We start from the raw sequence: 63,680 nt of genomic DNA on the forward strand, positions 1-63,680 counted from the left end.
CAAGACGACTGTGATTGGTTTAAAGAAATGGCAATAAACCAGAGCACGTTTCCCTTCCATCCCCGAATGCTATGTGGAGTAGCCAGACCTTCCTCCAGCGTGCTTTGGAGGAGGGTCTGGCAAAACGAAACTGGCCTATACGTGACTCCCCCGTCCGCAAAAATTACAAATGGTCAATTGGTTAGGGTTAGGCATTGACCTCGAGTGGTTAAGGTTAGGATAGCCGATTGGTCAGGGGATCGGACCTGAACAAATCAGGTAACGGTGACCTTGGGTAATCATGGACGCCTAGCCAATAGTAGCTATTGAAGGGGCGGGTCTTGGCGTGGCTATAGTGGGGGAAAAATACCGCCCCCTGTCCCCCCGTGGCAGTGTAAATACCAAATGTGTAAAAAATCAGCAACAAATGCACTATTTCCAATGGGCTTGAGGGTCGTAAAAGTCCGAAAGTATTGAGAGACGGGCGAGCACATTGTTGGTTTTGGTCTTTTCATGGGATTTGTTGACAAGCAAAAAATAAGCAATATTTACAGTAAGTATACGTTTTAAGGGTACTAAAAACCATCTCTACAGCCGCTTCAGTGCAAAACATTTCAGTATGAGCACACACTCGGATCAGTCGATCTATAGTCCACATACAGTACAGCGTGTTGTTTTTGAAGATCCATTGTTTCTTAAGGCGTTGACCAATAAGCAAAATCTAATTTTACAAAGAAACTTGAAACCAAATGTTGCCAGATGCATCTTTGCCCTTCCCTGTGTCTGGCAACTTGGTAAAAGAAAACAAAAAGTGAAGGGCAAACACTGATGGATGCTGCCTTTTGTTACTCTCATCTTTACTTAAAGAAAGACAAATGCTGTCTTTGTCATTCATCTCTCCCTTATCATTTGCACATAGATGTGTCTTTTTCCCCTCCTCTATCTGCTTCACTCTGCTTTTTTTTTTCATCCATAAGGCATCGCTGTGTGCAGTTTTCTCTCTTTCTCCTTCCCTTTTTTTTATCTCCCCCTTTCTTTGTCCGTGTCCCTCTTTCTTACCTGTCCCTCTCTCCCTTTCATTTACTCTTTCTTGGTAAGGGTTTGATAACTAACTAAATAAGAATAAGATTTTTTGTTAACATGTCTGGCTTCTATATATCAATATATTAACATCTAAATAGATTAAAACAAACTATATTGAATCCCATAGAGCTTTCATATTTCATTTCTTTTTTTAACACTGGTGGCAAAACGAACAAGTGTAGCGATAAGAGCGGTCTAGTCTGACGAGACCACAGTGTGTCGTGTTATCCTGAAGTCTGTCTTCATCTAAAATAAGAAAAAGAATAATCTAGGGACAGTGTTGGTGAACTTGGAATCATAAAGTTGCAACTGACATTTCCGATCAAAAATGACTCATTTATCACTAGAATAGAATTTTTTGAAAAGAAGCTACAAAATCTGTTGGGAAAGGTTCACATTAGCTCACCCAGCAAGCATTCGACAGACGTGTTCATGCACATAGTCCCATTTTTGTGATGTGTCAGTTCAACATCGGCCCACCCAGCGCCAGATTTCACAATAGAATTCCTAAGTTGGCGTTGGAAACAGTTTTGCAGCGATATCAGAACGACATTTAGGTGTGGATGTTTCAAAAATGATGCAGGTCGCGGCTTCCGACAGATATCTCAACAGTCCTCTTGACACCGTGTTTTCATGACTGTTCAGCACTGATGCAGGCTAAAGATTCCTCCTCTGACTTTAAATGTTTGCTGGGCAGCTCTTGTGGGATGTAGAAAATCTTTGTCTGTGATTTTGGATTCATGTGATATAGTAGATAGTCAAAGAGGACATAATTTAACTCTACAGGAAGATCTAATTTTAGATGTTTGCTAACAGGGTAGAAAATCCAGTTTATAAAGGTCACGTTAATGTAGCTCTGCAGGATATGAAAACATCAGCATTCAAAATCGGAAAAAAACTACCTCGAGATACAGATGGAGCTTTATAATTCCAAACTCTAAAGAACATTTTCCTCCTCTCCAACTCAAACAAAAGCCCTCGCAAAGATGACCCAATATGAACCTGTCTATCTTCATTTGAATTTTTTTCGTCTCGCTCACACTTTCCCTCCCACGCACAGTCTCCGCTAGAGAAAAAAAAACACATTGCGACGGCGCACCCGGCGTGCACCTCTCACACACACGCTCGCTTGGCGTGCAGCATCTCGATGAGCAGGTTGTTGCAGGGCACCTCTCCGCTCAGATGCATGTAGCACAGGTAGTCCTCCGCCTGCGTGCTGAGGGAGCGCAGCTCCGGCAGCCGCACAACCAGCTGGCTGAACTTCTCCTGGAACTGAGGGTAGGTGGACAGGGTGTACTCCAGCAGAGCCCCGTTCACCTGCTCCTGGACGCCCTCCACGAATGCCTGGTCCTCCAGCAGCTTCACATCTGCACACACACACACACACACACACACACACACACACACACACACACACACACACACACACACACACAGAAGAGGGACAAACACAGATCATGACTCAGTGAGGGAATATATGAAACTGCTGTCCCATAGAAATACAATGGATAAAAGGGCCTTGGAACATGGTTTGCCGTGGCCATTTGATTAGTAAAAAAAAATAAAAATAGACAATTTTTGTTAGTTGTCATGGTGATGACACGCTTCTGTGGTGCTGTAGTCTATATCCACGATGATTAATTTAGGGCAGAGGTGTCAAACTCAATTTCACTGAGGGCCACACTGGAAATGACAATCACAATAAGGGCCAGACATGTTGAGTTTATTGACATGCTTTTATTTAACAAAAAAAAGTCTATTAACTCTGTATTATTACACGTCTCATATAGCTTTCTCCCATACAGTGTGGTCGACATAAAACCCTAAAATAAGTCAGCAAAAAGGTTTCTGAGCCATCGTGGAATTTAGAGAGTCATGAACAGCAAACTTTACATTTTTAAAAGCAGCTGCCGCCCAGCCGACTTTGCAAGGGGCCGGATTTGGCCCCCGGGCCTTGAGTGTGACACATGTGATTTAGGGGATAGCTCCGATGCCGCCGGAGGTTCCGTCGGATGTCCCTCAATTTCGGCCAGATGTCCGTCACCTTCCGCTTCCTTTGTGTTGGCGTTCTAAACTCGATTTCTGAGGACTATGGTTAACTGCTCCTCAGATCTCTGCAGGGTAAAGCCAGATAGCTAGCTCTGTCGAAAGTTTTCTCTTACACGACTACAACAACCTTTGAACGTACAAGTTCCACCAAAACAAGTTCCTTCCCGAGAACGTTTTGCAGAGGCACCGTAGCTCCATCCTGCGCTTTGCGCAGCCCAAGACAATTGTGATTGGTTTAAAGAAATGCCAATAAACCAGAGCACGTTTTTCTCCCCATCCCGGAATGCTGTGTGGTCTAGCCAGACCCTCCTCCGCAACGCTGTGGACATAGGTCTGGCAATGCGAGATATATACAGTAGGCCTATATACATTCCTATCCATTTTATTTCTATGGCCAGTCCACACCACTTTGTTTACTCTTTGTTTTTAATCAATTTTACTTAATAAACTTACATTTTGTTTATCCAACTTTGTTCCCATGGTAAGCAGCCTGTTTGTTGCATAGTGGGGCATATTATCTTTTGAGAAAACCCTGGTAGGTTAGGTACCAAGTGAATCCAAGGAAGGGTTCAAATCAAGGGCAAATTATTTTGGTTAAAGGTGCTTTTAAGACGTTTTGTCTCTCATCCGGAAGACTTTTTCAGTTCTAAATAGCTAGGTTTCCCTACCGTTCAGTCAGAACAGAAGAAGTCTCTCAGATGATGGACTTTACTTTACTATTTTTTTTGTGGCGACTTTTTACTTTTACTCCGTACATTTTAACACGAATATCGGTACTTTCTACTCCTTACATTTTAAAAATTGGCTCGTTACTTTAGTTTTGTACAAGAGGTCGTAATGTCGGAGAATAGCGCGGACACGCGCCTCACACCGCGAGCGGGCGCGTGCGCCACACAGAAAAAAGTGAGAGAAAAGAAAGAGAGACTGCTGTCCGGAGGATAATCAGTTGAGATCGTGTGTGTGCGTCCTTGAGAATTGTAAGTAGTATAACTTATGTTGTCAGTTCCTTTAAGCCTGTTGTTGTATTGGTCTATAGTTCCTGCACAGTTAAAGTAGGTTAGCTAGTGATTTAGTTGTTTGTGTTCTTCACCTGTTAGCTAGGTTTCACGTTGCTTGTAAAGCATCAAAAGAGAGAAGTTGTCTCTGTCCGTGTTTTACAGACACACCTGGGGGGGGGGAGGGGCGAAGTTGGAAAGCCCTAAATACAGTCCCTAATCACAGCCTTAACAAGTTTCAAACAATTTCACTGGTTTTCATATCAATACAATTCAATCTAATTGGATGGGAATATACTGTGGGCTACGTTGCATGTAAGGCACCACTACAAGACGACTCGACAGATTCGGCCGCATTCTGCATTCATTTGCGGCATAATTGCAGCTTGATGGCGGTAACGTTAGCACTAGTAGTATGGACGGCGACATGATTGAAAATGAAGAAAACAGAGATCCCAGAGATTAGGCAGACAAGCAGCAAGACATTCCCAATCATCCCTGGCCTTATCTAAGAGAGATGTTTGAGATAGGCTAGGAGGCGTCAAGTATGACTCCTGGCCAATGTGCTGTGTAACTCTAAAAGTATGGGGAACTTCTTAATTAATCTATGTTTATATATTGTATCCTTTATTTTCTTTCTATATTTGAGCACACACACACATGCATGTAGATTCCTTTAAATGTTAAGGGGACGATTAAAAAAGAGAATCTGGATCTGTGAATTCTCACAGAATCACAATTGAATCCATATCTTGCTACTCAGTCAGAATCCTATTAAGCTGGAGTCCCAGTCTCTGTCACAATAATCATATATGTGATGTTTGGCAGACATCCATTTAAAATGTAGACAATGGCATATAAAGAGCCTGGTTTTTATGTCCACTGAAGTTTCTCATCTTGCACTCTAGTAACGTGTGTGGTCCAGGTAGCTTTGCATAAAAAGTGGTTGTCATTCGCAAGGCTACTTTTACTTTTATACTTTAAGTACATTTCAAAGCCTGTACTTTGTTACTTTTACTTAAAGTGATGGTTCGGAGTAATTTCACCCTAGGGTCCTTTGCACCATGACCTCGAGCCAAACACTTTTCACTGGTCTTTAGCCGGGATTGGGAGTTAGCGAGTAGTGTTAAGCAGCGCTGAAAGTTAGCTTAAAGCTAATGGATCGTGTTTTTCTTAACATTACCCCAAGACTATGCCGAAAATGATACAAAGGTCTACACTAGTATATATAGGTTATGCACTCATAAACGATGGATTTAAGGTGTGTAAGTATACCAGAAGGTTATTGTAGAATAAAGCCTGCTGGCTTCTGCTCTCTGCTGTTGTTGTTGCTGCTTAAGACGAGTAGCTTAGAAGTCATTAAATTACAATCAAAAGAGATGCAACAAAAATATTTTTTAATTTAACTTATTTTTTAAAGTAAGTGCTGTAGTATAACTAGCAGGAGACAAGTAATAATTGAGGTAAGTTTGGAGACATTACCTTATTTAATCATTAAATTAATAAATATTTTTGTTGCATCTCTTTCGTGTTGTTATTTTGTAGATGTCCCTAAGCACTCTTACTGCCCGGTAGTAACAGCAGCAGCAGCAGCAGCAGCAGCAGAGAGCAGAAGCCAGCAGGCAAGTGTTATTTACATAAACGTCTGGTGTACTTACAAATTTTACAATCCATCGTTTTATGAGTGCATAACCTATTTGTACTACTGTAGACGTTTGGTATCATTTCGGGCATTATTAGTGGGGTAATGTTAAGAGACACTTCGGATCCATTAGCCTCTGCGCTAAGCTATTCAGCTGATAACGCTTCTCTACGCTAACGCTCCCAATGTTCGACCCAGGTGAAAAAAGCTTCTGGGGGGGTGTTTGGCTCAAGATCATGGTGCAAAGGACCCTAGGGTGAAATTACTCCGAACCATCACTTTAAGTAAAGAAGTTAAATCAGTACTTCTACTTTTACCAGAGTATTTTTTAACACAAGTATCTGTACTTCTACTTAGGGCTGGGCGATAAATCGATTTTATCGATTAAGTCGAATGTGTAGTCAACGTAGATTTGTTTAAATGAAAAATCGATTTTCTCCTTAACATCCGCCGACGCTCCCCTCTGGGCTCCCGTAGCTCCGAACGGGCTCATCCCTCCCCCCGCGCGTTTGCCATAGAGATATACAAACAACATGTCAGCAACAGGGACTAACATTAATTATTTTCTTAACCAGTCGTTTCATTACTTACTTATCTGTAATCTCCGCCGAAATGACCGGCCGCTCGCGGTGCACTGTCCCCGGTTGAGAGTCACCTATTCTGGGTAACTGAACCACCAGCTGACCTGAAGGAGCACCATGCGGGGCACCAGAGCCGGTGTTGAGGAATTCTTTTGCGGCTCAACACATCTACTAAATGCCGCTGATACAACCGAGCTGTGACGGAGGTCTGTAGCGGCTTAAACAACTTGCAATCGCCGCTCTGTAGCACGGAGCTCCGCTTCGACGTTTGTTTTTATCGCTACGAAGGAGCTTGCTACAGGTATGCTACATTCAAGAGACCATGGGATGTTAACGTACGTTACTCAGCAACAGGTGAAAATAGGGGCAAGGTTGCGCAATAACGTTAAAATGATTTGAACTTTTAGCGAGGAACGAGAAGTGAATTACCACCTGTATGTGTGAAAACAGCTTTATCTCACGCATCCGTTTTGTTGTTGAATATATAGCCCCCCCCAAAAAAAAACAACAACCTTAAACCAATTTATATTTCCACAAAATTGGCATGAATAATCATAATGGTACATGCCCCATGTGTGTGTATGAGTCAAAACAAAATAATGTAATTGTCATCTGCAGATTGATTTTAAGTAGAGGGAGAAAAAAAATCGATTTAAATCTTAAATCTGATTTTTTTTTTAAAAATCGGGGATTTTATTTTTAGGCCATATCGCCCAGCCCTACTTCTACTTAAGTACAGGATGTGAGTACTTTTGCCATCTCTGCAGGTAAGGTACTAGCCTTCTAGAAGATTCCTGTTTTTCTTTGCAGATTCTTTTAACAAGTAACATGTACATATTTGAATGGAAGCTAGTTAGGTTCTGGCCAGAAAGGGTTTTTGAAGGCTTACATAGATAATATATTTGCACTCAAGCTACTGAAAGCCAATATTGAATTTACAATGTGACCATTTTCATTTAGAGAAAAACTAGCTTGCTCTGGAATGTTGGTATTGTAACGATACATAAGTTAGTTTATATCAGAAAGAAGAAATAAAACTGTGTGGGTGTGTGCGCGTGTGTGTGCGCATGTGTGTGTGTGTGTTTGTGTATATATGTGTATGTGTGTGTGTGTGTGTGTGACAATAGCCAAGCCCTCCGTTGGACCGGCATTCAGCATCAGCTGAGCCCATCTTGGAGAATCCATTCACACAGTAATTAAATGTTTTGAATCAATGTTCTGAATCATCTTTTCAAACTGCTTAAGGGCAATTAAATTACCCCCGACAAACCTGACTCTGAAGATGAGGGAGCGCGAGAGTGCGAGCAAAGAAGCCGCAGGCAAACAAAGCAAATATTTTCTGTCTATGACAAGTGCCCTCCCCATTCAAAAGCTCTTTGTTCCCCGCTTGCCAGCGCTAAACAGCAAACACTTCTGAGAATCTAGGCAAGCCACATCTATGCTCTCTCCACCTGCGAAAGCCGCTACATGAATGTCGGACCCATCAAATGATAGACCCATCCATTACGCTTCTTTTGAATGCCATTAGTGGACAATGGAGGAGGATGTCTTTGTTAATATTTGTTTTGTCAACCCTAGAAATTTAATTAAGTGAATTTATTGGAGAGAAAAAGGCCAGTTTGGAAAACACTTGTAACCTTACAGATAAAGAGGTATTGCAGATAATCTGCAATTGTGAAATTTTTTCATTAAAATGTTTGTGTTGCTATTCAAATTCCGCCAAAGGACAGCATCAGTATGGGCCTGCAGCGCCACCGAGTTGGTTGATTTTTACCCACCACTCTTCTGAAAACACCCAATCTACAGGCTACACGTGTAAGCTCAGGCCTATGTTCCAATCACATTTATTTTCAGATAGGTCAATCGAAGGATCAATCTTTTAATCTCTTACTTATACTAATGTTTAAAGGAAGAGATACTGTTTTCCCGTTTGAGCTGTTTAAGCCTAACAAACTGATATTACCTTATAATAATCATCACAATTAGCAGCCTTGTCTCCTAAAAATTAAGTTCCCATACAACTACAACATTTATTTTAGTTTAAAACCAAGCCGTGATCTTTGCCTAGACTTAACCAATCCACAGCGTTAAATATGTTGCCAAAATGTATACGAAATATAATTGAGAATGCAGTTTAGTTGTATGGGAACGCAATTCTTTAGGAGGCAGGGCTGCAAAAAAATCTGATACAAGCTATGATGACAGCATCTCTTTTCTCTTCTTTTTGCCAGATGATTTTTTATTCAAAACTATCTGCACATTTATCACAGCGATGAAGCACAAACGTGCAGAGGACTCACTGGGGTTGAACAGGAAGAGGAATTTCAGACAGGCGATCTCTCTGCGATCCAGCTGCAGCGCCCGCAGCCTCGCCGCCAGCTCCTGACCTCTCTGGACCATGCTGGACAGAGTCGCCTCAGCTTGGGACAGGATGAACGGCAGCTCCACCTGAAAGCACAGGCTACTGGTTATTTTTCTAAGTCACTACAGTACGTGGGCGTAAATATTATCCAACAGATGGGGAGGACAATAAACACAAAATTTTAGAGAGCATATTATTGAAGGGGACACAAATAATAGCTTACATACAAAATTGACTACGTAAGTTGGCTGGCAAGTCTATTTTGTTCACTTGAAACATCTGATGAAGTGACTCTTTTCTCCTATAGGCCTACAGATGATGAACCGAGAACTGAGCCTCCTAGCAAGCAAGCTAACTAGCTAACTAACTAGCTAGCTAGCCGGCCGGCCACTAAATTAGTAAAGTTTAACAACTAAATGTTTAATTCACACAGCATAGAAAAGCACAGTGCTCTCGCCAGATGAGTGACACTTTGTTCAGCTCATTTTCTATAACAAGTGTGTAGCATGAAAGCATGGTGGGTGGAATTAGCAAGCTAGCTAACTAACTATCCAACAAGCTACCAAACAAGCTAAGTAACTTTATAACTGCTAGCATAGCGCACTCGTGGAAAAATACACCCATTTTTTGGACATGACTAATTTATTAATGACTCAGCATCACCCGTATTAGAGAAAAGAATCACTTCATCCAATTTTGCTTATTTCCGTTGTCACTTTTGCGTTTGTGTTGTGGCTTTTGCATTCTTGTTGTAGCTGTTTTTATTTGTGTTGTAGCGTTTGCATTTCTGTTGAACCGTCTCGCCCACTGTATTCAAGCTTTACAAATGACTGTACATTGGCGAAAACCAAAAGATTCCAAATGTATCTGCTTTTTACAGCTGGTCCATTTGATAGATGAAGCAAACACATTGGACTCCACACTGGAACTGCAGTCCAAAGATTTTGAAAAAAAAGCCCAATCCATAACCACATTTTGAATGTAGTGCAGTGGAAGTGAATGAAGCACACTGTGCATTGTGCTGATGGGAAGTTGTGTGAGGGAGTTGTTACCTCCTGGCCGGTCACCAGCAGGATACTGTCTTCCTGTCCATGTTGCACTTGTCTGAAAATGTGATCCAGGACCAGAAGTTCAGACCAGCAGTTATGGAGCAGCTTCATTTGATCTCCCACCTTCAGGAAACACACACACACACACACACACACACACACACACACACACACACACACACACACACACACACACACACACACACAGACGGACACAAAGGGAGAGTTAAAGACAGAGACAGAGAGACAAAAAGACATTGGGCCCTATTTTGCACTCAGCGCAATTGCCTTTGTACACCGATGCATGTATCATTCCTATTTTGCACCCGACACATAGCGGACTTTTCCCTCCACAGACGCACGTTGGTAAATTAGGGAATGTATTTGCACTCCCAGGGGCGGTTCAGCGAAAAGAGGAGGCGTGTTCAGGCGCAAACGTTCCCTGGTGCTATTTTGCAGTTTCAGAAAACAATTCCGCCACTGACCAGGAAAAACCTGGTCTAAAGTCAGTGGCGCTAGTCTAAAGTCAGTAGCGCGTTATTCAGATGCTATTTTAGGGACGCATGCTTGGCCATAGTGTAGCGTGCGCACAATGTGCGTACACTTTGCTTCTGTCATCTACACGGAAGCAGCAATTCCCATTTTTGCAAACCATACATAATTAGGAAAAATATTACTGAAAATGCGTTTCAGGTTTTTGGATAGATCAGGAGGCACTTTACAGTACAGTCCTCAAAAAGTCGCAGCATTCTTTGTGGCTTGTGTTTTACACAACATTTCCATGAATCATGGATCTGTTGATGAAATAAATGAGGAAATATTAGAGGACTTAAGGAGACGTGATGTTGAGCTACGGCGGGATTGGACACTTGAGGGAGTGGCAATGCGTGATGTGCTCCTGGTGGAGCGGGTGGACGGAGATGGAGTGGGGGGAAGAGGAAGGGGCACAACAGGAGCAGGTGGTGCGTTTGGAGGCCCACACTCCATGGCTGCAGCAATCCTCTCCAGACTTGAGGAGATGCGCCCGAGAGGCCGCAGCAACATCGCCACCCGGCCAAGACGGGCATTCATTACTTTGCCGCATCCCGGACAGCTCCCGCTGGCGTGCGTCAGGCAAATCCGCCGTCATAATAGCAGTCCGCCATGGAACAAGCGCGCCTGCTCTTAAAGGGAATGTGAGATGACGCTCTGATTGGTTATTTTCACGTTACGCCCCTAACCACACCTAGTTACTTCAGACCAACCCATTTTAGATTTGTGTTGGGCGCAAGACTCATTTATCCCGCCGGTATAATAGCAACAGCGCCCGAGATCCGCCCACAAAGCTACTTGCGTTTTGCGTTTCATACTTGCGTTTCAGATGTTAAAATAGGGCCCATTATCTTTAAGGGCAACTATTATATAGCAATTTCAGGTTCATACTTGTATTTTGAGTTTGAACTAGGACATGTTTACATGCTTTAATGTTCAAAACACACTTAATCTTTCTCATACTGCCCATCACTGCTGCACCTGTTTTCACCCTCTGTATGAGACAAAAAAAACTGTTGAAACCGGAGCGTTTAAAACAGCGTTTTAGCTCCTGGGAATTTCTCTAAAATATGTTTACCTCATTATTTGAATGCTACGTTTAACATTAAAATCCAACATTATAACATTGTACATATGACAGAAATTACGGAAAAGCATAATATGTCCACTTTAAAGCAAGTCCACAGTGTATGCTCACTCAGTAAATACATGTATACACTGTAGCTTTTTCTCTTCTCTTTGTTATATAAACTCATAATCCTGATCGATAATCTGCAAAGCCTGACAATAGTCCTGATTATTTCACTGTCACTGTCTCCCACAGCCTCTATGTTCACGTATAGAAGTGAAAATCAATATCCTCTTTTTAAATTGTATTTTCTATAATATGTTTTGTTTATGAGGGTTTATGAAACCATCGCACACGGCTTATCTTCTTTTGATGTGTAAGCTCACTCGGCCATTCAATGTGATTCTGATTCAAAATGAATACAAGCATACAATCCAGAGCGAAAAAGTGAAAAATGGGAAGACCATTAAAAACAAGGAGAAAAAAGAAGAGAAGCTTGTTGGTATTTGTGTGTGCTAATGCGTTGGGTGTTTGTGTTACTGCTATATGTTCCGCGTTGTGTATTTACGAGCGTTGTCTGAGACCTCTTCAACCTGCTCACCTCTCCCTAACCCACCCCCACCTCTCCTCAGTCACATCTGCTCTGCTCTGGGGGATGGGTGTGTTTTCAGATTGACCCCCCCCCCACTCCCCCTTCGCTGCAATATTGTCTGTAAACTGAAGGACACGGCAGTCAGTAATTCTGCAGCCGCAGCTGCTAATAGGCCCCGACACACATCCATCTGACACCGAGCTGACAGAATTACTGTCCATCTGAATGAAACTATATATCAGTCGCAGAGGAGAGGGTCCAATCTTTTTGGTCACATCTGGAACGGTGCAGTGGTTGGGGGTTCTGGATGTACAGTGATCAAGGAAGGGGTTAAGGAAGCAAGAGGTCTCGGTGACCTCCCGCGCTTCCTCTCCGAGAGGAGTTGGACACTCAGCTGCAGCCAAAAAAAATAATTTAAAAAAAATCTCAAACTTTGCTGAACGTGGGGAGAATGGCTCTATGTTATCTCCCACATGGATTCTCAATGTTTCTGTCTGTCCATGTAAGAGCGTGGAACTGGATTCGACGGATTCATCGGGTTATAGTATACCTGTCAAGTGTCATGTTTTACCTGTGAGAGACACATTTTATCTCACAGCCATAATGAATGAACGAATGAATGATATTTCATTTACGTGTCATGCCACTAAGTGGCCCATCTCACACGGAATTACATGGCACCAATACAAAAGTAATTTCATCCACAGCTTCCTGTCCAATGCCCCACACACAACATACTCTGCTTTGCACAAAATAAAGAATAAAGAAAACATATTACAGCAGCCACAACACGATTGTGTAACCCATAAATTGTCCAACTAGATTTCATACATAAAACAAAACTACAGCCACAGAAAAGTAATTAAATAACAAGGAATGTCACTTCCAGAAAGAGAATCATCGCTACAAAGCCATCTTCCTTTTAGCCAAAAGGACCAAAAGATAAAATGTCTGGGATTGTCACAGGAAGTCGTATGGCGTCATGATAAAAGCAGAAAGTATTAAAGAGTGTTGGTCCTGAGCACTTCTTTTAAGGTTTACACCATTTTTATTTCCCTTCACTATTATTATTCCCATAACTGAACTCTATTAGCAGCATTTTTGCATTTCATCACATGGCATGTAAGTCAATCAAAATGATTCATCAATGAACACTATTAGAGGCCTCCATATAAACCCTCGCTCCCACACCGACCAATGTATTTGGACAATTTTACATATTTGTACTTTTTAAAAGTTTTGCAAACAGGGCAGCTTCTGTAATCTTTTTACTGCCGTTTCAGCTTTCTAAGAAACCTTAAAACATTAGGTCAGACAATAAAACAGTGTAAACCAATTTTTACATTTGGAAAGTTCAAACTGAACCCTTCTTATATTGTAATAATTACCGAGACTTTAGTACCTACAATACTTGGTGGGTCTTACTAAGTCAATGCATTCACGGGTTAATATGATATCGTACAAAAGGTTGTAGCGACCACCAAAATGACTAGTTAAGATTAGAAAAAAGATTATGGTTTGGATTTAAACGCCAGTGCCCTTAAGTAGTACTCCTGGGAAACAAACACCCGTTTCCTGGGTGAAAGTCTTGTGTTTTCCCCGGGACATGAACTCCGCTCCACTGCTTTAAAGGTGCACTATGAGTTCCTGCATTGTTTCAACGCAATTTAAATTTTTCGTCTCAAATCGTAGGCGTCTCTCTTTGATCCGCTAGCCGCCTGCCCCCTGAATACACTGTGAAAAAGCCCGGTCTCGGGAGACAACACAGGGGTAATAAACGTCAAACAAACACTAGGGGCACAGGCTGTGCACGAAAATACAAGAAACCACTCCAGCCAATCACTGACAAGATGGTTGGGGAGGGGGGTGGTGGGTTAGTGACAGTTAGTCAGTTAGTCATGATGGTCATATGGTGCATACAGCAATGGAATACATACGAATAACAGTGCATTTCTTTCCGTATCTATATGTTTGAATAGTTCATGATAACAGCCTGTACTAGTTGACTCTATTTGGCAATTTATTTTTGTGTTTGGTGCTATGCTTACGGTGGGAGAATGCAGAATTGTTCACATTATGGTTCCTTGGGTTAAACATATTAAGTTAAAGTACTAGATTAAAATAGGAGTGTAAGAGATAAAACAAAAGTCATACATTGTTACTGACTAACCACAAGCTTCCACAGGTGGCAGACTGACAGTATTCAATTTTGAGCAACAGAGGCTGATGTTGTTACAGACATTTCATATCAGCAAAAATGTCTGGCATTAGCAACATTGGCACAAATATATTATGTTAGTATCAAACTTTAAAAATCAATTATGGTAAAAAATAAAGTAGCAACCCTGTCTGAAAACCAGGAACAACCATTTAACAAAGTTTGGATTAAGCTTGTTTTGAGTAAGTAGAAGTATTAGACAGGACATCTATCATGTTTGCCAATCGAATCAATTTGATTTAGGGTAAATTGGGCTGAATTGGGGTGAATTGGGGTGAATTGGAGTGGGTGGTGGCTCGGAGGTTGGCGGTTTAATCCCAGGCTCCTCGACGTGTCCCTGAGCAAGACACTGAACCCCAAGTTGCTCCTCGGATACTGTAGGCATAGCTGTTCACTGCTCCTAGTACTAGGATGGGTTAAGAATGCAGGAATAAAATGGCACTACATTGTACTCTGGTATGTAACTATTAATAAATAAAGTTAGCTTTTGTTTTTCTTTATATTTTGAGGAATTATCGGTTGAGGCTAAATATTTGCAGTGAGTGGGATTGCAGACATGTAGCACAAGAAGTGTCTCCTCACCGTGTAGCTGTTGTAGTAGCCACATATTCCTCCTGTGTGCTTGTTCATGGTCTCATTTATATTATTCATTGATTAGTATATTATGCACTGATATTGTAGATGGTGGGCGTGTTTACCGGGGTTTGGGCGGAAGTGGTAACAGTCTATTTGTTTGCTTCACCTGTTCACCTGGTTTTTGGGCTATAACAGAGAGGGGGTGAGCCTGGGAGCGAACACTTTCTGCTGACCCCACTCCCGCACTTATTCGCATCACAAAGCAACTTCACATTTGGTAACTGCAGTACTAGTTCTATTTTACGTGTGGAGGAATAAATCATTGAAACTGGATCTTAAGCGCATCAAAGTATATTTTTCACCTCTCAGTGTTTAGTCCCTCGCAGCAGCACTTTTTTGGACTGCTTACAGCCGCAACAGCTGTGTTGTAACCCTAACCCCCTAACGCTAACCCTATTAGAAACAATCTTAACGTTCTGCACCTCATCAACAAACCTGTGGGGTTGCCCTGCAGAAATACAGGACAGGAGAACATGCAACAGTGATGCATAATTACAGGCTTACCAGCACCTCCCTGAATCTATAAGACAGTTTGCATTCAGCCAATCCACAGCTTCATTAACTGTTTATTAATACAATGTTGGAATGACACTCGGAAGGATTAATGTAACATAGTTATACAGAACAAATGAAGGCTTTATATTTAGAAAGAGGAAAGATATTGCTAACACTTTCTATGACACCCATGTCTATAACACATTATAAACATACTTATAATGCATTCTAATCTGTGTATAGCACTGTATAAGTATAGCTATAAGCACTCATAACTATTGATACTGCTTTATAACAACAATATGATGCATAAAGCATTTTATAATGACGTATAAGATCAATTATCATAATACTTTATAACTGCTGGTCACTCGCTGACATTATTTTGGCAAGGATCACAGGTATTATAATTCTCTATAGTTGTAATACATTGAAGCCTATCTAAAATCAAGGTTGTGTTTAGAGTGAGTAAAGTGTGGGGGAAAAATCACATTAGTAAAATGTAAATAAATAAAAATAAAAAGTCCATCTTTCAGTTGTGTCAAATTGGATCACCTTACCAGCACTCCCAGTACAGTACTTATTGTCTGTTATGATCTGTTTCTTCTTTTCTTTTTTTTAAACTACAGGCAAAGTAGAAATTGTTTCGGGCATTATCTATAAGTGGAGTCAATTGAGTCTTTAGAGTAAGTTTTTTCGGGAAACACTACATTGGTGAAATGTCCATCAGTGAGTTGTTCATCATCAAAAAGACGTGTTAAATTGGAGTACTCAATTTCTGTTATGACCCGTTAAACAAATACATATATTTTACACCGTTTTCTGTGTTGTTCTTGTATATATTTAATTATAATGTAATATAATATATTAATTTTTTTTTTTTCAAGTTATAGTGACTTACAACTTCCTTGTATTTTTATTGCTTTACTTAAAGCACTCAATAAGCACTTAAATGTCACAAAACTAAATAGTCACATTAATGCATTATAACAGTGATTATTATGTATTACAATGTATTATGTATGATCCTAGCAAAAATAATATCAGTGACTGACCAGCAATTATGAAGTATTATGATACTTATGATATGATACCTTATACTCTAAGTCTTTATAAAATGCTTTATAATGTGTCATGATTACTGTTATAAAACATTATGAATATTTATGAGTGCTTATAACTAAGGTTATACAGTGCTATGAGCAGATTATAATGCATTATAAGTGTGTTTATGATGCATGATAGACATGGGTGTCATAGAAGGTGTTAACAAAATATCTTCTAACGGTTGCTCCAATTTCCAATACTGTTACAATATTTTGTAGCTCAGAGTAGCTATCCATTACATCTATTTGCAAACCTTCTCGAACATGTTACTTTTAATTTGAATGTGTTGTGTGTGCTGCCTTTAGTAGCTGAACATTTATTATGTACATTGTGTTCAGTCCTTCTGCAACATCTTCCATGTTCAACAGGTGAATGGAAGGTCAAACACAAGACACGACAAAGACCACCTCTGGGGGAACTGCAGAAATCAATAGCTTCCATTCTGCTCGCGATTTAGCAACAATGTAGACGAGTGCAGCGAGAGCAGAGCAGTGCAGAGGAGACATTTCGCTGTTATCGCCTGAATGGAATGTAATTATCCAGCCGAGGGAAACAGCTCTTTCTTTGCACGGCTTTCTTGGCAAAAATATGCACCGCTTTGTTCTCACTGTCCATGTTGGCTGTCCACTGTACATAAGAATGGTCTGACTGTCAAAAGAAATACATCAGATGTGAATAACACAAGGTTTTGAGGAGGCAAAATAAGGCTGCACAGTTGTTATGGGGAGAAAAACCAGAAAACTGCTGATGTGACCTTATTGCACAATAGGCTGCCATTGCCTGTCTGTGTTTTCCTATGAGGGGATTCATTAATGCAAACTAAAAGATCACTTTATTTGACAGAATATTAACCTTAATTTATATTTTCTGACATCTGAGAATGGTAAATACATTTTCCACGCTAATATACCACCATTTTCTTTAACCACAAATTGTCACTATCTTCCTAATGAGCACGGTGATATCATTGAGTAAGTCTCTCAGAACCTAAACAGCAATTTATATTGTGTATTGTACATTATTAGTCATTAATCATAAGTAAATGAATAATGTTTGACAGATTATTTTTTGTGTTTACTAGAAATAACATTTATATTTATGCTAGTTCTCAACAGCATATTGAGGAAAGCTTTTTAATGAACATCTCTGCCAAGTCTCAAAATGTTCTTATTGAACATATCTTCATAGTTTTCCTACAGCATCCACCTTTGCAATACAACATCTGCTCATAGCAACTACAGCATTATGTGTGTTATGGTTTTGTTCAGGCACTCACAGCTCTTGGTGAAGGTTAGGTTTAAGGTTAGCAAAAGATAATAGTAGAAGCATAGAAAAGAAGCCGAAAAATACTTTTGAGACGGGATGTGTTTACTGTAGTGACATTTAAATGTATAATATGTAATTTTCCTCCAGGGCGGACTGGGGACCTTTGGTAGGCAGCTTTGGCGGCTCAATTTCAGCCAGACAAAGCCCCCCATGGGGTCTGACAACCCGTTCTCACTCCCAATACGGACGCTTGAGCAGTGGCTCTCAGCATCGGGTATGACGCTCGGGCTTAAGAGGTTAACGTACGGTTTAGCCACCAAGCATTAACATTGTCACAATGTAGCACATCAATAGTTGGATCGACATTGAAATATCATATCAATAAATTAGGTCTCTACTGTATTACTGTGTTGCAAAATGGCATGTAATTAATAAAAATGATTCTGTGTGGCAGAAAAAAATAGGCATTACTGTTACTAAGTACAATTTTGTGAGACTGTAACGATGTTCAGCCCCGACAAAAAACATAAAAAACCTTTATTTAAAGTGAAATGGCGGTGCATTGAACATCCTGTTGTGTGCGCAAGCACCCTGCATCTTTTCAAAATCTCAAGTTTACAGACATGTCGCTGCTGATTGGGTGACCAACCTCACCAAATGAGGAAAAAAAAACACCTCAAAGCCCATTGCACACCGCTTCGAGAAAACATGTCTTTTAACTCGGAAACCACTGCATAACGGTGCACACCATTTTGAGATTTGAACGTGCCCCTGGTATTTCCAGGCATTTCTCGTGTTTTGCTACTAGAGGGGTTAAAGGTTATATGACGCCATTGACAGGCAACCAAGTGACACACGTGTCACTGATTTGAACGAAAATTCTCTCGCTGGGTTTAAACAATGTTGAAAACATTTGGGATAATGTAAGTACACAAGTAAACAAAATATATAACATAGATATAGTCGTTTTAGACATTTAAAGCTGTAATGCGTAGACTCTTTCTCCCCCATGAGGAATTTTAAGTAATGACAACAAAACTGTTGGCGCGTCCACATGATACGAACCTTCCGTGACCGTGCACAGTCCCCACCCCTCCTCCACACAGTTGCTAGTAGCCAAGGAGGACACGGAGGATAAAAAAAAACATGACTGATGATGGATTCTTCAGAAGAGGTACTTATCTTCGCTCGGTTTTCTGCGCGTGAAAGTCGCCGGACGACACCATTTTCTGAATATAACAGAGAGAGAGTTGTGTGGAGCTGATACTCTTAAAGTGATGGTTCGGAGTAATTTACCCTAGGGTCCTTTGCACCATGACCTCGAGCCAAACACCCCCCCAGAAGCTTTTTTCACCTGGGTCTAACACTGGGCGAGTTAGCGTAGAGTAGCGTTAGCCGCTGAGTAGCTTAGCGCGGGGCTAATGGACCCACGTTTGTATCTCTTAAATGACCCCACTAATAATGCCGAAATGATACCAAAGGTTTACACTAGTATATATAGGTTATGCTCTCATAAAACGATGGATTGGAAAGTTTGTAAGTACAGCAAAAGTTTACGAACACTTGCCTGCTCTCTTCTGCTCTCTGTGCTGTTGCTGCTGCTTGCGCTGCAGCGTTAGACGAGTGCTTAGGGCCGTCTACAAATTACTATACCGAAAAGAGATACAACAAAAATATGTATTAATTTAATGATTAAATAAGGTAATGTCTCCAAACTTACCTCAATTATTACTTGTCTCCTGCTAGTTATATTACAGCACTTACTTTAAAAAATAAGTTAAAATTAAAAAATATTTTTGTTGCACTTTTTCGTGTGTTTGTAATTTGTGAGATGTCCCTAAGCACTCGCCTCACTCGTCTCAGCAAACAACAACAACAGCAGAGCAGAAGCCAGCAGGCAAGTGTTATTTACATAAACTTCTGGTGTACTTACAAACTTTCCAATCCATCGTTTATGAGTGCATCTCCTACATATACTAGTGTAGACCTTTGGGTATCATTTCGGCATTATTAGTGGGGTCATTTAAGAGATACAAACGTGGGTCCATTAGCCACGCGCTAAGCTATTCAGCGGCTAACGCTACTCTACGCTTACTCGCCCAATGTTAGACCCAGGTGAAAAAAGCTTCTGGGGGGGTGTTTGGCTCGAGGTCATGGTGCAAAGGACTCTAGGGTGAATTACTCCGAACCATCACTTTAATTAGCTTTGTATCAACTCATTTGGCAATGGCTTGAATGTAACAGACGTTCATTTATACGGATGTAGAAATATTGCATTTAAAATTAGATCTTTAAATGAAATTACCATCCTTCACTGACCTTAACCAACGCATATTAAAGACTTCAACAATCGTGAAGGCATTTTTTATAAATTATAATATTCTCAGTAGTTGTACAGTGGGTTAGGAAAAGAGTGCATCCACAGACAATGGTTCATTACTGATTCCCCTAGCAGATGCATGTGTTCAGTTGTTGCTTCAGTTATGTGTGAATGAATGTATGAATGTAAAGGGACCCGCTGAGACTGCATATGTGCCAGGTTCCGAATGTTGTGCTACGCTTCTAGTCATTTGTATACTGTATGACAATATGAAAACAAAAGAAAGTACAAACACGTTTGCACAAACTACATGTTGAACAACATGATAACAAGCAGTGGCTGAAATGTACCAAAAGGTGCCAGTACCCTAATTCAGCAGTTGCATGACATGATCATTACATGTGTTTTGGATATATTTACATTCATATCATGGTTTTCTATTCATTTCATTACATACATTTAGAGCTTGACATTAACTCTTTTGCTCACCAGCCACTGTGGCTAGGGGTTTTCCAAAGTTAGCCACGCAGCATTTTCACTAGCCACTATTTTGTGGGAAATAACATTTTATTTGATTAAAGTTAAAGTGATGGTTCGGAGTAATTCACCCTAGGGTCCTTTGCACCATGACCTCGAGCCAAACACCCCCCCAGAAGCTTTTTTCACCTGGGTCTAACATTGGGAGAGTTAGCTAGAGTAGCGTTATCAGCTGAATAGCTTAGCGCAGGGGCTAACGGACCCACGTTTGTATCTTGTAAGTTACCCCACTAATAATGCCCGAAATGATAGGCTATGCTCTCATAAAACGATGGATTGGAAAGTTTGTAAGTACACCAGAAGTTTATGAACACTTGCCTGCTCTCTTCAGCTCTCTGTTGTTGCTGCTGCTGCTACCTGCAGTTAGACGAGTGCTTAGGGCCGTCTACAAATTACTACACCGAAAAGAGTTACAACAAAAATATTTTTTAATTCAATGATTAAATAAGGTAATGTCTCCAAACTTACCTCAATTATTACTTGTCTCCTGCTAGTTATACTACAGCACTTACTTTAAAAAAAAAAGTTAAATTAATAAATATTTTTGTTGCATCTTTTTTCGGTGATGTAATTTGTAGACGGCCCTAAGCACTCGTCTTACAGCAGCAACAACAACAGCAGAGAGCAGAAGCCAGCAGGCAAGTGTTATTTACATAAACTTCTGGTGTACTTACAAACTTTCCAATCCATCGTTTTATGAGAGCATAACCTATTTGTACTACTTGTAGACGTTTGGTATCATTTCGTGCATTATTAGTGGGGTAATTTACGAGATACAAACGTGGGTCCGTTAGCCCCTGCGCTAAGCTATTCAGCTGATAACGCTACTCTACGCTAACTCTCCCAATGTTAGACCCAGGTGAAAAAAGCTTCTGGGGGGGTGTTTGGCTCGAGGTCATGGTGCATGGTACAATTTACTTAAATAACTAGATTTACAACCCTTTTAGATGTAAATGACCCCCAAATCAAGACTACATAAACTGAAGGCTATAACACTGCAGTGTTGTAATATTCAGCTCTAGAGCTAAAGATTTGGTGACCGACCGACTGACAGGCCAGACGGGCCACCATGGTCTGGCCGGGCACAGGCACAGTAGCCTACAGCGACCAGTGCTACAATAATATGTTTATCCAATATCCATATTAACAAGGACATTTTCAGCACTGTTTTCTCAGCGTTAAGCTGCTATGTGAGAGACGCAGTTACAAAGGCATTTAGGGGTTAGGGTCTGCCTCCTCACCGCAGGAGGTGGTGGTACACAATAAGAAGGAAAGGTTGTCAGCGTCCAATATTTGCTACATCTACCAGCCAAATGGTGGTAAAATATGCAAGTGGCTGTTAGGTGTGCTTCACTCCCAAAAAAAGAAGTAATTTATTGAGTAAAATTTGGATATTCACTAGCAATTTGGCGGGTGGACAAAAAAAGTAAATTTTGAACCCTGACTCATGTGGACAAAAATAAGAAGTGCCGGTACCCGCCAATTTTGGGCACTGATGACAAGGCTGTAACATACTGTACATGAAGTAAGAGTTATATCAATGCTTTGATGTATCACCTCCTATGCATCAGAGGATTTCTCAAATGAAAACCGGTGATTTTGACAGAGAATGTACAAACACGTGGACAAGCTTTAGTGTGGTCTGCAGAGGGCCACAGGTCTGGAATGAGGTTAATATACCATACACATGTATTTGTCTGTGTCTGCTTTCAAAAATGAGACTAAGACAACAGTTACTACTAAAAAGCTATTAAAGCTTGAATACTCTAAAAGGCTGGGGACTTCTAAACTAGGGACTCTGAAATCCTTTGATTTTATTGCAACTGTTATTCTCACATGTTATGTGTATGTTAATTGCCTCTTATGCTTAGACTGAATAAATGTATTGGCACCACTTAGGCAGGGTTAGGGTAGTTAGAGTTTTTTTGTGTTCCTTTTTTATCAAAACTATATGAAAGTATTTATAATATGTCTTTTTGCTAGTGTATCAGCCTGATTGTACTTGTCTTTTAACTTATGTGAAAAAATTGGAGAGAAAATTTTTTTAATATATATTGGACTTTTTTATATATTGTACATAAGGAATCTGTATATTTTGGTAAGGATTGAATAGTAATGTGTTATTCGTATGCATATTTTATTTAAAAATTCCATGATAATGAAAGAGGAGTCACTTTTGTGCTTCTCTCCTGTATCAGTAATGCATTTTAGCCAAGTATCCTTCTTACACAGGCAGTGTAAAGATACCTTGTTGTTGTTAGTCTGAGAAGATACAACAACCCTCATCAGCACCACAATGTGGTCTTTGTTTCTGAGACAAGGGAAGGTACAAAAGTAACAACAAAAAAGGCAAACTCTTTCTGGATGTTCTCAGCAACGACACATTCAATCGACACCTTTAGTCATTTTCATACTTTGGGTTCTGTATTTGGACACTGAGAGCAAATGAAATGTTATAAAAATCAGTTGTACGAGATCATTATCATTGGAGGAACACAAAGTGCCAGGATGCACTGATGTTAAACGCTTATTTGTTGTGTCAGATTACTTTGCTGTATAAGTGGTGTTGTGTGAATGACCGTATCGTTTTAAAATACTGTTAACACAGACAATGCAACAGTCTGATTCAATTAACCAGTAAAAGAGTTCATGCGCCCAAATTCTAAAAAAAGAACAACAACAAAAAATCATATTTTCTCACACATATCTAGCCATGCAAAGAGTTTTGGTCGTAATTGCCCAGAATCTGAGATACTGTATCCTTGGAGATATCATAACACAGTGTCAGCTAATTTTATAGGATTTCCTCTCTACTGAAGAAGGAAAGCTTTGACAGTGTGATGTTGAGAAACTGAGAAACTGGAACGACAGCTCCAGTTTGTTGAAAGTTTGTTGAAAGTTTTAAATGTTACAAAACCAAATTCCATTCACTTGCATTCTGTAGGGGAGACAGAAAGCTCAGAGGCAGATATCTCAAAACTTGGACAAATAAAACCAAACTAACTGCATGGTTAGACAGCATTTTGGCGATGCGTGAGAAAATGTTTGCAGGAGAGACAGCAGCCGTTGTCTGTGTTAACATTGGCATTCTTTAAATACAGTAAATCGTGCCTCACCTAAAGTTGTAGGAAACAGATTGCTTGAGCTACGTTTCTATCAGTTTTAGATTACGGAAGCCACTTGATGCAGTTTATCACTCTGCCCTTAGATTTATATCTGGTGATGGATTCAGTTCTTATAACTGTCTCCTTTATCAAAATGTAGGCTGGACTTCTTCGGCTCTAAGAAAGGAGCGACACTGCATTTTATTTATTAACAAAGCCTTGCCTAACAAAATTCCCTGTATATTTAACAAGCTTGCTGAATTTTAAATCCTGTCACCATGGCACTCACACTATTGATTCCTTGGTCCTAAATATTCCATTTGTTAGGACAGAAATAGGCAAAACTGCATTTGAGTATTATGCTCCGTATAAATGGAATGACCTGCAGATTCTAATGATATTAAACAGCCCGATTCCATTTAATCACTTTAAATGTCTTCTTAATGAGTCCATGTATTCTGGATGCACATGTGCACTTTGAGTTGTTTAACATTCTGTACTTGTTATATGTGTGTACTGTGTATTGCAACGGTATATTATATATGAATTACTATGTTCAGTGATTTTTATATGTATTGTAAATTGATATGGCATGTAATCGGGGCATCATTGGAAATGAGAGCTTGCTCTCAATTGGCCCTCCCTGAATAAATAAAGGTGATATTATATATATAACACTTGTATCGATTATTATGATTTGGGCACATACACAACGCCACTAAGGCCAGCCACACACTGGCTGCGTCGCGTGAGCGTGGCGTTTCTGTTGCGTGTCAGCTACGTGGCGCTGCTGCTGCTAGCCTTGTCTGTACACATGTATGTTTCCCTTAGATAAACTGCACTCAAGCAGTATACTTCATGTTAAACATAAATATATATATATGACTTGATTACAGCAAACACAACGTCGGCAGTATTGACGGCAAAATAGGCTACAGAATACTTTTTTTTTTTATTACATTTATGTCTGCATTTATGTCAAAACCTAGAGACTTTCAAAAATCAACATGTCATGTATTAATATGTACTGTATTCGTGTCAAAATGACATATAAACATCTTTTCCTATTCTATTTTGTCTGGAAACGCTTCCAACCCGCTTGCGTGCCACGTGAAAAATAGGCGTTGGTTCTATTTCTAGCATGCACGCGTTTTCGGTGGGGCTCGAGCCGTGCCTGAGACGCTCACGCCACGCAGCCAGTGTGTGGCCGGCCTAATTCAGCTGAAGCCTTCTGGTGGTCCATGCATGACAAGAGTATTGAATCAGAGTGTTTATGTTAATAACATCACTTATGCAGTAACGTTGCCCTATCTTCCATAATTTATCTGCTGCTCTTTTCTTTTCTTGCTTTTATTGTAATTTTAGGTGAACCAACCCTAAATATGAGTGAATGTAGCATGGATAAAGTATAAGCAAGTGGGGCTCTTACTGTAGAACAGGGGTCTGCAACGTTTTTTAGACCAAAGACCCCTTAGCTGAAAGAGAGACGGAGCTGGGACCCCCACTGTGTATTGTATAATATTGAGTCGCATGTTAAACTGGGCCTACAATAACGTGTAGAGCAGCGTAAAGCCCTCATATGAACATACCTTATGGTGCATACAATATTAAGCTATTAAAGTAATAATTATTGAGATATTGATATATTTATACATTATGTTGTAATGTTAAACATACATATAGCACAGTGAATCCTTGAAGCTTAACTATTTCTGTGAATGGCTACCTTACCTGCAGGCCAGTAAGCATCAATGTTATGTAAAAAAAATTAAAAATTAAAAAATTATTCACAATAAGCCGATTTATCTTGGCTATTAATATGTTGAGAAGATAATAATAATAATAATAATAATAATAATAATAATAATAATAATAATAATAATAATCAATAATTTGGTGGCCCCCCTGCAGTACCTTTGAGGACTCCCTAAGGGTCCCGGACCCCCTGTTGAAGATCTCTGCTGTAGGAGATTTGGGATGTACTGTGCAGCTTTCAGTCTTGCAGTTTGTACAGAGACACATCTGCTGTGTGTGTGTTGCCGTTTTGGTGCAAGCAGAGAATCCAAACAGTGAGAAACCAGACTCAGCTTGACACTTGTTGCAGGAATTTAAAACACTGACAAGTGATGCACTTCTGTTCATCAGGTAGATTAGTATGGTTTCAAAGTAAATAGATGTCCCGGATGTGAAGAGTCCGGCCAAAATATGGTTAGAACCAGATTCTGAGCATGTATAACAGAGCTGAAGATCTTTGCCCGAACCCGACGGGACCCGACGGGCACATATCACATATATCCCCTGCATCCCCACCCATATCTACGCCTATGGGTGCATAGTACATATACAAGCCTGTGTCAGTCGGAGGAATAAAACAAGCGAATGAGTGTGAAGCAGGGATGGAGCAGACCTGCTCTGAGTAAATAAACTCTATTTGAATATTCTGCACTATGCTTATTTATTTATTTATTTATTACTCTGCGTCACCTCCTACTGTGCATGATGCCATTTCTATTCATCCGCACCTTATCTCATCTGTATCTATCACCAGGGGCTCTACACCTTAACGAAAGCATTGACAACATTGTTTGTGTACCCAGAGTTTACTAAAAATAGAGATTTTGAACAACTCACCGTAGCTCTTGTTGTTTCTGGCTGCTACCACCTCGCAGTCAAAATGAGTCGATATCCGAATGCGAATGAACGGACTCCATATGAGGCTCCTTTTTCAACTACAAGGTCAATATTGTTTATCAATAACGACAAAACAAAAAATAATCCGTGCATTTATATGGAACTAAGCTTTAGGAGCTTTCCATCTTTACTCTCCTCCCTGTTACGTTGCATTCGGAAATCGATTGTTTTTGAATGATAAAATGGCTGCGGCCGGAAACAACAAGAGCTACGTTGTGTTGTTCAAAACCTTTCTTTTTAGTAAACTCTCGGTACACAAACAATGTTGTCAATGCTTTCGTTAAGGTGTAGAGCCCCTGGTGATACTTAAAGCAGTTTAATGTTGTGTCGAGCCTTCTTAGTGTTTTAAAAATAGCTATTTTGAGGGTAGCATGAGAGTGTCCCTAGCACTCCCATTCAAAAGGCCATTTGACCAAAAAAACGAAAATACAGTAAATCTTAAAAGTGGCGATTCGGTCCTAAATATGCTTTTAAACGAAAGTTTGACTCAGGTACACTCACAAAAAGACCCTAGATTGTATTTTGGCGATATCTGTGTATTTATCGCAAGTTATAGCATTATCACAATATTCAACGTTATCGCATAGTTTCCTCACGTGGTGCAGCCCTAATCGGCAACTATTTTGATAATTAATTAATCAGTTTATTTCATTTTTATAAAAAAAAAAGTATTCTTCCGTGCAAGTGCGTTAGAAAATATAATCAATTTGGAACAAAGGAAAAAATCCCACACTCTGCTGTTATAGCATTTTTCACAAATTTCTATAGTTTCTTCACTCCTCCCCTCTGTCCAACCTGAGTTTTCTGTTGCACGACTAAAACAACTTTTGACTGTTCACATGATCCACCAAAACAACTTCCTTTCCCGAGGCTAATTTGCAGCGGCACCGTTTTTCCGTCTGGCGCTTGGCCAAGACGATTGTGATTGGTTTAAAGAAAGGCAATAAACCACAGCACATTTTTCTCCTATCCCAGAATGTTTTGTGGACTAGCCAGACCTTCCTCCGCAGCGCTGTGGAAGAAGGTCTGGCAAAGCGAAACTAGTATTCAGCCATTCTGTCAGCAGCATCACAGTTAACCACAACAACAGTATTGATTTCTCCAGCATGGGACTTCAATTGGACTGTGTTACTAAATCCTCTGAAGTGTCAATACTGCAGTGTGTCTGTGGCACAGCGCACAAAGACAACACAGTGCTGGAGATGATGGAGTGAGACACTGATGTATGTCCAATCATTATCCCAAGATGTGTTTGTGTGTGGACAGCTACTGTTCAGCACTGAGGAATCACAGTATTCATTCCTCATTCCTCATTCCTGTAACTTTGTATTTTTAGAGCTGCGACATCATTAACATAATACTAATAATAATAACTAATAATAATATCTTATAAACCACGTGTCAAACTCGCAAATACGGCCCCTCGCAGATTTATCAATTTAGGTCACTTTTTCCAATGTTTTTGGCGCTTTTTCCAATGGTTTTGGCGCTTTTTCCAATGGTTTTGATGCTTTTTCCAGCATTTTTGGCATTGAACACAGTGTGTTTTTATGTGTAATACGGCACACCAGAGTATACCATTGCCACACAGAATCTCTGTATGCAGAATTCTGTCAACTTTTCTGCAGATTTAATTTTTTATTTTAATTTTAAACTCAGAATGTGAACACATCTCTTCATCACAAGCAGAAAAACAGTCCACTAAATTCCGCAGATTTTCACTCTGGATCACTACTACTACTACAAACTGTTATAAAAAGAAACAATTCTGCAAACAAAAATCAGCTGTTGTCAACTGTGGTTTGTGCTCGTAAAGTCCATTCTGAGTGGATGTGAGTGAACCGTGGGCATACGAGACCACATCATGAACTTTGCATGCATTTCATGTATTTTGTTATAGTAAAACAAAAGGCCTGTGAGCCTGTGAACTTGAATGCGGACCAACAACATGTCATCTCATCTTAAAAACAACCTGTCTTATTCTGTTTTGGCAAAGCTATGTGCATGTGTATGTGTATCCTTCGTGTTGTCCATCGGATCAAATTTGACCCGTTTTGAAAAAGGTTTCTGTATCAGAAATTTGGGTTTCACAAAAAATTGTCACAAAAAAAACACTCTTCAGTAAAATAAAAAAAGTAAAATAAATGATCATTTCACTACTTTCATTGAATTTATAAAAGAACATAGAAAAAAGTGACAAAAATGATGGAAAAAGCTTTAAAAACGTGTGAAAAAAACAATAAAAAAGTCACAATAAAAAAGTGCAGAAAACTCAGCAAACATCGGAAAATGTGACAAAAAAACGTTAGGACAAGTGTTGAAAACAACGTTTTCATTTAAATTTGGACCCAGAAAAACTAAAAGTTGCATGATGGACGGGAAGACAACATATATATATATATATACAGTACAGGCCAAAAGTTTGGACACACCTTCTCATTCAATGTGTTTCTTTATTTTCATGACTATTTACATTGTAGATTCTCACTGAAGGTATCAAAACTATGAATGAACACATATGGAATTATGTACTTAACAAAAAAGTGTGAAATAACTGAAAACATGTCTTATATTTTAGATTCTTCAAAGTAGCCACCCTTTGCTTTTTTGATAGCGCTGCAAACCCTTGGTGTTCTCTCAATGAGCTTCATGAGGTAGTCACCTGAAATGGTTTCCACTTCACAGGTGTGCTTTGTCAGGGTTAATTAGTGGAATTTGTTCCCTTATTAATGGGGTTGGGACCATCAGTTGTGTTGTGCAGAAGTCAGGTTGATACACAGCCGACAGCCCTATTGGACAACTGTTAGAATTCATATTATGGCAAGAACCAATCAGCTAAGTAAAGTGAAACGAGTGGCCATCATTACTTTAAAAAAAATGAAGGTCAGTCAGTCCAGAAAATTGCGAAAACTTTGAATGTGTCCCCAACTGCAGTCGCAAAAACCATCAAGCGCTACAACGAAACTGGCTCACATGAGGACCGCCCCAGGAAAGGAAGACCAAGAGTCACCTCTGCTGCTGAGGATAAATTCATCAGAGTCGCAAGGCACAGAAATCGCAAGTTAACAGCAGCTCAGATTATGGTTTGGGTGTGGTGCAGCTGGTGGAATATCAAGCATTGACTTGAATGGCCGTGATTGCTCGCGTGGACCGCAACGCGCCCAGAACGCAGTGCAGACACGCTCAACGGTTTCACTTTGTGTCTCAACTTCTTTCTACTTGAATCGTGTTGTATTTCCACTATATCTATGTATATATGTGTGTGTTTTTTGACTTGTACTGGAGCTGGGCGATACGGAGAAAATCAAATATCAGGAGACTTTTGACCAAATACATCGATGTCGATAATGCGTCGACGTTGTAGGCTTGACAATTGATGCTTTCACAAAATGTTTTCACAATGAGAGTTTTGATAAATAATCATCAGTAATGTGGATATAATGACTAAGTGGGTAAAGGCAAATCAAAGAGCAGCTAGAACAGTCTGGTAAGTTCAGAAAATGACATCACAGCCTGAAAAACCAGGAACACTTATTTCATATCACGATAATACGAAATCCAAAATTTAAGAGGATATCTAGCCTCATGTAATATTGATACAATGCCTAACCCTAACTTGTACTATATTGCCAGTGTTGGTGGATTCATCCAAGTTTCATAAGTCCGTCCCTCCAGAAAAACGTGATTATGCGATCGCATAATTCAATGCATAATCAGTCAAAGTCCGCATATTTATGCAGGGGCCGCATTTTTTCAAACGACGCACTTTTCGCCGTATAAATTGCCGATTTCCGCGCAAAATATTGCATGATTTCATAATCCCCGCATTTCATAATCCCCGCATTTTTGTTGCAAAAATGTCCCATAATATATCTTAGCAGACAGTTGAAAAATGTTGCGTTTACTTCACACAAGAGCAGCCATTTTCCCCTGTTGCCATGGGAACGTTATGAAGTGACGTAATTACGCGACGTGAACATCATCGAAAAGCAGGGTGTTGGGGAATCACTTTTTTTTCTCTTTTTCATCAAACCGCAATTTTTGCAAGTTCCCGCAATTTCATCGCATAAAATTGCATAAATATCCCGCATATTCCATCGCATTTTTTAAGAAAACGTGCCTCATAATCAAGGAGTTTTGCCCGCAACAATCACAAAGAAACTCCCACGTTTGATGGGAGAAGGTATTCAAAAGATGCAACCAGTGTTAGAAAGTCCAGACATTTTCTGAGCGCTTGTTAGGGGACACTTCTGGCTTTTGGCCGTTTTTGAATTTCAAATTTCAGTTTTAATTTGTACATTCCTAAACAGATGGAAACACATTCTGATTGTCGGGCCAATTACAGCTGCTGCAGGGGTTACGTGAGTATTTTATTTGTTTTTTTTAACGCGTCATTCCTAAAACACATTATGCTATGATGACGAATGGATTTAGTGATGGATTCTAAACATTTGAAATGCAAGCTAGCATTTACGTGTTTTTCAGTTACAAGAATGTTGTTTAGCCGAAACAGGTGCAGCGCTGTACCTCTCTATAAAGGTTTTATTTTTTTTTTTTTATACCAAAAATGTTTTGTACTGTACATGGGGTACTTGGCTTGTACATTATGGACAAAAAAGTTCGAGAACCACTGGAGTACAATGTGTATGAAACCGGGTTAATGGAAGGGAGACAAACCAAAGCTGTGTTGTAATAAGACGGTGCTAAAGACTGGGCTATTGCATAAAAGAAGTGTGTCGTGTTCAGCTGTAAAACGTGACCTTATCCTCCACCATTTGGAGCGTGCGCATATGTGCCTGTGTGAGCATGAGGATAAATGTAGGATAAATGGATTCAGGACTCACCCTGAGCTCCTTGAAGAAGATGCAGCTCCGAGCCCACTCCACGATGGAGAAGAGCGTCTGGTCTGCCATGCGGCACATGAGGCTGAAGGTGCTGGGCTTGTCCAGCCGGCCGCGGCCGCTCTGCTCCTGCTGCAGGTGAGCCACAATCTTACTCTGCACCGCCAGCTCATCCGGATCGCAGCGCAGCAGCTCCAGCACCAGCGGCGGCAGGCTGGGCGGCTGCGGCGAGGCCGACGGGTACATGTCGGGGTACGGGTATCCTGTCAGAGACTCGGGGGAGCTGGTGTAGTCGGGGCACTCGGCTTTAATGGCCCTGCCGGGGAAGGATGTGTACTGGTACTGAGCGGCGAGGGGGACGTGGGACTGCATGGCCATGCCCAGGGACGGGGGTCCGTAGAGGTTGGTCTCGTAGTCTGTAGGCGTGATGGAGCTCGGGGTGGAGGGGAGCAGACTTTTGGAGATGGCGGGCAGGCTGTGCATGGAGCCGGGGAAGCCGTAGTCGGCCTGCAGAGGAGAGCCCGGCGGAGGCGCCGCACTCTCCAGCTTGAAGCCATTGGATCGTATCAAAGCCTTCTTCTGCTGCTTCAAGGCCCTGTCTCTCTTGTACATGGGGCCAAATTTATTCCTCCCCCCACGCATGCGGTCTGCGCGCACCGCTGTCACACAAGAGACAAGAGGTGAAAAACAGATTTACAGATGAACACACCGACTCTACTGAATTCTTCCGCGCTGCCAAGATCCACCCTTTTTTTGAAAAACTCCGAGACAAGCATAGAACTGTTAACAGCAGGGAGGCAAATCAGAACTTGCATTTCACCAGTATCCCCAACTATCCCCTAAATAACGGACATGTTGGTCATTTAGACTTCCCTTTTTAGGGCTGAGAAGAATCCCCAGAGTCTGTGGAGCTCCACTCCTTCTTGTAGTCTAAATAGAGCGTTTGATTTAAAACAGGGGAGTCTCGGGGGTTTTATCAGTAAGTCAAGAATGTGTCCTTTTTCTGCTACGGAAGCAGGTGCTTTCCTGCATTGCTGTCTGGGAATGAATCCCATCCCATGTGTATAGGAAACAACATGAGAGCCACCGGCACTCAAATCACCAAAAAAATAGGCTATGTAAAGGCTTTTTATTTATTTATTTATTTTTTTATGATATAATCATATTATTAAATTGTAAAAATGACTTTCAAAATGAATACACACACAATAAGTGCCCACATGTACATTATTGAAATTACTGTTGGAATTAAAATACCATGAACTGCACAATGACAAATGTGCAACAGTGGCAAAAAAGCATAAATCCCTACGATTTTATTTTGCTCCCAAATAATGGCATAAATATAGCGATAATGTCCCCTCCCCCCCAAATATCTAATAATAATTTCCATTACATAATTAAAGACATTTGCACCATACATTTAGTGCAGAAAAAGGCACAGAAATTCAACAGAATGAAGGAAATGAAGTGTCTGATACTCTCAAAATTTCAATTTTGCTCCAGTGGAGGACCCAAAGTTCAGCCCTGGATTATTGATATTATTGTCATTATTAGCCAATAAATATTATTATATTATGGTGAAAAGACTAACTAATACATTATAATTCCAGGTGTGTAAAGTGTACCTTCTAGCCGCATCCCGACGTTGAGGCACTTCTGGAAGCGACAGAAAGGACATCTCTTCCTCTGGGTTTTGTCTATTTTACACTCCTGGTTCTCCGCGCACGTGTACCTCTTGTTGTTCTGCACCGTCCTCTTGAAGAAGCCCTGAAACACAGAGACATGAATGCTGTTAAACATTTTAACACGCAAACCTAAAGCCCTCGAAATAAAACGCCGCGTCTGGACAAGTTATTATATTGACCACAATGGCAACAGCCATTTAAAGAGCAAATACTATAGTTAGCTAGTTAGTTTTATTTTATTTCTGTGTCATGCAAAATATGTGGCCCATCCCATATGGACACCACCAGCCTATTCAACAGACATATATATATATATATATATATATATATATATATATATATATATATATATATATATATATATATATATATATATATATATATATATATATATATATATATATATGACACACAGTAAATGATGACAACAAACACATATTAAATAAAAAAGACAAACTGTGCATACAAACAAATCTACTAATCGTCTCTTTTCATCGTCTCAGCTTGTTTTCTCTTCTCCCAGACTTTCTCAAGATAACTTGCAAATGTATGTTTCACATGTGACCAGCCATCTCAGTCTTTGAACATCATGCATATTTGCAAAATCAATATCTGTTTATGTCTTACTAAACAAAGCATCGAGCTGTTCACAATAAAAAAGCACGGTAGATAACGAAGTGTAAACAACACGTCGGACAGATCCGTTTTCCCTCTTCTACATTAAACTACCACCCAGTCTATAACAGTTGTTGGTGTTCAGTACTAGGCTGTCTAATTCCATTTGTTTAAGGTGAGAATGAGTTTTATTTTTAATTTCTTTTTTCTGTTGGAGGTTGGATGGTTGGAGGTTGAATTTTAATAAGTTATTCAATGAATGAATGGTCATTTTAAACATTTATTTATATAGTCTCACATACACATGCACGCACGCACACACACACACACACTAGGCTGTGGAATGTCTTGCCTCCCTTTCTACGTTGTGTGATGTTTGTTGACCTGAACTGAGAATGAAAACTTCTCTGCTCTCTAAATGTTTGATGAATAATTGTATCAATGTATTTGTACATTGTTGTTTCTCCTCCAATCACCAGATCTCCTTACATATATATATATAGTATATATGTATATATGTATATATATATATATATATATATATATATATATATATATATATATATATATATATATATATATATATATATATATATATATATATATATATATATATATATATATATATCTTTTTATCTGTTGAAGGTTGGATGTGTTACCTTGCAGCTCTCGCACGTGAGCAGGCCGTAGTGGTATCCGGACACTTTGTCTCCACACACAGGACACAGCTCCTCCAGGTCGTCATCATATGTGTATTCCATAACCTTCAAAGTGACACCTGGGACACAATTGCGCGCAAACACACACACACGCGCGCGCACACACACAAAATGAAAAATTGCACAGCTGAATTTTAGTAAGTTATTCAATGAATGAATGGTCATTTTAAACATTTATTTATATAGTCTCTCTCACACACACACACGCACGCACGCACGCAAGCACACACTAGGCTGTGGAATGACTTGCCTCCCTCTCTACGTTGTGTGAATTATGTCGAATTTTTAAAAAAAAGCAATTGAAGACTCTGCTATTCAAGCAGGCTTTTAGTTAGTCGAGGTGTTTTTTTATGGTTGTTTGTTATGTTTTCTATTTGTATTTAAATTGTTCTTGTATTTTAATTTGTTGTATTGTATTTTATTGTGAAGCGCATTGCGATTTTTATCTGTGAAAGGTGCTATACAAATAAACTTTACTTACTTACTTACTTACTTACACACAAAATGAAAAATTGCCAAGCTGAATTTTGTCATTCATTTTGTAATCAGTGAATGAATGGTGGTTTAAACGTAACGTTCGGTATGTAAATCAATTTATTTATATAATCACACACACACACACACACACACACACACACAACACACACACGCACAGACACGCGTGCACGCACGCGCGTTCGCACACACACACACACACACACACATACACACACAGGCACATGCATCAACTAGCTCAATGCAAATGTAGCATGCACAATTCTCTGTGGGTGATGTATATAGAAAATATACAATAAAAAACGAAGCCATACAGTTCAGGCGTAATGTGGGTTACAATCAGAGTGCAACATTTACTTTTTTGTCCACCAGCCAAATGGCTAGTGAATGTTCAAATTTTACCAGTCACTCAATAGTTTAACATTACACTTTTTTGGCTGGCGAGTAAAGGAAATCTACCAACCATTTGCATATTTACCGGCATTAGGCTGGCGGCTGGTGCTAATTTTGAGCCTTCGTTACAATGATGGCATTTAATCTGATCGTGTTTCACCATTAGTTTCTTCTATTCGCAGACATAATAATGCGCCGTCCTTCTTTAAACTGAAATGACATTTCTTAGTGATTTGCCTCATTCATTGAAATGCAATTTGAACAATGTGAAACGGTTTCAGTGCTGTCGAGTTGTAATTGTTGCTGTGTCCCATTTAATGCGATTTAATTTGACATTAAAAATGAACGAATAAAGGCAAGAAGAAAAGAAAATAGGTAATTTATCTATGTATTTATTTGATCGAAATTATAGGCCTGATCAGTAGGCTATAATAATAATAATAATAATAATAATAATAATAATAATAATAATAATAATAACAAAGCCATGCAATGTGTATATGCTATTTATAGACAACTGTATATTTGCTTTATATAATAAAGCCTAATAACAATCCTGTTAACAGAATAATATATTATAGGCTATGTAGGCAATATATCTATCTATAATATAGAATATGTTTATACTTAAAATATCTAAATATCTTAATGAATTGAGCAGCTTTAATACTATAGGCTACATTATCTGCGTTGATGTAGAATATTTGCTGTGTGGGCCTACATTATGAAAATGGTCCTTTTTCAGTAGGCTAAACTTCCTCAGTTCAAGACTGTAGCAAATATGAGGCCTACATCATAAACGTGTCCGATGCTGTAGGCTTCATACGGACTGATAAACAGACGTTACAACTATTTAAAAAAAGGAAGATAATATATAACCTATGGTTTGTCCACTCGAACTAGTAACCGGCTATATAGCCTAACACGACAAACTTTTTTTTATTTTTTTATTTCCACCAGTTTGAAACCGCTCCACACAGGCATGCATTTCCTTCAGACTGGATTCATCACGGCGGGCAAACTATTCTCCAAAGTCAAATATAGCCTAGCTAAAGATGGCCGCATTAGCACACGCCATGTATCGTGTTTAAAGACGTATTCAGACTCGGACTCCACCGACCTCAAGGTGAAACTATAGGTGACAGAGGAAGCCAGCTGCTATGGTTATTATGAATCATATTTATGTACATGTAGTGTCTCTGTGTCCCAACCGGCAGCGGCAGGTAGCCGCCCACCAAGAGCCAGGGTCTGTCCCACGTTACTGTCTGTTTAAAGGAAGTTTTTCCTCGCCACTGTCGCACCAAATGCTCGCTCTTGGGGCGGGAAATTGCTGGGTCTCTGTAAACGATAGCGGGGTCTACAGGCCTACTCTAGCTGTAAAGTGTCCTGAGATAACTCCTGTGATTTGACACTGTAAATCAAATTGAATTGAAATGTATCCGCAAGTGTACAAAGTTAAATGAAATGAATCACTCACTCAGTAGCACATGTTAATTGATAGTGATGAATATGATTTAAAAAAAATAAAGAAAAATAAAAGGAAAAGCCCGCCGTCGGAGTCCCGTCGACGCCGGAGCTGTGTGCAGCAGCCTAACACACAATGACATGGGAAATATTCTATATTAGCCGATATTGCCGACAACACGCCATATTAAATATTAAAACACGAAAGAAAGAGTGGAAGTGAAGTGGATGACAGGAAGCGCGCGGGGATTCAGCTGCAGATGCGCAGGCCTGAAACAGAGGCGTCTCGCGAGCAAGGAAGCAGTCCGGGGGACACGCGCGCTACAAGGGCTCTCCTTGGGGGCGCGCGCCATGAGCACCAGGCATCAGACAGGCCTAATAATAATACTTATATTAATAATATGGTTATTAATTACAAATTCATATTTTATAGTTTTATAATAATATATAATTACATATAATATAGGCTATATTATTTTTATTTTTATTTTTATTATTCGCCTATTATAGCGACGATTTTTTTTTTTACATTTTTAATAATTAACCTATTTCTTTATTTTTATTTTGTTGTTTCGCTACATTATTAGGATTCCAAGAGATTCTTTAAACACCGTCAGAAGGTTTTAAGTTGAGTAAATAGGCTTTTATTCTATTGTATTATTTTCTATTTAATTTTTTGTTAATTGTTATCCATAACATTTGACAATTGATGGTAGAATTTTTAAATGATTGGTTTTTTTTTTTAAATTCACCTACTTAAAAAAAAAAAGTGCCATTCCATTCTTACTGTAGCTGAGTTGTTGGTTCAGTTAATTGCCGATCTATAACGGGGCTAAAACGGGGTGTTTGGCTAGGCTATAAAGCATTGCTGTAATTTCTTTATCAGACAATTATTCATCCTAATAATTACACGACAGACTATAGGGAGCTGTGGATGCCCTGGAGTTATGGCATGCAGCTTTTGCTCCAACCTTTACCTGCATTTACTGGGTTTCAGTTGGTTGGTTCCTGATTCGAAAAAAAAAGAAGTCATAGGCTTATGTATTATGGATAATGAAGCTGTGAATGCAGAACACAGCCTGTAGAATAATAGACAGACTTACCGTGAGCCTTGTCTCCCAACATTGGAACAGCAGCTATAGCCAGTTAGTGATGATTGTCTGAGAATTAAAAGCTGGATGTGTTGCTGCAACCTTGCATGAGCATGCGGAGGGGAACAAAATGAGAAGAAAAAAAAGAGCAATAGGAATCCGTATGGTCAGTGAATGTAACACTGCTGCTTTAAGAGCCAGTAGAAGTGCGTGTTGATGCAGACCATTAAAGATCTCCGAGTGAAACTCCTTCAGTCCGCTCGCTCTTTACTGCGCTTCCCTTATCACAAAAGTTAGACTGCCGCGCAGCCATTGGTGGAGGCCGAGTCACGTGACGGACAGACGCTCCGCTGCCTCCTCCGTGGAAATGCCTGGACAGGAGAACGGAGCGCTGCTGATGGAGGAGACACACTTCATGTGCAATCAGCCAAAATGATTCAAACGTTTAAAGACTATTTCATTTAGGGGAGAGTCTGGGATCAGAGCTTTAGAGGTGCATGGAACCGTTTTAATGTAACTTCTTTAAAACATTATTCTACTGTGCTAACTCTGCATTTTAACATCATTTTGGAGCATCATGATAGGGGAAACTCTGGCCTAACTAGAAGTACACTGACAATTCTGAGAAAACTTCCATTAATGCTGAGCCACAGGCCCATTACCGCAAAGGTGAGGTGTTGTTACAATGAAATTGGATATGTATCCATGCAAGAGCAGACATTTCCAAAATGCAGTATCAATAAAAAAAATATATAGAGAGAAAATTTGAGATTTATGTCATTCTGACTTAATGGCTGACATGCACTATTTTTTATGAAAATGGCTCAGAATTCTTTTCTGAATTATCTCGGCATCTAGATTTTGGGTTTTCAGTGTTGTGATATTCCCAGAGCAGAACTCCTTAGCTCACAATAGTAACACAGACTATTTTGTTGTTTTTTTTGCAATAATTTTTTAAGGGTGCTGGCATAGGCGTAATTTAAAGGGGGAGTAAAAAGTCGAGTAAAAAGTACAACATTTCTCTCTGAAATGTAGCGGAGTAGAAGTAGAAAGTGGCATGAAAAGAAAAGACTCTAGTTAAGTACAAGTAAGGACCTACTTCAAATGTGTACTTGAGTACAGTTACTTGAGTTAATGTACTTAGTTACATTCCACCACTGCTACTAAGTACACATAACAGTTGTTATTAAAAGTATTATAATTAGTGCAGATATTTATACCAAAAAAGGTTATTATATAATCATGATTTCTTGGGAAAAAACAAGCAATTCTACGTAAGATCAGACGTTCGGCACCCCAAATGATCCTTTGTTTCATAACACTTTCAGAAACTTCTACGATTCGACTATGAGATCGGTCGAATCAAGAAACCTTAGATAAAATCGTTGAATCAGTCGACTATTCGGGCTCACCCTTACAAGATATATAAATATACATACATCATTACTTTTAATTTGAGATGACTGAATAGCTCTGCCAGGGACGTGCACAGGTACGGGCTATTGTTGCCCGTGCAACAGCCCATTTTGCCCTGATTGGCTCACCTGTCCCTCCGGAGAAAGAGCCTAAAGAAACTTTTTCTTTCTTCCTTTTATTTTGTATTTCCTGTTGTGGCTGCATCAATACGATAAGCTCATCATTAGTAAATCCTTAAATCTTGTGTTCCTTTATTTTGCCCTCAGCGATGCCCTCTGCCCCGCCCAGTCACGTGACGTTGTTTTATCCTATATATGAAAAAGAGAGGGAAAGCCTTCACGTGAGTTTTTAAAGTGATGGAGATAATGACAAATGCCCTGTGAATAGTTTTACAAAAAATCCACTTGAGCTTCTTGAGCAGCATTGCCTAACATTAATGTGTAAGGCTACGTTATCAACCAAAGCTAATGACAGCCTATGTAGCAGCAGCAGGCTAACGTAGCTCCGTTTTGTCCGTTACATTAGTGTGCGCTCTGTAGAGATGAGAGTTATATTATATTATACATTGTCTACAGTCAATATTTGACGTGAATTTTAAACCAACAATCAGATGTAACGATATATATAATCAGATATGAGTCGACTTGTCTTAGTTTGTTACGATACGATAATTGAATGTCCCAATTCGTTAATACACTTTGCATTTAGAGCATAGGCCCCGCGTCGGTGCACGTCCCTGAGTTCTGCCATGCCAACTGTGTGTAGATTCAAGATTTATGGTTCAAGATTCAAAATCCTTTATTAATCCCACAACGGGGAACTTCACAATGTTGCAGCAGCGAGGGATAGTGCAAAATGTACAAAAAGACACACAAAAGATTAACAAACAATACATAAATATAAGTAAAGAGAATAGAATAGCATGCAAATGCATTATTGTTGTGTTCATAGGCTTATCATTAATAGCACTGATTGGGATATATATTGAGGGGGGGGCGGGGGACGGGGATTTTGAACAAATCTTACACTTCATTTTCTGCATTCTGGTAAACAACTTGCACCTTTACTGCATCACTTTAAATGTATTTATTTATTCAAAGGAAATTGTAATAGTTTTTTATGGGGGTGTTGCAACTGTTCAGTTTTCATTACTGCGCCTATTATAGACCACACAAAAATACTATGTTGCACTTAATCATATAAAGATAGGCCTACTATGTTCATTTCAGTTTACTTTTACACCGGCTATTGAAACAATGTGATTCTGTACATTTCTATATTTATCTGCGCTGGCTGAGGTGCTGAGAAGTCACAGCACTTGGGTTTCAGCAGCAGAATTGAACACATTGGCATTAATATTAATTGACTCTGACAGGGCATTTTGCTTGGTAAGCGCTCTGGAAAGTCAAACTGTCTATTGTTAGCAGAGACAGGAAGCAGTGGGCGGCTGCTGACGGCCATTGTGTGGAAACACGCGCAGTGCTGAGGGTCCCCAGCTGTAGACCCATGCCTCTGCCATTTCAGCTCCAAGCCTTTGGAATCTTCTCCCTCGGTCTGTCACGTCTGCTGAAATCTAATTTTCTTATTTAATTCAGCCTGTTATCATGAACCATTAGTTCAAAAAGCTACAAAAAGTTAAGCACTGTAATTCTTGAGAATTCCACCTATTTGTTTTTATTGCTGTATGCACCACATTGACGGCCGATGTAAAGGAACGCGGCTGGCCTCAAAGGGAGGAGGTTGGGAAGGATGGGTGGCCGTTAAAACTAGGGATGCACCGAATCTAGATTTTTGGGGTTCGGCCGAATACCGAATCCACTGGTTAAGATTCTGCCGAATCTGAAACGGAATACCGAATCCTACTCCCATCCTCAGTCCATTAACACAGTAAACACATTAATGTATGTATTTTACCTGAAGTTGCTGTATTTTGGCTGCTGTCTGTAGATTCCTTAATGCACAACTTGTATTATTTCAGATGTTTCATACGCAAATGTTTTAACAGTTGTGAATTGTTTAGGGTCCTCGCCACATGTAGCTGGACTTGAATCGCCTTCTTTTGACTGAAACACTTTTCACCATTTTCACTTTCTCACAGCCTACTGCACTGAACGGTCCACCTACGTAAACAACTTCAACAAAAACATTCTAAGTTTCGGCAGAAACCGAACCCTGTCAAAAAGCCCAATATTCGGTGGTCACAAAGCTCTGTAGCAGCTTAAACAGCTAGCAACTGCCGCTCGGCGTCATGGATTCCATTATTCTCCCATACCGGAATGCTGTGTGGACTAGCCAGACCCTCCTCCGCAACACCCCCCCTGTTAATTAAGCCTATGGTTTTAAAGACAGGAAACAGAGAGATGACTGAAGTCAACCTGAAATGTCCAAATCCATTCACTGTCTTTGATTCCTGTCAGCTGGGTTCAGTCTCTGCAGTAAAGTGAAGGTTTCTCTATCTTTGGGCTCCACTCCCTCCTGATCTCAGGACCATCACTCTCCAATTTTTCCAGACCCCCCTTGACCGACCTTGAGGAGGTGGGGTCCTGCGAATGTCCATTCAGCTCTCTTGTAATTCACCAGAAATGTCCCAATTAGACAATAAGAATGACAGTTTCACTTTTTCTCCTCAGAGTTAAGCCAGTTCTATAAGTCAAACAGTAATACAGAACATTATTGTTTAGATCAGAGATCTTCAACAACCCTCAGAGTTACTGCAGAGGGGGCACCAAATTATAATTTTTTCAAAAAGTAAAATGTTTTAACATGAATCCAACATATTATTAGGAAATATAAATCATCTATTTGTGAAAAGACAACATTAATGAAGGTCTTACTGGCCCATAGCTAATGTAGTCACTAAGGCAGCCATCCATTCACCATCAGATTCACTGTGACACATGTATGTTTAACATCAAAAAATGATTTTAATAAAATAGAAATAGAAATAAATGCCAACAATTTCTTATTTTGTATTTTAATAGCTTAGTATTCTATGAATTAAAAAGGTATAAAGGCTTTAGGCCGCCCTACATGTTATTGAAGGGCCAGTTTAATATGCAACTTAATATTACACAATACATGTAGTAGGGGGTCCCTGCTCCATCTCTCTCTCAGTTAAGGGGCCCTTGGCTTAAAAAACATTGAAGACCCCTTTTCTAGATAACCCTTTCATAACCTTAAAATGTCTTATATATGCACATATTTTATATTCTTTGCACATGCTGCACTCAACCCATTCAGCCTCTTCTCTCTTCCTTATGCAACAGTTATTTTGTATGTATGTTTCTGTATTTATTGTTTATTTCATATTAATATTTAATATGTTTGTTTGCTTGTTTGTTTGTGTACCTTTCACCAAGGCAAATTCCACATAAGTGTAACTTATTGTGGCAACAAAACCTTTTCTGATACTGATTCTGATCTTACCAGTGGTGGAATGTAACTGAGTACATTTCCTCGAGTACTGTACTTAAGTACAGATGTTGAGGTACTTGTACATTACTTGGGTCTTTTCTTTTCTTGCCACTTTCTACTTCTACTCCGCTACATTTCAAAGAGAAATGTTGTACTTTTTACTCCACTACATTACTATGACAGCTTTAGTTACTTACACATTAAGATTTTTGCACACAAAACACATGTAGTTTATAAAATCTGATGTTTTATTATAAATGAAACTACCCAACTATATAATTGCCTACAAGTCCAGCTAAATTATTAGACCATTAAACACACAACTGTTTGGATCCTTTCCACTTTCTCAAATGGGAGTTTTCTTTAATTTAACTAAATTCTCCTGATGATACTTAGCTACATACTTTTACTTAAGTAACATTTTCAATGCACAACTTTTACTTGTAACAGAGTATTTCTACAGTATGGTATTAGCAGTGTTGTGCCGCGAACGCGGGCACAACACTATTTCGGGCTTTCATGCTACTACTAGGCCTACTACTTCATAAATAATGCAATTTCCACATACATTTTGTCTCTCTTTGTGGGTTTTTGTGTCTCTGTGTAGCCGTGTTGTGTCTCTTTTTGGTCATATCTGCTAATTTTGGGGTTGTTTTGGGGTCTCTGTGGTCATGTGGCATCTCTTTGTAATCACTTTGTGCCCTTTTGTGGTAGTTTTGCGTCTCTTTTTCACATCGTTTTGGGCCGTTATTATCACCATATCTGTGTCTGAAACGTTGGAAAAGCTAGAGCACATCATAAATACGGCACTCAAAAAGCTTGAAGTGACTGTATGTATCTCGTGAGCAGAAAAAGTGTTGTGTCTGTATATGTATCTGTAACAGCAAACAAGACTACAAGTGAAAAGAGCGCTACTTTTATATAGTTTTTATTAATGCCTCTGCCCGTGTCCAATTTTTCCCCGCGAAGTCACAAAATGATTTACGGCAGGTAGACGCCGCTACAGTGACACAGATTTCCTTGTAACACAGGAAAAGCCTGTGTTAGTGTATCCAGTCAGGTATGTAATACGTCTTTTTCATTCATGAAACAACTTTTATATACAATGCGCGATGTGGTTGTACGTCAGCAGCCGACATTGAATGACGTCCCCCTTCCATTTAGCGCACATGTTTTATTCCTTTTACTCCGTGTTTGTGTTGGCTTATTTTCTTTTCCCTTGTCCCCCGTGCTTGTGTAAAGCGTCCTTGGGTTTCATGGAATGCGCTATATTAATCTAAGTTATTACTTGGTTGCTACAACAAACTCTTAATGCTTTGGCTCATGACACAGTGACAGTGATACCCGGTTTAGCTCACGAGATATCCAAAGTAGCCTAAGTTACCATATGCAACACTTGAAATGCAACGATGCATCTGCAACGTATTCTCTTATTGTAAAGGAATGATTTTCTGTCAGACCAAAACATTCATCGCGTCTATATGACCTCCCAGTAACACTAACTCAGTGATCTACAGTGGGCAATACAGCACCCTAAAGAAAAGTCCTTTACGACAGCAGGTGTGGTAAAAACACTAGCGCCTTTGTCCAAAGGGGCCGCTGAAATCAACACAAACTGAAAGTTACATATAGCCACTTTAAAGACAAAACTGGCCACAGAAGTATTACTGCAATCATTACATCTGAGAAAAGCCTTTTTTTTAGTTAAATTCATTTGGCTTAGGTGCTGCCCAAAACGGATCGTGTGCTGCACCTAAACCTTACACCTAAAGCCCTGAAGGTAGTCGCTAAGGTAGCCATCCACAGATACAGTTAATGAAAAGAGTTACTGTGCCACATGTATGTTTAACATTACAACATTAAAACAACTATTATTATGTTAATAGCTTAGTATATTATAAACTAAAAGAAGTATAAACGCTTTAGGCCGCCCACAAGTTATTGTAGGCCCAGTTTAATATGCAACTCAATTTTATAATATAATATATAATACAAGTATATAATGTATGTATATAATACATCTGTTCCATGTCTCTTTCACTTAAGGGGTCCTTGGCTTAAAAAAACCCATTAAAGACCCCTGCTATAGCCAACTCAAACTGCTTTGTTAATGTTAGAGATGGATTGATAGTGCAAAAGAGATGCCAAAGGAGCTCATTTATCAATCTGACCTCTTCTCTAAAACCTTTTATTGGAGGAATAAAATTGTTATGCTACTTCCTGGTATGTTGCTCTCTAGGTCGTTTTGCTGTTATCCTGAAACTGAGGACAGATTAAAATGCCTTTAAGGATGAAATTCAGTTCCGCTAACCATTTACGCCAGCATTCATTTCCCCTCATCTCTTGTCACTTCTCTACTTGGCTATCCAATAAAAAACATAAAGTGCCCTAATAGATAATTTTGAAAAAAATCAACTAAAGTCCCTCCACGGGACCCTGGGTAATAGTTTTAATCAACCAGGGATGTGTTTACAACTTCCCATATGAGACATTTGCACTAAAAAGATATTCTTAAATCCCTCTCACAGAACTTGACAAAGATGCTGAAGATACCTGAATCTCTCAGGGTGGAAGAAGTTGTAAATGGGTAAGACCCAGGCCCTGGCAACAATTACCATGTGACACATGTCTTGATATTGACTCTAAAGGCAAAAAACACACACATAATGACTCTGCACCCTATTTCTCACATTGTATCGTATTTTATTATTGTTCTTACATTCATTTTACTGACATGTGCAATATAGTTTCCTTTAAGCACCGCTGGCAGGGGCATTCACAATTTTGTTGTTGTCATTGTAATATAATGACATTACAGGCTTCTTATCTTATCTTATTTATCAAACAAGACAGACAATAAAATCATAAAGCTAAATGATTTTCAAGATAGAACTTTTATCCTGAGGGAAATTGCTGTGCAGCAGTTGCAATGCAAAATAGGAAAGAGCTGCAACCTAAAAATGAGAATATGATGCAAATCCAAAATATATACAATATGCAATGCCAAAGATCAGGTTAGCAGCATGGATCAGAAATATAAACAGCTTAACAACAAGGGTCTTGCTGGGTTGCAAATAGATTTGTATGTACAATATCAGGTCAGAAGTAGAGGTAAGTGTAGATGTGTATGCTTTATATAGAAAAGAAGAAAAAAGAACATTCTGAATTTGGCACCCCCTGTTGGTTAATAGGCCTCATCACTGGGACTGTCTCAAACGTATGACTTATTAGGAAGATTTGAAATAAATGCTATAATCACATGTATAGTTTTGTGTGCATGTGGGTCATGGTTTTAAGGGTCCATAAGGCCTTTCTGCAGCAGTTTGTGTATGCCTTATGCTACGTACAGTAATTGATCTGTGGCATCATTACCAATAATCATGAGTGTTGGCTATATATTTAGGTTATACACTTACTCTGAGAGAGTACATGCATTTTATATGATATAATCAATTTAAATGAATGATGAATGTACATTTAAAATACAACAATGCCCTATCAGTTATTAATTATCAGTCATTGCTTCATTTCCAACATTGACACATTTATTTCTACAATTTCTACAATTTTGCCTCTTGGACAATTTAGAAATCTGGTTTTAAATCGACAAACTTCTACTTGTAACTGCTTTACATACTTGCTTTTCTTTTTTGCATCCCTATTATCCTAATTTATTTATCAAATCATTTTTCACTTCTGAATGTTTTATTGTCTCTCTATATTTCTTATTATTGTACGTTCTGTGTTGTAGTTCCGTTTCTGTATTTGTCTCAGTAAGCTGACTCGATAGCATTGAAAATCAGGGTCGCCCCTCAATGATCTCTCGAGGATAAATCAAGTTTGAATGAATATTTATCATTGGCTATATTTGGGTAGTTATAACAGCTTAATGCAAAGATTAGCAATCTAAGGGAACCCATTCCCCTGTCAAAGTTGCCCCACCTCTGGAAAAAAACAACTTGCGCAGCACATCTCTGCCATCAGATTGTTTGCTCAGCAGAGAGTGCATACAGGGAGAGCTTCTATCTATCAATATGTTCCACCCTTGACCTCCCAGAGTCACTGCAAGGTCCACCATTAGCTTATGTGTGTTCATCTGACTATTAGGGAGCACAGGCCAGACCACAAGCCAGGCTGACTGGATCAGGAGGCCCCCGCTGAGCCGGGGCCCCTCTGTCACCGGGGCCAAGAAATATGGCCTATCTGCTGTTTGTCTCTGGCACGATTTTGTTTTGCGAGTGTGCTGTGGCTACAGGTCAGTGAAGCCCCAGCATCAGACAAGCTCTGTCTCTGTCTCTCAGATATATTTGTAAAATAAATAAAGGGGAAGGGCTGAGGCCTGGCTCGTGTTTTGACTTCATCATTTATATTGATGAACACACACACACACACACACACACACACACACATACACACACACACATGACAACCATTTTCTGCTGGCGTGGCAGGATCTTTGTGGATAAAAGAAGATAGCGCTGCAATCACTCTGGGTGAAAGCTACAGGATGATAAGTTTCTATGCTATGGAGAATGTGTCCACAATTTGTAAGATTTCAGATTCTGAGCTTGACGATCCCTTGGTGCTGCCATCTTCTCTCCTGTGAAAAATACAGTAATGTCACATGAGTTAAATAATCATAAACTGAACTATAAAGAGACATGGCATGTCTAACATTACACTTACGCAGAAGCATAGCTTCCACAACAATGTTAAATAATGTATGCAAACAGGCCGAGATGCTCTGGAGACAGAATTATTTCATTGGCTGAAAAAAATAAATAAAAATTAAATAAATTTGTAGCTCATCTTACCTGAAGATAATGCTAAACTTAGATCAGAATTACAAAGTGAATCACCCAATGAAGTACTGAAACTAATGGCCTTGTGTAATGTAAAAAAAAATAAAAAACTTGTTCGTGCAGACATCATAAAGAATTAACACAAATAGATAGACATCATTTCTTACTGTATTATTTGAATTTACAATAATGTACTGGCCGCAGTGTAATTCCCGATGCATTGGTATACCTGTAATCTGTAACATCCACAGATAGTGCTGTAATATATATATATATATATTTTTTTTTAAAGATTATTTTTTGGGGCTTTTCCCTTTATTGTGTGACAGTGAATAGACGGGAAACTGTGAGAGAGATGGGGGATGACACGCAGCAAAGTACAGCAGGTCGGATTCGAATCCACGCCGCTGCAAAGGACTCAGCCTACATGGGGCGAACACTCTTACTGGGTGAGCTAGAAGCCGCCCCAGTGCTGTAATATTTTTATTTTCTCCCAGAATGCATTGCCATTTAAAGGTCCCATGGCATGAAAATTTCACTTTATGAGGTTTCTTAACATTAATATGAGTTCCCCCAGCCTGCCTATGGTCCCCCAGTGGCTAGAAATGGCGATAGGTGTAAACCGAGCCCTGGGTATCCTGCTCTGCCTTTGAGAAAATGAAAGCTCAGATGAGCCGTTTTGGAATCTGCTTGTTATGAGGTCATAACCTCCCCTTTCCCTGCTTTGCCCGCCCAGAGAATTTGGCCAACCCATGAGAGAGAGACATCATGGCTTTCAAACAAGAAAAGTGGCAGTTGGTCAAGGCCACACCCCCACCCTACATCTTGCCCCGCCCTCTCTCCTCCTCAATAGCTTCAGACACAGAAATGGCACATACTAAGGAAAGCTCATTGTAGGACTGGCTCTAGTGGCTGTATTTCTGCACCAAAGCTGAATTTCGGGAAAGAGACTTCAGATACAGTATTAGGGGACCACTAAGGTTTATATAAAAGCATCCAAAGAGCACCATGTCATAGGACCTTTAAAGTATGATCCTGTATAACATGAAACCAGTAAGGTACCGTACAATGTATGAATTTAAATTCATATGAAACGGTAATATGAAACGCCAGGAGATAATGTTCATGGGAAATGTAGGATTAGTACTACAAGCACTGTTGCCAGATAAAAATTGTGTTTTCCAAACCAAACATACCCAAATTCAGACCAATCTGGAAACACTGACTCGTTTTCAAACAAACGCAGTGTTGTTCGCTTCATTCATCACCGGCCAAATTGGCTTGTAAGTTCCCAGTGTTACCTGCCGAAGTTAATTTTTACCCGCATTTGGTGGGGGGTTTGGCAGGGGGGCACTTTAAAGCCCTGTTCATCAAGAAACCAAACCCCAAATGAATGCTGATGCTGACGTTGATCCACGTCAGCTCGTCAGGATATGCCGCTGGTATACTGTACTTCCTTTGTTGCTATGCGTCAACTCTCCAGAAAAGCAGCCATTTTATCACTTTCACTCCCTGGATCAGCACATCCTGGCTACTGTTCCTTATAGTTGTTCTCTCTGTATTATGCATTCGGTATGTGTGCCACAGCCATGAATTGATGCCCTGGCGACCCGGCTGATGTGTTAAGCAGGGAACCCTGCTTGCAAAATTCTCCTATTTTCCAAAACATTTTACCCTAGTTAAAAGCCAATTCTGTTGTGTCATGTTGCCTTCCTACCCCATGCAACAAGTCTTTATTCATACGTCCTTTTGTTTACAACTAAACCATAGCAGCAGAGCTCCTCAATTTATATGGTAAAGGATTACAAATTAGAAACCCAGTATTTGTTAAAAGTTCTGTTTTTTTCCATTGCCGCCTTAATGATAAAATTTACCATGACATTAAAAATGAAAAAGAATCAACCCTCCTATGATATGAAGTCCACAATGAATGCAGTAATCAGCAGTAAAAACAGACAGATAAAAACTCAGTTCACATAAAGTTCATATTCGGACAAGGTTGCTGCTATTTAAACAATCTATTCTGCCTTCTACAGCAGGAAAAATGCAACTAAAGTAATTTAGTACATACATACAGTACATACAGTCTTTCTCAACACTGTTTTCTAGGAGGGATTTCTCTGAAAACACACAAAAAAAGCTGTATACATATATTTATTTTTTATTTTTTTGTAATTAACATCTCAAATACTAATATATGTATTATTTTAAATATACGTTTTGTTTAACGCAATACATGACTGGCAGCCCTGTGGCGTGTTCTTGTAAACAAGCAAACATTACTAGTAAGTGTTTCTCACCAAAATGTATTGTGTGTATCCTTGGCCTAACAAACATGCTGAATTTCATAAACAAATATATTAAACCACTGTGTTTGTTTGCTTGCAAGCAGTCTTCTTCTTCACTGCCTTTGTTGGCACACTGCTACAAGTGTCGATGAGTTACTGTCACCAACTGTCAATCAGTGGTATAGAGTGAAACTCCACAGGCTACCTTTAAAATGTATTCTGTAGGACAAATAAATTCTTTGCATTTAACCCTTGTGTTGTCTCCGGGTCAAATTTGACCCGTTTAAAAAAATTCTATATCAGAAATATGTTTTTCTTTTTAACTACCTAATTTTGAAACCCAAAAATAACACAGATGATTCCATACAACCGCGTCACAAGTACAACAAAAGATCGGATCTCTACTTTCATTGAATTTTAGGGTGTTTTATAAAACAAATTAGCATTTGAAATTTCTTTTTTTTCATAATTCATAATTTCTGCTTTTTTAACTCAAGAACTAGGTATAATTTCCTATAAAGTACGTTTATTGACCATGAATCCAAAAATAAGTGTAAAACTAGTGGTAATAAGTTGGTATTAGTGGTGTTCATACCTGGTAGTGAAAAGAAGCGTTAAATGTCAAAAAATGCACCAAAAACATTGAAAACAGCGCCAAACTCTCGAAAAAAGAGAATTAAACATCAGAAAAAGGGTTGATTTTCAGTTTTGACCTGGGAGGATGACAAGTGAGTGGTCGAACGCAAGACAACACAAGGGTTAGAGCTACCAATTTGTGAAGTTCATCAATGATAAAACTATTGAGCAAGTATATTGGAAATAAAAATTAAAAAGTAGATTTTTAGTTCCAATCATGAAAGGGCAGAATTGTGAGTGAGTGTCAGAGATATTTTGTTTCTACAGGAGAGAGATTTGAGCAAGCAGTGTGGCTTCCTTAGTGCTAGCTTCTCCGCTCGCTCTAGTTCTGGCAGTTTGGGTTCATTCTATGCAGACTTATAGGTTTTGACCTTTGAGTGAAGTGTCATTCTGTTGGACCCTGTCTGCTTTGCAGAGTCAGGCTACTTCCCAGAATGGTCCTGAGACTTTCTCATTTGCCATGCATGACTGTAAAAAACACACACAGTATTACATAACCTCCAAGGCTGATTTATGCTTCCGCAAAAAATGTTGTGTGATGGTATCATTACAGTATGATTTTTTGGTTCATCAACGGCACTATGACCTATTTTAAACAAAGCATGCATGAAATCAGGGTTCTGTCTTCAAAACCTTGCTTGTGATATGGATCTGTCCCTGTTTGCTTTTGACTAAAGATTGATTAACGTTTGTGGAATTTCCAATCATTTTGACACTAATAATCTTCCATATAAATCCCCTCATATCATTGAAAACATAACCAAATACCACTGATCCCATTATTGGCCTTACCAATAAAACAATTTTGAAATCTTCCAGAAAGGCCTGGCTTCCAAATATGATACACAGCCACAACCTTTATATTTCACTAATTGGTTAATTTATACCTCCAAGCAGAGCTGTGTGAACAGGTAAGAGCACTAAGGCATCATGTCACAATGAGAAAAGAAGAATAGTGAGATTTTGTGCTAAACAGTCTGCATTCAGTGTCCTCATGTCTGTCCTTGAGCAAGCCGGGGCGCAACCACAACAAACCACTTAGAAAAGGGAAATTAAATAGAACGACTACAATGGAACGGAGAGAAAGCAGACATGGCAGGGGGTTTTCCTCAGTGTCGTCCTACAAGGTCAAAACAGAAAAAATATCCTTATCTATTTCTCTGATCCCTATAACACACAGCTTCTTAAAATGTTCTGAAGAAAATGTATTCATTCTATCAACTGACCTGGCTTAGCATTGCACTGAATGATGGATTGTTTGAAGAGGGTAATAAATCATATCTGTGAATTGTCTTATTGACTCGTGCCCCCTGCTGGTATGCTTTAACCACTGACTGACACCGTGGTGTCTTTTTTAAATGACTAAACCACAAGGTATTACAAATTCAGGCAATGTACTGTACTGTACTGTACTGTACAGTACCAGTCAAAGGTTTGGACACGCTTTTCCATTCAAGTGAATGAGAAAGCGTATACAAATTTTTGTCTGCTGTACACCTTTAAACATCTGTATATCATGTAAAAACAGAAGTAAGTAGGGCTGGGTATCGTTCAAAAAGTTCCAATACCGGTACCAATACCAATACAATGACTTTGATACAGGTTCCTGATCGCTACTTTTTTTTAATACCAATTTTACAAAAATCCATTTTAACAAAAGAAATTACAACATTCCGGCACAAATCCTTTATTTATTTTTAGCTCCTACTACGTCTCTGTGTAACGTAGAGTTAGTAGTCTTATTGGCTCACTGACGCCGATACAATTCGCTCCTTAGTTATTGAAATTTGGTATCGAATGACGAGGCATTTTTCGATACTCGATACTGTGGAGGCAATTCAGTCTGTGCCTAAAAAGTATTGAATTCTGTACCCAGCCCTAGAAGTAAGTGCTACTCATTACACACACTAGTAGACTCCCCAGTATCATCTCTTCAGCGGGAAGTGAAATGCAGCCAAATCAAGTGGGGAGAAAGTATATTTGCTGGTTAAAATGTTGATAATATAAATGGGTATAAAGATAATTCTGACCTACAAGGCAGGTGGTGAAAGGAACAATATAGTCCGCAACGCGTCACAAGGAGTCTAATATTAGTACTGTGGGCTAATAATAACAGTGCTGGCAGTGACTTTGGTTTTCCCCTCATGAATTGCTGTTGAGCAAGTTTTTATGCTTATGGGAGAAAAGCTGCAGTTCCACATGAAGTTAATCCCACTGGTGGCGGAAGTACTCAGATCCTTAAGTAAAAATATAAATGTAAATATGACTGCTGTGGACTGCCACCTATCCACAGCAGCATATTGCTTAGCTTCCTGATGGTACTCCTGTCTGCTTCTCCAAACTGGGGGCATGCGGACAGCCATCTACTGTAGACTGACTATGGATAAGGACCTCATAAAACCTCACTTCAAAATATCCAAACTATCCTTTTTCATTAAAGGTCCCATGACATTGTGCTCTTTGGATGCTTTTATATAGGCCTAGCCACTAGAGCAGTCCCACAATGAGCTTTCCTTAGTATGTGTCATTTCTGTGTCTGTAGCTATTGAGGAAGAGAGAGGGGGGGGGAAGGTGGAGAGTGGGGGTGTGGCCTTGACCAACTGCCACTTTGCTCGTTTGAAAGCCATGATGTCACTCGCTCATGGGTGGGCCAAATTCTCTGGGCGGGGGGCAAAGAAGCAGAGAAAGGGGAGGTAACCGTGCTCCTTATGACCTCATAATCGGCCCATCTGAGTTTTCATTTTCTCAAAGGCAGAGCAGGATACCCAGGGCTCGGTTTACACCTATTGCCATTTGTAGCCACTGGGGGACCATAGGCAGGCTGGGGAATGCATATTAATATTAAAAAAACTCATAAAGTGACATTTTCATGCCATGGGACCTTTAAAGGATCTGAGTACTTCTTTTACCACTGTCTATTATAATAATGTATTCTAAGATCATTATATGTTTTGTGTAAAATCTTTATAGTAAACTGTCTAGTCTATGGCTTTCACATAAATGTAGTATAGTAGCAGTATAAAGTAGTATAAAATGGAAATACTTGAGGCCAGTAAATTAATAAACATAGAGGTAACAGCAGCAGCACAGAGCCCAGTCTCAAAGGTCAGTGCTGACCAAGACACACAACAGAAGAGGAAGAGGGTCTCTGAGTCTGACTCTGGAAGAACAGGGACCAGAAGAAGAGACAAAGTCTCCAGAGACGAAGAGGGCTGAGGAAGAGGCAGAGGACCTCTGTTTATAGTGGACTGCCGTCTACAGATTGGGGTTGGGGGTGTGGAAGAGGTTTTGGGTGATGAGGCACAAGGGGGTCCAGAGGGTTTGTGTGGCTTATGTGAGCTGCTCCAGAGAGGGACGCGGCTGAGGATCTGCAGCCAGACAACCAACCCGGTGCAACCAACCCGTTCTCACTCCCAACTCGTAAAATACTGCTGCTTGGTCAGTGGCTCTCAGAGTCAAACAACACAGGACTTTCACCCAAGAGACCAGGGTTCTTGTTCCGCATGTCACTGAATCATACATTTTGTAACCCCACCCACGATTTTTTCCTAAACCAAACTGCAGTGTTTTTGTCGAGACCACCTAAACCGAGAGCTAGTCATCACCAAGACCAGGGTGTATCGAGACCGAGACAAGACCGAGACTTTGAGGGTTTGAGACCAAGTCAAGACTAAGACCAAGGCAGGGCGAGACCAAGTCAAGAACAAGACCAGATTTGTGTTAGACAGCCAGAGCTTCTTCTCCTGTCTCCCACATTCACTTTCTTGGGAGTGTGTGTAAAGGGGGCAGGGAGAGGGGGGGTTTACGGTTTATTGTTAGTCAAATGTAAGTCAAGTTATGGGTTGCATTTACAAGACCAAGTAAAAATGCAGTCAGTTCCGAGACGAGACGTGTTCCCAAATTTGACCTCGGAAAATCCGACCTTCGAGCACAAATAGAACGCACTAATTATAATCCAGTAGGGAAATGGCTGCAGATTTCCCGACTGATCCTTCTGCTCTACAGGCCATCTTTATCATGACAGCCACCTCAAGAGGGAACGTCCTCCAATTCTGAGTGACACCTTTACAGATGACATTGTCCCTGGGAATGTGCTTTATTGCCACAGGAATTGTGGAACTGCTGTCTGACACCACATCCACCTGAGAGGAAATCAGCAGAGTCCCTCTTCTTCCTGGGTAATGCAGTCTCCAGTGAGGATGAGGTGACGTCCTCATGTCTATGGTCCAGTTCAGAGACCCTTTATCTCTTTCTAGGTATGTCTCCATTTTCTGTGACTTTCCTCACTCTAATAACATCCTCCAAGCTCAGAGGTCCCCTACCCCCAACCGCAATCTGTAGACGGCGGTCCACTATAAACAGAGGTCCTCTGCCTCTTCCTCAGCCCTCTTCGTCTCTGGAGACTTTGTCTCTTCTTCTGGTCCCTGTTCTTCCAGAGTCAGACTCAGAGACCCTCTTCCTCTTCTGTTGTGTGTCTTGGTCAGCACTGACCTTTGAGACTGGGCTCTGTGCTGCTGCTGTTACCTCTATGTTTATTAATTTACTGGCCTCAAGTATTTCCATTTTATACTACTTTATAATGCTACTATACTACATTTATGTGAAAGCCATAGACTAGACAGTTTCCTTATAAAGATTTTACACAAAACATATAATGATGTTAGAATACATTATTATAATAGACAGTGGTAAAAGAAGTACTCAGATCCTTTAAAGGTCCCATGGCATGAAAATGTCACTTTATGAGTTTTTTTAATATTAATATGCATTCCCCCAGCCTGTCTATGGTCCCCCAGTGGCTAGAAATGGTGATAGGTGTAAACAGAACCCTAGGTATCCTGCTCTGCCTTTGAGAAAATGAAAGCTCAGATGGGCCGATTATGAGGTCATAAGGAGCACGGTTACCTCCCCTTTCTCTGCTTTGCCCGCCCAGAGAATTTGGCCCACCCATGAGCGAGTGACATCATGGCTTTCAAACGAGCAAAGTAGCAGTTGGTCAAGGCCACACCCCCACTCTCCACCTTGCCCCCTCCCCCTCTCTCATCCTCAACATTAGTTGTGTTCTGCTTTCAGAACTATAAAAACAGTTCGACAACAATTAGATACAAAATAAGAAGTAGAATCTACAGGATGTGGGGTTTTTTTTACTTGGCAACTATCATGTTTTTCCATAATGATGCACAGATTTTAAGGCATTCTATTATCTGAAATGCCTTGGAAAATAGTGCATATAGTTGCTGTAAATGGGAGAAAACATTTTCCCTAACCGGGCATGCCTCCTGACCCCCCAAGGTTTGGGCTAAGCCCTGAATGTTAACAATTTCTGGCTCCACCGCCTGAAAATGAAATGTGTTAAGTAGCTAATTAAATATGTAATTAAATACGATTCACATAATTTATGTGGGTAAGTTTGAAATAAAAAAAAAATAGATTTTCAGTAATTAGATAAGCAGAGGTAAATACATGGATACAACAACAATCACATATGAAATTTCTTTACATATATGTATTATATGCAATGATTTAAGAGCATTTCTATCATTATCTAATCTCAAGTAATATTTTACTGTGGCAGAAATTTCACTCTAATTGGAATGTGATGTATTCATCTGGGAGGCATTTAAAACCTTAAAAAGCCATTGTTTTATAAATTGGTAGCAAACTTTTAAAAAGGCATTTTTCAATGTTCGGGACAGTGAATGTCAAATGAATAACAGCACAGAAATATAATTTTAGTAGTCTATGCGCTGTGACGCAGGGCACTTGTTAAAAGCGTACAGCATTGATGCATTGGGTGGGGGTTGGAGTAACGGCATACAAAACAAATCACCACCTATTTTTGCCCTTGACAAGGTTCCTGATTTTGAACAGCTTATTGTTGACAGTGCTCCTCTCAGAACTTGCCTTTTGTATTCAGTTAACAATAGGAAAACGTTGTTAGTTAAGGCTAAACTCAATTGCAACCTTGCTCACTCTTAAATATATCTCCTGTGTAGTAATCCCTCACGGAGCGAAGCAGGTCTTGAGTGGACCACTTGGTTTGCATGAATTCACATGTGAAACAGTTCGCCTGTGCTCAGTGCTTAAAGACAGATTGATTATGACGGAACTAATGAGTGGATTAATGGAACTTTGGACTCAAGGAAAAATAGTATATTCTTCAGACATTAAGTTCTATAACTCATTGTCACTGCAGAGTTGTTTATTTACTAAACTGTGCCTCTCTTTTGTAGGCGTGTGCTAGCCAAGGAAGCAGAAGCAGAAAGAAAACTAAAAACATTGAGGTTTCGAAATATATAAAACAGATTTACAATGATTGAGATAAAATACATAATCAACATTCACAAAGCACATAACACCAAAAGGATGAAATGAAATTGAGAAAATAGACCATAACATAGGTAAAGTAATATAACAGAATTGCAATAGATGTAAAGCTGGGGTAGGCAGTATTTTGTTGCATCGTTGGGCAGAAATTCCATAATAACCTTTCAGCATTTAGTAATTCAAGTATTCTAAGAGAAAAACTAGACTTCTGCACCACAACCAGAGATGGAGAGAAAATGATGCAAATAGTTTAGCCTACTGCAAATCGTAGCCAAAACTGCGGCTTATTCAAATTCATGTTTATGTAGCTAGCTAGAGCCTTGAATAACAGTATGTCATCTCAAAGTTCTTCACAGGGTCACAAGATTGCAAAGAAAAAAAGAAAACAGAACTGTAATTCTCATAGAATTTCCACTATATAACTGCAACAATAAATGACTAGCACTTGTACAGGGCTTGGGCGTAATAAGCATTGAAAATGCTTGAAAAGGGATCCTCCACCAGACATTTTTCAGAATTGATGTAATTTTTCCTGTAGGCTATTCTGGTGCCTTATGTACAAGGCAACTTCTTGCTCTGCGAACTTTTTTCTAATTTTAATGAGTAATTTTTTTGCCTAAACTTGATGACTAAACTTAACTGTAACAGAGGCTCTCATAACCGTCACCTCACAGTCACCTTTTGTCGGCTAAACTTAACTGTAAAGACCACTAAACTTAACTGTAATGTGTGCATTAATGATCTTTTAATGTTACTAACTTATCTTCTTGCCCGGAGTCCTTGTGCTTTTTTTATCGCCTCACAGATTTCCTTGGATTGCGGTGGCAACTGCATCGTGGTTGCAGCTGCTACCATGGTCCTGCTCTATGCCCTGCTACGCCCTGCACTGCTACTTCTTTATTACTCATCATAGTTCTTTGATATTTATTGTTACTATAATTGCCACTGTTCATCATGCCCACTTCATTATTATTAAATATATTTCTGTATCGGTTTCTCTGTTGCTCGCTCTCTTTTTCTCTCTCCCCCCGGACTATCAGCGTCAGATGGCCGCCCACCAAGAGTCAGTTTCTGTCGGAATTTTCTGGAAGTTTTTTCTCGCCAGTGTCGCACCAAATGCATGCTCCTGGGGGGAAATGTTGGGTTTGGGTCTCTGTAAATTATAGAGCGTGATTTAGACCTAATCTATTTGTAAAGTGTCCTGAGATTACTTGTGTTATGATTTGACACTATAAATAAAATTGAATTGGTCGGCTGAACATTGTCACGTAACCAGCTAAAGTTTGTCACAGGACCGGCAGTGATGGCCGTAATTTCATAGGATATTATATGAATTGTTGTGCATTAGTTTTCATAAGATATCATACAAACCTAATCTTATATCATGCAAGGGAATGGGTTCCTGATAGTTAATGTCTGACTGAAATTTTCCAATCAGAAGAAGCTACATACACAGATAAGACTGGTGTTATGATGTATTTTCCATGTTGTCAACAAACTGCATGAAAACAATATAAAATTCAACAATGTGTTCATCCATCTCAAAATACTTTCTGACCTCGATACCCTGTCTGTGGCTGAGAGCCCAAGGCCTGCTTTTTCCAACAAAGATGGACTGGCCCATCTGAAATAAAGAAGCTTTCCCAATGGGCTGGTTCATAATTTGGGCTATAAAGAAAAAAATGATTTCCTTTGCAAAGCTTCTTTTTTTACACAAGGATTTAATAAAGGAAACAGGGACTAACTTGTAATGATGTTTCTCCTGTACTGTGTTGTTGAATTCTATTACTCTGTAGTAATACTTGTAGTTAGTATACAGTGGGCACAACATGAAAAATACAAACACCTGTACAATTTAATGCAAAGCAAATGGCATTGCAATACATACTTGTTACCTTATTTAAATGACCATGATACATATGATAAAATTCTAATGGGATGTTCAACTGTTGTTGATGCTACTCATTTACCACTAGTTATTTGTTGACTCAAAATTGTTTACACAGATTAACAGATTTCACAATTTGTGTATTTTATCATGAATTACATTGTTCTTCTTTCCTAACTGAGTTCTAGAAGCTCAGTTGGGAGCTTTACTGTTAGCTGCTCTTCAGCTGTCAGAATCTGCTTCTTCTTTATGTATTAACTTATAATAGCTGTATGCTCATTGATGTAACAATCTGCAATAAACAGGTTGATAATTAACTGCTAAAAAAGTAAAAATTATCAAAACCGTTAGCATAGTGGACTAATTATTAAAGTTACTCTGTTTATGACATATCATGTTGGCTATGATTCTAACATGCTGTCAGTGTGATTTACAACAGAGACTATTCACTACACTGTGCCGCTGTGTGTTTATGGGTGAAAATGAATGTAAACAAAGCGGTGTGCCAGAAATGCAAAGTGCCATGACATAGATGCCCACGGTGGTCCCGTGGCCAACGCAATACAACTTAAGAGAACATATGCAAATAGATCACAACACATTAAGAAAACACAACACACTACAAAAGCAGAATACATTAGGAAAACAAAACATTCACAAAACATTCACAAAACACAACACATTAGAATAACACAACATATTACCAAAACACAACACATTATGAAAACACAATACATTACGAAAACACAACACATTAAGGAGACAAAACAATTCATCCGTGTGCTATATTAACTGGTTGGAGTGCTACATGTCCATTGCAGTTAGAATAAGAGATACCCCTTGCTGGGGAATCACTGCAGGTGTGGTGTCAAAGACTGTTTCCCTGTAGATATGTCTTTCCTGCTACTTGCAATCTAATTGGAGACGAACAGCCAATCAGAATTGACCTTTTGATTCTGCGATTGGTTGGTTTTGTGGCACACTTGTAACGCTGTGAAAATCTGAGCGAGCGTGTCTAGAGTTGAGGAGAGGTTGAGAGCGAAGGAGACGTGACCGGAGCGCAGCAGCGTCTACCTGCGAGCAGAGAAAGACATGCAAATACATTTATTGTGCAGGAAATAGGTTTTTGTTTACACAAACTAAATATTTTTTTGCGAGTGTTAATTTCTGTTCAAAATGCAATGTAATGTGCTTTCAAAATATAGTTCTCTGTGCTCAAAACATACAATTACTCGCTCAGGAATGTGACACATATATCACACCATAGTGGACAGAAGGTATAACAACAACTACATGTTGCTAGTGGCCTTGGAGTAGTGTACTAAATAAAGTAATATTTTTTTGTTAAAGCTTTAATTTCTGGAATGGAGAGGAATGTAAGGTTGTATTGGTATAGTGGAAATGAATTAAAATGTTTTGTTTGTGTGTGTGTGTGTGTGTGTGTGTGTGTGTGTGTGTGTGTGTGTGTGTGTGTGTGTGTGTGTGTGTGTGTGTGTGTGTGTGTGTGTGTGTTCATGGTAATGAAGGAACATGTCACCCAGTGCGAGAGTGTGACTCATGGATGAATTTTTCTGGACAACAATGGAACTTTATATGAACAGAGGAAAAAGATAAATCAGGCTTTGGATACTCCCACAATATTAAAATCTATCTATTGTATCATTGATGTTTTTTTGGTATTTGTTCACAATTTGAAAAAAATACAGAATTTCAGATTAATTTCGAATTGCGCAGCAGGCCAACTGAAGTCAATACACAGAAATGCTTGTACATTTTTTCAACACCTGTCTATATTAATGTTTACAGTCTGAAAGTTTTCAGACATTTTACAGTGCAAATGTTGCGGTCAACCATGCAAACCCTTAATCTAAACCCCTTTCAAATAATCCTTGACACACACTCCCCTCTTAGAATTTGGAGAGAGATCTTAAAAGTTTTTGCATCGCTTCATAACAACTGAAGATGGGAACTAGAACTGACTCCTTTAGGTTTCTTCAAATCACTTTTCCTCACCAGATAATTGCCGCTCTTATCACTATTTATGTTGAACATTAATTCATTGCATTTTGAGCGTGTTGCTGAGCGATTTTATTATCTGGACACCAGATGTTGAAGTGTAGATTTATGAGTAGCATTCATTTTCAAGGCCACAGCAGGCTGGTTGGTAATTAACTGTCATAAAAGAGGCCTTTTAAAAAAAAACACAGACTTGAGCCTGAAGAACAAGCAAAACACTGAGGAGAGAAAGACAATTCTTAATGGATATATTTTCTAAACACAGTGGCAAAATGTGAACCAGATCAAAATCAATTGAGTCTCTTGCCTTAGCAATCTATGCAAAGAAACCCAGTGGTCAGGGGGCATGTGTTGGTCCAGTTGCTACCCGGTTATTATGTAGCCAGTGAGTACATTCATAGGCGCGCTAAGGATATGATCTCTGAGGACACATATGATCACACAGTGATAGCACAGTAACTACCCCCATGCTCAGCTTAGCATATGGGTGCATGTTTCTATCACTGTGGCATGAAAACATGTTTGGTACAACTAGTTGAAATTGTGGCTGTGGACTTTGGCCAAATCTTCCACCAACAAAACCCAAACACTTACCAGGCTTTTGTTCCAATTCCATTGTAATTACTGGTCTGGGCAAGCTTCATTCACAGTGCATTTCCAAAAGGGCGTTACCAACGGACGCCGCTCAAACGCCTGTGGGCGCAATTGGATCGTCCTTCAACCAATCAGACCAACGATCCGGGTGACGTAGCAGCTACAGCGACGTCAACGGGTTGCTGCGCTTTGGTGGCCGTTATGTTGAATGTAAACAAGAAGCTGCTTGCTGTCGCTGTGCTATCATCATCGGTTAAAGTCCGCCTCAACGGTTGTGATTGGTGCCTCGATTTGGAAAAATTGGAAATGGGCTTGAATGGGCCAGACTGACTTGCAGAGCAAATCTCAAATTTGCCGGAAGTTCGTCAGGGTTTTCCCAGGCTAATAGACTGCTTAAGTGAATCCAAAACATCTGGGATGTCAACTATTTTATAAGCTGGTTCACTGTTGTCTTTTTCAACTAGTGTTAATTGCAAATTGGACATTTATTTGTGTGACTAATTTGTCATCCAATTAGAGTAAAAGGAGATAACCCTAACCCTTCACATATTTTGATGGCATTTTGAATTATCGCATTAGAAAAGTTGAATGGAAACGGCAACATTTTAGAAAACTTCCTCAACTGAGCAAAAAAGTTTTATACTTTCGCTTGAGGTGGTTGTTGTCATTGTCAAACTAAATAATTTCCCTAATAAGTTCTGACATAGGGAACATTTACGTAACTCACATTACTGATTGTTGCTGTCCACTGTCCCCATCTTCCCGGATATTCCAATAATGTGTCTTCGTCTCCGGACAGTATGAAACATGGCCAATAGCTGATGTGATAGAACAATTTAACCAAACTCCTGAAGACCTTTCTCCATTTTTCTCTCGTAGATGGGTTACTTATTTTACTCTGTTTACTGGCAGATTAAGCCAAATTCACACTAGACACTCATCACAATTTGCTGTCTTGTAACCAGGAGTCTTGAAGTCGTTGAAGTTTTAAAGCAACACTATGTAAATTTTCCCGCTTCGGACCCCCTACAGGTTGTCTCATTGGAACTACAGCCGCAGCTAAAAGTTACATAGTGTTGCTTTAATGCTAAATAACTGACCAGCGACAAGGATGTCACACACTACAAGATCTTTCACCAGCAGGAATCCATGTAAAAAATGTAGTCACGAAAACACACGAAAGAGCTGACAGAAAACTACATATCATACAAAAGACCGAATTTTTTGTTCCAAAAATGTATTTCCACCAGAAACAAGCCCTGCGAGTGGTGCGCTGCTTTGCAATGATAAAAAAAAGAAGAAAAAAAAAATGGCATGTTCACCAAATGTGTCCTAAAATTTTTTTTTACTATTCCTAGCCTGTTTTCTCTGATGTACAACAACAACTTTGGTCCTAAAGTTCATACAGGCGATGCCTTCCCCTCAACCTGCGTCTTGCTCTCATTGGCTCTTGGACTCCACCGACAGGTCCAAATAATTAGCCTGCTCGATATCTGGAATGCATCTGCGAGGCACCAACAAGTAGGGCTGGGTACCGAATTCATTACTTTTTAGGCACCAATGGTCATTCAATACCCAAGTTTTAATACCTAAGGAGTCTCATCAGCGTCAGTGAGCCAGTAAACATGCAGCATGCTTCTACAAAGATCTAATAATGTGGCTGATGGACTAACGTTACAAGTCGTAGAGAAAAATCTACGTTATGCACAGAGACAGGGCTCACATTGTAGGAGCTGAAAACTAAATAACAAGATTTGTGCTGTAATTTGTAATGTTGTAATGTCTTTTTGGTTTATAAAATTGATATTGAAAAAGTTATAAAACCGGTATCGAAGTCACGGTATCGGTAAAGACATTTTACTGAACCATAACCCAGCCTTACCAGTGAGCCTCTCGGCTTGTGTCATTGAACAGTTCACCCATAGTACTCAAGCGCTGATTTTCAAACACAGAGCCAATGGCATCTTGCCACGATCTAGGGCTTTCGTCGGAGAGCTCCAGAAACCTTTGGCGAGTGGAACATCAGGGCTAAAGTTGGGTAGTGTGAACAAGGCATAACAGCAATGTGCCAACTTCTGACGACACTACGCTGTAGCCTAGTTCACGTGTGTCAAATCTGGCCCCTTGCAGATTTTGAACTAGCCCGCATATCAATTTAGGTTCACAATAAATAAAATAAATTCTTTTGGGAAATAATGTTGAAAAAAGCAACCAAAACATTGGAAAAAAAAGATAAACGTCACCAACGTCACCGTCGATGTTTTGGTTGCTTTTTTCAACATTTTTGTCGCTTTTTTTTCCGACGCTATTGTCACTTTGACACACCTTTGCCATTAACGTTATCCTGTAATGGCTAAGGACCTTTTTTCCGACTTTTACAGGGCTTTATGAGGGCCAAACTGTAAGTGAGAAAGCTATATGAGACATGCAATAATACAGTCAACATATTTAAATAAAAGCATGTCAGTTAACTCTACATGTCTGGCCCTTGACGTGATTCTCATTTTGCAATCTGGCCCTTATTGAAATTGAGTTTGACACACCTGGCCTAGTTTATTCGCTCCAAACCAGATGATGGAAATGCGCCTCATTTTTTTGCGACTTTTGAAACATTTGCTTTAAAAAATTATCTTGACAATTAAAAAGAAACATGGCTATAGAGACACAGATGGAGAGAGCCCTTTCAG

General features: G+C 39.6%; 1 protein-coding gene across 2 annotated transcripts; it reads right to left on the reverse strand.

Annotated features, from left to right (window-relative positions):
• Positions 1-830: 830 nt before the first annotated feature.
• On the reverse strand, positions 831-37,845 carry LOC120561314 (nuclear receptor subfamily 5 group A member 2-like). Of its 2 annotated transcripts, none has more exons than XM_039804377.1 (7): positions 37,625-37,845; positions 34,110-34,228; positions 32,776-32,917; positions 31,151-31,794; positions 9,744-9,863; positions 8,630-8,777; positions 831-2,429 (listed from the first exon to the last, which is right to left on the reverse strand). In XM_039804377.1, exons 1-7 carry the CDS (start codon positions 37,644-37,646, stop codon positions 2,176-2,178), a joined length of 1,449 nt encoding a protein of 482 aa, XP_039660311.1. In that variant the 5' UTR covers positions 37,647-37,845; the 3' UTR covers positions 831-2,175. The 2 variants fall into 2 exon arrangements, with proteins under 2 accessions (XP_039660311.1, XP_039660310.1); XM_039804376.1 differs by having other exon boundaries at positions 31,151-31,806.
• Positions 37,846-63,680: the final 25,835 nt, after the last annotated feature.

Source organism: Perca fluviatilis, chromosome 6 (genome assembly GCF_010015445.1).
Source record: "Perca fluviatilis chromosome 6, GENO_Pfluv_1.0, whole genome shotgun sequence".
NCBI lineage: Eukaryota > Metazoa > Chordata > Actinopteri > Perciformes > Percidae > Perca > Perca fluviatilis.

Bases quoted from the DNA above. Each gene is read 5' to 3' on its own strand.
- LOC120561314 (XM_039804376.1), bottom strand. From the start codon at position 37,646: ATGTTGGGAGACAAGGCTCACG. The intron at 34,229-37,624 runs GTAAGTCTGTCT...ATTGTGTCCCAG, and splicing joins GTTGGGAGACAAGGCTCACG to GTGTCACTTTGAAGGTTATG. The intron at 9,864-31,150 runs GTGAGTCCTGAA...TGTTTCCTGAAG, and splicing joins TCTTCTTCAAGGAGCTCAGG to GTGGGAGATCAAATGAAGCT.